We start from the raw sequence: 72089 nt of genomic DNA, 5'->3' as shown, positions 1-72089 counted from the left end.
AGTACTTGTTTCGATATCTAAGGAGGGAGGGCATATGCATATGGCCACAACTCACAGCTGATCTCTTGTTGATGCTGAAGACATACAGGAGGGTGTGCTGTCTTTATAAAAGTCTGGGCATTGGCTGAGTCACTCAGAGGTAAGACAAAATGACAGCTCTGCCCATAATATCGCTCTCTGTAAACATTTCTGGTGCATACAAATGTGGGATGGAATTTATGGCATACATAAAGTGCTCTATGATAGCAATATGACACCTCTTTGGTGCACATCTATTAAATACTGGCCATTAACTTGGATTTGTGAAAGACTGAGGATGGCTCTCCTGTTTGCTCTCGAAGAGGAGAGGGGAGCAAAAACAAAAAATGAAAATATTCTAGAAGATTTTAGACAAGTTAAACAGTACCTTCGAATACACCATAGAGAACATCATTGTGAACAGAAATATACTCTTCATCCAGGAATAAATTAATAAAGTCTGCATTTCTAGTTTGTTAATAATATTGATATTAAACAGCATGTAATCAAGGAGATTTCAAAGTGGAAATCAGAAAAGATGCGATTAAGAGTTAATTGTGTTTTCCGAGAAAAGCCCCCTTGCCAGATTGCATCACCAGTAAGCAGCAGATAAACTTCTCCAAAAATGTTTAAACAGTTTCATATTCTTGCCCCTGCACCAAAAATGAGAAGAAGTGGTGTTAAAGCACTCAGAAGTCTAGTAGTGTTCCTTTTTATGAAATTAAAGGTGATCAGTTTGATAAGAATAACTACTTAGTATGCTAAACAGCATGTCCAATGTTACGGACAGGCCATTGGTCATGTTCTTTAAAACTAATATCCTCTCAACACAGTAGCCAGTGGCAGTGCATTCCCCAGTTCTGCTTGTGACCTGTGATTCTTTAGCAGCTCAGGACCAGGAGGACAGACTGGGTAAAATGTGCTGAATAGCTGATAAAAACTCTCCTTCCTTGGGAGGCAAGTGGGTTTCAACTGCATGTGGGGCACCATTTATTGAAAATTTCAAGACAGCATTCTCACAGCTGTGCACGCTGCTTTGTTATGTTGCTGCTATTGAGGGATTCAGTAGACATATATAGCAGCATAGTATGGTATGGACAGTCTCTTTGCATTACTGCAATTCTCCAGGACTATTTTCACTTCCATATTCTGCACACCAGTAAAATCCCCTCATTGGACTCAGTAAGATGGACCCTTCCCACAGCTGTCAATTTCCCAGTGCAGTGACCGACAGTGTTCAGTGCTACTCGATATTTCTTTTCTGGATAAAGAGCATTTTATGAGGAAATTTTAAAATCCTCAAATACTTTGTTTCGTGTTCCTAAACAGATTTTTGCAGTAAAGATATTGCTCTATATGTTGCATCTAAGGCTCCTAATTTGCAAATTGTGCATCTAAAAGATAAATATATGTACTCATGTGCATACACCTTATACCTGAATCCAGCAATTCATCCCGCATGTCATTTCAGCAAAAGTTTCTTACTACCTCCTTACATTTTAAGAGTATTATTTAAGAGTATTAGGATTGGGCAGCCACGGTGGTGCAGTGGTTAGCATTGTCACCTCACAGCAAGAGGTTCTCCAGTTCGATCCTTGGCTGGGGTACCTTCTGTGTGGAGTCTGCATGTCCTCCCTGTGGTTGTGTGGGTTTCCTCCGGGTGCTCCAGTTTCCTCCCACATCCCAAAGACATGCTGTAGGTGGATTGGACACTCTAAATTGGCGCTAGGTGTGAGTGTGTATGTGTGTGTGCCTTCTGTGGAAGATTGGGCGCTGGGCTGGCAACTCGACACTGTAAAACTCTACTGTCAATCATGAGTGGTTAGGTGATCCGCTAAGGCAACTCCTAACCAGGAAAAGCCAGAAGAAGAAGGATTGCTGTGAGATAAAATTCTCATCTAGAAATAAGGTGAGGCTAGAGTGAAGTGGCATGATTTATGTTAGAGTCAGAGTAATAATATTAGATGTTGTTGTTGTGTCTTTCGGCTTTTCCCGGTTAGGGGTCACCACAGCAGAACTCCGGTTCGCTAATGATTGGCAGTTGATTTTTACGGGTTCGGTGTGTAGCTCGCAAGACATTTCCCTGTGAGCTACATTGCCGAAACCAAATGGCTGCAGCAGCACTTTGCCGTAGTGCAATATGGCTGAAAAGCATATCCGCTGTCAGACATCTGACAACAAAATAAATAGATAATTAAATAAATGCATTCCATGAATGAGAATAAGGAATGCGTTACACATCCAGAACAGCTGTCTCTGCATGAATACAGCCAGACACCTGTCTGTAAGGAGCGCCACCAGGTATAAAATTTCTGTGCATAGATTACGGCTGCATCGGCTATGCTTTTCAGCCATATTGTACTACGGCAGAGTGCTGCTGCAGCCATTTGGTTTTGGCGATGTAGCTCGCAGGGAAATGTCTTGCGAGCTACACGCCGGAACCAATTTTTATGTGCCGAGTTGCCAGCCCTGACGCACAACCTTCAATGAAGGTATGCCCATTCATGCATGTCTCCACGCAGAAAATGCTCTAGCTGAGAATCAAACCAGACTGCGTCTTACTGGGAGGCAACAATGCTACCACAACATCACCACCTCGGTTATTAAATATTATTATTAGATATTAGATTAGACATTAGAGTATTTGTATTGGGAGTGGCTTGTGGAGAAGTGAAAGAGGAGTGAGAGATGGCTAGGCTGAGATACTATATTAGATTAGACATTAGAGTATTTGTATTGGGAGTGGCTTGTGGAGAAGTGAAAGAGGAGTGGGAGATGGATAGGCTGTGATACTTGCAAGCTCAGGTATGGGGAAAAAGAGCGGAGGGAGGATAATGGATAGATTGCTTGCATTAATGAGCAGTGAGAGGAAATTGGGGAAGAAGCTATTGGGGAGTGTTAGGGAAGTTGCATGTGTAAATGATGTGGGTGGGAATTGAGGATAGGATAGCTGAAAAGATAGAGTCCAAGTGAAGAGAGAACCAAACCCCCAGGATGGAGTAGGATTTCCACTCTACAAAGTGTCATTTGTTGACTGCAGTCAGTGAAAGAAAATAATTAAAATGGGATCACACAAACATTTTCTTTATCTATCAGCACACAATGAGTTTGCATTTTACAACATTGCGTGATTACAAAAATGGAGTTTAGTCACAATTCAACTGAAACCTGCATTATAAACACATTTTCCCAAGTATTTTCAGCAGACAGAAAAATGTACAGTACTAGTTAGATTTTGGAGGTAGTTTTCCTTAAATGACAAAATATAAATAAGAAACCTTAGAGAGAGTTAAAATTAAAGTCAAATGTATGACTCATTTTTGCTTCCGTAACAGTTTACAAAGACCCAAGAAAAATGGTCTGAGTACATTGTTTCCTTAAGACTTAAAAATGATTATATGTCTAAATGAAGTTTCATTAGATATAAGAGTAATTGGTTATGGATAACTTCGGCATTTTTTTATCCACCCATTTCAAAGGCATGTTCATTCTCATCGTCCTTTAATCAGGGCGATACGATAATCAGTGGTTTCTCCAATGCTATGTCAAACTGAAGACCTTAAACTAGTTTTATTTTCTGACTTGAGTCATTAGTTTTATTTTTGTAATTCGCTGTCTAGATGCATATGCTTGCTTATTGACAGTTGCTTATTTTAATTTTTTTATTCTATTTTATTACCTTCATGGTATTTTTTCTACCTTTCTTTTTATATTTAAATGTATTTAACATATTTCATGTTTGTTCCTGTGTCATTTTTTTGCATCAGTTTAATTTTGATTATTTTTTTCATATAGTTATGTTTTCACAACTGCAAGTGGTACAAAATGAATAGCAAATGGTATGGCAAACACGCATGTGTGGTCTTTATATTATTTTGTTTTACTGAGATGGTCTTGTGATTAAAAGAAAAATAATTAAATTGAACTCTGGACAAATATACAGACAAATGTGTAGCATAAGATTTCAGGTTAAGCCTTTAGGCCTGTAATCAGTAAAACGTGTTTACCTATGACTTTCTGGAATAATGAATTATTGAAGCTGTGTTTCATCTTTACCTCTTGGAGTCAAGACACATTTTCTGTTCTCTATGCATTGCTTGCTCCTTAAACTGTAACAACTGCACATCTGTAAAGTATCACTAAATTAAATGCAAATGATTTCTTCCTTATATTTCCTAAATATAATCCCAGTATAAATCAAAGGTTTACAGACATGAAGCCTAAAGAAATTAACCTTGGCTGTTAATTAGAGAGGATGTCAAGCAGTGGAAATGAGTTTTCTTGCTGTACTCAGCATTAACATTCTGTTGATAATCAATGGGAAAGTGCATTAAGGACAGCTGAAGTGTATTAATTCATGGTCCTTTCATTTTATAGCAAAGAGACCTGGCAGTGATACATGGGTCTGCAGGGCATAGCTTTTCATTTCTATGGTTTTGTTAACGTTCTGCTTTAATATGAAAATGTAACTCATTTGAGGATCTAAAATTCATATCTTTCTATCTATCTATATATATATATATATATATATATATATATATATATATATATATATATATATATATATATATATATATATACACACACACACACACACACACACACACACACACACACACACACACACATGCACACACACACACACATATATACACATCATGTCAGCAAAGGCACTACACTTTACATGCACACACACACACACACACACACACACACACACACACACACACACACACACACACACACACACACTCACATCAATTCCCTTGTAACCGTGCCCTTGCAGACATGCATACTGACATAAATGCACATACAGACACATAGACAAACATATCACCAGCTACATTTTATTTTCCTGTAGTTACAGTATGCATCAGAAGTACTCATAGGTGAATACCATCAAAATACAGCATTACTTTTTTTTCTAGCAAAACTTGACAGAACCCAGTGTTGTGTGGATGCTGCCATCATTTACAGGTGTGCACATGTGGCTAATAAGCATAAGCAGCTCCCTCAGAATGCTCTATTAACATACATCTCCTATGAATGTGTTCTCAATGATATGGCCACTATCTGGTGAAAATCCTGGACAGACAGCAGCTTCTAAATTAGAAAGACCTATTGTGGTACGGAAAACTTCCATGTTAAGGGCTCCATTTCATGACAAGGCATTCTGCTTACTGCCCTAAGAGTTTCAAAGTATCCAGACCTTCACCTCTTTAGAATATTTCTATTTCCACCTTTTTGTAACAGTAACTTTTTCAATTTTTTTTGTACAGACAGATTCTGAATTTTGAAGGAGAATACAATCTCACTGTTGAAATTATTCACATTTTTTCTCCAACTACTTCAAGTCTTATTATCCTCAGCTTATATCCTTACTACATTCTTACCTGCCTTCAGAAAATAACTATAAAGAGGCCCTTCTCTCTCCAACTCAGTCCTGTCTTCTAAATGATATATGCTTAGGTGAAATATGCTTTATTGTCATTTATTTTCCTGACTAAAATCTGTTTTTTTCTTGCTATCTATAAATAAAATGTTGTAGTGTGGATGCTCCAAGTGTTTGTTTTGTTTTGTTTTTTTTTTTTTTTTTTGATTTTGTGGTGTGATCTTTGATCGTTGTTGCATTTCTGTTCATTTTTGGTTTTCTTGCCTTTTGTATTTTATTTTTTGTTCAATGGATATTTCTTCTGCCACTATTTGAGCTAACAGCAAAACATACTGAAAAGTAAAAAGAGGTATAATTCAATTTTCAAAAAACAATGAATGACATATAATGGTCATATAACGTGAGATGCTTGAAATGTATTTAAATGTCTCCAAGGAGATTTATAAAGAATCCAAGCTAGGCAGTATCTCAATTTTTTTACAATGAATATGCCTTTTCTTCTAAATACTTTAAAGTTCATTGTCTGATTATGCAATGTAAACTTTATTATTTTATATAGCAATCTTAGGGCAAGGTATACATGCAAGTAAATACTTTAAAACATTTAATCCACACAGCCAGAAAAGTTAGTTTAGGTTTTTTGGCTGTGTGGATCAAACATTTTAAAGTATTTTGCAGTGTGATTTGATTGGTGTGTTTGGCTCTAAAGATGTGTGCACTTGTGACTTGTGGTTACTATTTGTATACCTTGCCCCAAGACTGCTTCATAAAATAATAGTTTACATGACAGTTTGGATGTAGTACACCATGTCATTCTTTGTGCAGAATACAAAAATAGCATAAAAAACAGTGGAACATTATCAGTTTTTTAATATATAAAAAACATACTTAGGAGCAAAGTGTAGTTCTTCTGTCAAAAAAGGGGTTTACAGAATCTGCATTTATTAAAAAAATTGAATTAATTTCCAGTCCTGCTTCAGATGTATTTTTTATGCCTTCAAAAGTAGTATGCTGAACCAGTTCCTTTAATAATCTTAAAAGTTCCTGTTTCATGCAGTGAATAAACAAGTAAGTCTCAGACTTCTACCACCTTGTCCAAAACTGAGTAAGTATATAAGTCAAAACTCTTCTAATCTGATCTTAATTTTCTCTCTCTCCTGATTCTTACTAATTCCTGACTGAGAGGCATCTCAAACAAATGTGACTGTTTAGAAAAATGTGATTATTAGAAGTTTCTTCCCTCTATTAACTGCTGGTAATCAGCCTCCTGAGATACACACATCCAAAGTTATTATTCATTTTCTTACATCCTGCAAACGACACATAAACATAGGAAGTTATTTTCTAAAAGTGGATTTGCTTCATTAATTGAATCAGCAGTTGCTCAACTTTCACAAATGCACTGCTGATCTCTAGAACCATGATATATTTGTTAATGGCAGTGAGTTTAAAAAAATGTTTGTTTTTTTCTTGTGAAGCAAGACCCCCTGCTTCACTGATATAAAAGGTCTATATTAGATCACCGAATGCTTAAAAAAGTGAATAGTGATTAATCGACCCTATGTAAGCGAAAGGTTACAATTTTGAACTGTCAGAACAGTGATTTTTTTTTTCCTAGGGAAAAAAAAAAAATCGCTGTTCCAAAAAAAAAAAAAAAAAAAAAAAAGTGTCAAACGAAGTGGCCAAGCAAATTCTTTCCCAGGGAAAGAATTTGCTTAAAAGCAGCTACAATATTTTGCTGTTTCAGGCTTTTGAGTTTGTCCAAGATGCATTCAAAAGAAGGCGTATTTGGTCTTTTAATAGGGAACCGATATAAAGGCTCTCTTGTTACATTCCTGTGTTAGACGTGCATGCTTCTAAGTTTGCAGAAACTTGAACAAATTATATTTACATTAGCAATCTGTATATTTAAGTGCTTGAAAATGGAATACAGTTGTGAATCTTTAGCTGCAAGCAAATATCTGTAAACAACTGACTGTTATCTATTTTATTTATTTATGTATTCATTCACCAAAGTGGAGAATTGATCACCTTTGATCGTTTGCAGGCATAGCCTGGGTTACTTACACAGTATATCATATAGTGGCATAATGTATCAGAGATGTAAAATGTATAACCATATTTACAAGAAGGTTTAGAAAGAAGTAGTATCAGGGGTGTACCATGTATAATGAAGTTGTTATAAATGAGGTAAGTGTGGAGCAGTCAAAAGAGCAGACATAATATGTAAAAGTATGGAGGGAAATTTTTGCAGTGATGAGAGTAAAAAATGAAAAATACTAAGAGCTGCAATAGAAGAGTTAATAACAAGAGAAGTGAATATTAGAAATGTAGTAGGGAATGGATAGAGAAGATGGAGAAGCACTGGGTATGAATTCACATGCTGGAGAAAAAAGATTAAGCAAACAGTATGTTATGAGCTGAATGCAACCATGAAGGACAGGTGACATGGTTTATGTTCTAATATGTTCATTTATGTTTTTTAGCTAGGTATTATTTGAAGTGAGGTCTGAGCTGTCAAGGTAAGTGGTGAATTGGTTGTAAATGCCTTTTTTCAAAGATTTTAGCAAGTGAAGAAGTGTTGAACTGTAACAGGATTTGGAGTCTGAGGAGGATTAGTGATCCTTTGTTACATCTCTGACAAAAGCTGATTTCCAGATAGAGGGTATGGCATTGATGATGAGGCTAAGGATCTAGATATGAGGTGTCTATGAAGATTTTACAGTGGTAGAAAAAACAAGGGCAGAAGCTGTGAGGACAAGAGAGAGAGAGTCTAGAGGGATCACTTCTAGTAACGATGCATTTTTTTGGTGCTTGTGATTTTGGAAAAGGAGAGTGGCAGGCTTTCTAGGGATTTGAGTGAATTTGTGTGGGGAAGAGAATGTAATTTTCTGCTACATTCGAAAATTTGAGAATTCTCTAAGAAAATAAATATTTATTATTATTTTATTTTATTTTATTTATTTTACAGTTGTTGACCGGGCTAATCTAACTGGATACATGTCCATTTTCAGTAGAGGCCCGGGGAGATAAGCTCCAAGATAGAACAATGAAATTAACACGATAACAAATAAGGAAACATTAAGCAAAAAATCATATTTTCAATGCATATTACAGGTTATCACAGTAAATTCAGCAGTGCAGAATACAGGCATAACATAGCATGCTGGTACAGTCAAGATGTTCTCGAGGGAGATAGTATTAAGGTTAATAAGGAAGGGATTACAGTTAATTAGTAGAAAGGGTAAGAACAGCAAAGAGACACATAACTAGTCAGGCTTAGTACAGGGGCATAACCATTGTGTTCTGAGGGACACTTTCAATTTGTTTTTGAAGCATGATAGTGAGGGAAGTGAGGAGAGTTCACGGGGGAGGAGATTCCAGGCTTTTCCTACAATATTAGAAAAGAGGGAGTCACCAGCCTTGTTGTTTGATTTAGTGGTATGTACTTGAAGTCTCTGAGAAGACCTTAAGGATGTCAGGTTTTTATAGGGAGTGATGACTGTGGAAGAATAGGAGTTTTGGAAGGTTTGTAAAGAGTGTTATGGGCTATAGACAGTTGATGGAATTTAATCAGATTTTGTAGTTCAAGAAATCTCAGCTGCTTTAAATTAATGCAATGGTGGGTTCTAAATGGATTGCCTGTAGCAAATCTGGCAATGTTATTGTAGGACATTTCCAATTTGCTAAGATTATTTTTAGATAGATTAGTAAAAATGGGTAAGGCATAAAGACGTGAAGAGATTAGATGAGGGTGTGCTATAGTGGTTTTAGCTGAAGGTAAGAGGAAGGATTTTACCCTATAGAAAGAGCATAGTTTTTTGTTGACAGTTTTTATAGTATTGTTAACATGGATATCAAAGTTCAGATTGTTGTCATTGGTGATACCCAATAGTTTGGTGGTTGGTTCTGGGGATATAATAGTTTTATTGGTAGAGATAACTGAGAAATCAAGAGGAGGGGACTTCTTAGTGGTAGAGAAGAGGAGGAGTTTATCATCATAGATTATCAGTAAGGAATGTGGCCAGTTTAGCTGAGTGGATGTGTTTGTAGGCTTATGTTATGGGTTGTTCTATTATGAAGATTTCCAGTATAAGTTGCAGACAATAAGTAAAGGGAAATATTTATGGAATAATATGTTATTTTTAAACTGCTTTTGTAATAACATAACAAGATTAATGCTGATTATTTGGGATGTATAAAGATAAAGTCAGATTGCAGCACACTATTTGTCCACCCTATAACTTTGAGTTTCAGTCAGTAATGAGGCCTGTAATATTTATAGCATTTCTAGTTCTGTTGATCATCTTTTTATGACAGCAGGCATCCACCTCCATCCCAGCCCTATGTTCTACTAGTGCAGACACTGAGTGGCCTCATCCCCCCTTAACCCCCCCCCCCATTTGTTTTCCTTTCCTGAGCTAGTTCATTTTCAAAGCTAAATGACGTAGGGCAGTGCAGCTATAATCTGAGGGCTTCACATCACTCCACTCAAAACATACCCATGGCTAAAGGTGTGATTAAAAGTTGTAAAGGTCCATGTTGTTGTTGGTTTTAAAATGCAGATTTATTTTACAAGCTGGAGTTAAGTAAAGAGAAAATATATATACCATAATATGTTATTAATAAATTCCTTTGTTCACAACTGCAGCAAGATTTATGTTGTTCATTTGAGACCTGAATATGGAGAACATCTACAGGAAAAGAAAAAACAAAAAAAATCCAATAAGAAAACCCAAATTCAAATAGAAAACTAGGTCCACAGTTCATTCCTGAAGGGAAATTACTAAGCTGAGCATTAATTCCTACGTCACCCAATGGGTTGCTAACTGGCTTACTGATAGAACCCACATTGTAAAAGTAGCCAACTCCAAATCCAGCTCCAGACAAGTGACAAGTGGAGTACCTCAGGGTTCAGTCCTGGGACCGCTCTTGTTTGGCATCTACTTCTCTGAAGTACAGGCCAACACTAAGGGACTCTGGATAACAAAGTTCACAGATGACTGCAAACTGGGAGCCATTACTGAATCCTCAAATGATGTGAATACTCTACAAAAAGAGCCTTATAGAAACAGATGCTTGTTGCCAGAACCATGGGCTCAAGCTCAATGCCAAGAAATGTATAGTTATCCCCTTTGGGAAAAAACATGTATCCGTGAATTACCATATAGGTGGCAGTACACTAAACACCAAAAGTGTGATAAGAGACTTAGGGACACAGGTGGACAGTGGTCTCACCGTCGATAACCACATCGCTACAGCAGTCAGGAAAACCTTCTATGTGGCACACCTCATCGCTAAGGGCTTTACATCCAGAAAAAAGGAGGTCATTGTCCCACTGTACTCATCCCTCATTAGACCCATTATAGAATACAATGCCCCGTTTGGTATGTACCTCTCAAGACATCTGCAACAACTGGAAAGGCCGCAGAAATACCTCACTAAAAGAATCACAGGCCTAAAGCAGATGCCCTATGCTGACCACCTTAAAAAACTCCAGCTATACTCTGTCGCATATCGTCTACTCAGAGGCAATCTTTGCTTAACATACAAGGCCATGTCAAACCCAGAGCTGTTGGACATGCTACACTTAAAGAAATCCCAATCCCTCAGAGCCACACGCTCCAGGGATGTAAACCTTGTCATCACAATAAACAAAACATGCTAGAGGGATAGGTTCCTGACCCAGAGACTCCCCAGACTCTGGAATAGATTGCCCATACATGTCAAGCAGAGTGCCTCTTTGGTCCTCTTCAAAAGGAACCTTGACGATTGGATGGGAGAAAGGAAATTCACCCCGGGGATCACGTTAGTCACCCTGCTAGACAGGGGTCCAGGGAAGTAAATAGTGTGGGAAGAAATAGCCAGTGAATTGTTATGGCTAGGCTTGTATAGGCCCTAGGGCTGATAGCCTAGTACCAACCTATGCACCTAAGTATTGTTATGGCTTAATAACCAAAGCAAAATACATGCAATGTGGCTGTGGGCAGAAAAGTATAAAAAAATTCCAAGATTTATTAGGGAATATATCTTTCTAATATTTACAAAAAAAGAGAATGTAAATTTGTCACATGAAAACAAAGTGGCTAAAATAATGAATAACTGTTTCACTATTGCTGACAAGAAAACTGAATTAAGTCAAAAGCTAAAGGTACATAAACAAAATAGGCTACATTTCATTCACTAGATAACTTTTACAGAACTGGGACAAAGTTAGTATACTCATAATGTTTTTAACAATTCATATGAGGAGTTAAGCTTCTGTAACACTGTTAGATGGTCAATGTATTTGCTATCACAGAAAAGGGATCAAGATGCAAGCTAGACATTATCAACCATTCTGTTTAAATGTTAGAATACTTTTATACAAAATGTCACAGGAGTATATAAAATGAATTCAAACATCAAAATAAAAGCAGATCAGATGTAACCTTTTCACTGGGTAGAGATATCAAAGATCAGAATAACGCTTAAGAAAACTATTTATATGGAATGCTTTAATTTAATGGATACTTTTGAAAGAGTAATGCATAATAGGTTACCAAATGCATATGGCTGACTTGCAGTTAGGCTATGAATAACACAGCAGAAATATATCTGGAAGCAGTGGAGAACAGAAAATGGAATTTCAACACATGAAATAGTGACTGCAACTAGAGTAATAAACAGAGTTTGTACTCTAGTTGGTTCATTCAGTGTCTTATTTGATAATAAATGTTTATGATTCCATTGAAGGGAATTGTAAGATCAGTGCAGGTCGCATGGTTTATGTTCTAACATGTTCATTTATGTTTTTAGCTAGGTATTATTTGAAGTGAGATCTTTGCTGTCAAGGTAAGTGGTGAATTGGTTGTAAATGTCTTTCTTCAAGGATTTTAGAAAGTGAAGAAGTGTTGGACTGTAACAAGATTTAGAGTCTGAGTTTGTGATCCTTTGTTACATCTCTGACAAAAGCTGATTTCCACATAGAGGGCATGGCATTTTATGATGAGGCTAAGGATCTAGATGTGAGGTGTCTATGAAGATTCTACAGTGGTAGAAAAAACAAGGGCAGAGGCGATGAGGACAAGAGAGAGAGAGAGTGAGTCTAGAGGGATCACTTCTGGTAAATACGCATTTTTATGTGCTTGTGATTTTGGAAAAGGACAGTGGGAGGCTTTCTAGGGGATTTGAGTGAATTTGTGTGGGGAAGAGAATGTAATTTTCTGCTACATTGGAAGATTTGAGAATTCTCTAAGAAAATAAATAGATTATCAGTAAGGAATGTGGCCAGTTTAGCTGAGTGGACCTGTTTGTAGGCTTATGTTATGGGTTGTTCCATTATGAAGATTCCCAGTATAAGTTGCAGTCAATAAGTAAAGGGAAACATTTATGGAATAATATGTTATTATTAAACTCATTTTGTTATAACATAACACGATTAATGCTGTTTATTTTGGAATGTATAAAGATAAAGTCAGATTGCAGCACACTATTTGTCCACCCTATAACTTTGAGTTTCAGTCAGTAATGAGGCCTCTAATATTTTTAGGTATTTCTAGTTCTGCTGATCATCTTTTTATGACAGCAGGCATCTGCCTCCATCCCAGCCCTATGTTCTACTAGTGCAGAGACCAAGTGGCCTCATCCCCCCTTAACCCCCCTATTTATTTTCATTTCCTGAGCTAGTTCATTTTCAAAGCTAAATGACCTAGGGCAGTGCAGCTGTAATCTGCAGTGGGTGATTTGACTGAAGGGGTGTGTTTACAGGCCACTCAACACCAAGGACAGGCAACTGTGAGGGCTTCACATCACTCCACTCAGAAACATACCCATGGCTAAAGGTGTGATTAAAATTTGTAAAGGTCCATGTTGTTGTTGGTTATAAAATGCAGATTTATTGTACAAGCTGGAGTTAAGTAAAGTGAAAATATTTATACAATAATATGTTATTAATAAATTCCTTTGTTCACAACTGCAGCAAGATTTATGTTGTTTATTCGAGACCTGAGTATGGGCAACATCTACAGGAAAAGAAAGAACAGAAAATACAATAAGAAAATCCAAGTCCAAATAGAAAACTAGGTCCACAGTTCATTCCTGAAGGGAAATTAAATATTGTTTTGACTTAATAACTGAAGCAAAAATACATGCAAGGTGGCAGTGGGCAGAAAAGTATAAAAAATCCCAATATTTATTAGGGAATATGTCTAATATTTACAAAAAAAAATAGAATATAGTTTTGTCTCAGGAAAACAAAGTGGCTAAAATAATGAATAACTGTTTCACTATTGCTAACAAGAAAGCTGAATGAAGTCAAAAGATAAAGGTACATAAACAAAATAGGCTATATCATTTTGAAAGAGTAATACATAATAGGTTACCAAATGCATATATATAAAAGTCAAAAAAACAGCGAATAGCAACTATTGAAATCAGTCCAAAAAAACTCCGCTATAAAAGGTGGCATGATCCAATGAAAACTTCACAGCACTATTAAAAGCAATTTATTGAATACATAAGAAAACATAAGAGATAACCGGTTAAGCATGTTCATTTAACCTCGTAGACTTCTTCAGAACACAATAAAAAATTCAAACCAAAGTTATATACTCTCCATAACAAATCTAACACATTATACAATTAAATCAATCAATTAAAAATAATTGTAGAATACTAATCATTTAAAGTGCATAGTGCTGTCATTAAAACTGTCACAATTTTAAAATACATATAAAAATGAAACCCTACCTATTGTTGAATAAAATCATGTGTAATAACTGTATGTGAACAAATGAAATTATATAAATAAAATAAATAAAATTATGTGCTTTCTACCACTCTGATGTATTTAAAGCACAGATCAAATGTGCATGTTAAACTTTTAGTTCCAGGATGGGCATGATTTATATACTGTCATTGATTCCCGGGTGTACTGTTGCATTCAAAAAAATTTGCCATTTAATTTCTCTTTCACCTAGTCTTTTTCTATTATCACCACTTCTGGGATTGACAAGTATATGCTCTAAAATGGCAAATTTGAACATATCACAACACGGGCTTTTCACCGTATGTCTATATAAAGCGTTAGTTATATCTTTCTTCCTAGTACAATAGTAATGGTCATATATTCTGCTTCTTAGACACCTGTCGGTTTTACCGACATAAAAACAAGGACATTTTGTACATTTTGCTAAATATATCACATGTTACGTACGACAATTTTAGAGTGACGTCTTCCATAATGGCATAGCATTGGTTGCATTGCCCACATTTATGTGTACGCCCCATTTTTTGTTGTTAAATCTACCATTGTTGTTCATATTCCCTTCAAGTTTACTCTTAAGGTTACATCCAGTTTTGTGTACAAATGTGGGATGTTCTCCTAAAAGGGTATAGACATTCTCATCCGTTTTCATAATATTCCAAATGGATGTAAGTATCTTTTGTATATCCTTAGAATGGTTACCGTATTGTAATATATATTCGCGTGAAAACAAATTTAGATTATTCTTAGTGTTGTTGTTCATTTTTTTCTGGTTTACTTAATCCACTTCATAATAGGGGTTTGTATTTTTTACCCCATTCCCCCTTGACATATTTAATAGTATTGTTAATGAGACCTGTGGGGTATCCTCTTTTACTAAACATACTCCTTATAAACTCCAGTTCATTCAACATGTCATTAAAATCTGACGTCATTCTTGCTGCCCTAATACATTGTCCCTTTATAATACCAACCTTTTGACTATAGGGATGGCAGCTAGAACAATGCAAATGTGCATTACTAAAGGTACTTTTCCTATGTATTCTGGAACAAAACCGATTGTTTACTATGGATATATGTGTATCAAGGTATGATATACCCTTTTGGTCAAAGTTATGTGTAAATTTTAAATATTCAGAAGATGTGTTTAAATGTTTAAAAACATCTCTAATTCATACATGGAACCATTCCATAGAATAAAAATGTCATCCAAAAATCATACATAACAACTCATATATTTGTACCACTTGCTTTTGAATACATTTTCTTCTTCTTCCCAGTTTAGTAACACTAAATTCGCAAAAATGGGTGCACACGCTACACCCATAGCAACACCATTGCTTTGTCTATAATATCACCCTCATAAAAAATGTAATTATGCTTTAAAACAATTTCCATAAACTCTAACAGTAAAAGTGTTCTATCCCATGAATTCAGCATATTTTTGTATACTTTTCTTGAACCTTTTCAACCCGTCCTTTTTTGGTATAAATGAAAAAAGATCAACTACATCAATGGTTACAAATATCACTCCCTCTTTACATTTCTCAGTTGTTAACCGACTCAAAAAATCCCATGAGTCAACAACTATATGGGACACCTTTTTATAAACTGGCTTAAGCCAAATATCTATCACTTTACCAAAATGGAAAGCTTTAGATTTGCTGCCAGAAATAATGGGTGGAAAAGGTGGGTCCTTTAAATTTTTATGTACTTTGGGTATCCCAACAATGGTGGCTAACACCGGGGATTTAACCCTTAAGAAATTGTATAGGTCAAGATCAACCCTGTTGTCCAGAAGAAACTCTTCTAGATATAAATCACTCTTATGATGTCCTATATTTACTTCATTGAGGGAGGAAATTTCATAATTTCCTGAATAAAGTAAAATCGTATGCATTTTGTTTGTATATTCTTGTGTGTCATATATAACTACCCCCCCACCTTTGTCGGGTTTCATAACCCGAATGTGATGATCCTCCTGTATTTGTTTTAAGACAAAATACTCTTTTTTATTCAGATTGTGCCTCGTTTATTTATTATTTCTGCACATATTATGAAATTTATATAATTCTTCTGTCACTACCTTCTCGTAGGTGGCTAGGGTGGTGTTCATGGGGGGAAGAAACGTACTACCCTTTTTGAAAGGTTTATTTATAAATACACTGTCATTGTCTTAAAAATACAGGGCCAAGTTGAGTTTCCGCATAAACAATTTGAATTCCACTATGTAACCAGTTATACCCAATTGAGTGTTGGGGACATATTTCATCCCTCTAGAAAACAACGAAAAATGTTCTTTTTCTAATTTAAAACTGGTATAATTAAATATACTAAAATCGCCTAAACTAAAAAGTATGTCATTGTGTTTGACAATGTTCAACTCATTATCTATCTTCTTCTGTTCTGATTTCCCAAGTTCCCACAATGGAGGGTCTCCCTCCATCCCTTGTGTTCTGGGATCAGTTCTGTCTCCTGTCTGTACCCTGTGTTTTTCTTTCTTCCTAAAAATTTCCCATTACTGTAATTTCTACTATTATTATATCGCTTGTTCTTATATTCGCTGTCCCCTTGTCCATGATAATCTTGTCCATTCCTTGCTGTTTCCATATTGACTTTGTAATTATTCCACCTATAAGCTTGTTGTTTTACATACTGGTCAATATCCCTTTTTAGTTTCTTACATTTTCTTTCAAACTGTTTGTTACAATTACTGTCTACCCATTCAAATTGTTTGTAAAAAAAACTTTCCATTTCTGTAAACAACAAGTCATTATTAATAACATCATTTAAATGTTCAATTTCAGTCATAAGTGTACATATGTTCTTGTCATTACATTTTAAGATAAATTCCACAATGCTAAATCCGAAATTTTCAAATAGCTTGTTACATTCCTGCATGTTGGTGTCGTCCATTTCAACTCCCATGGGCTGTTTAAAAAACCTTAAGCCCATGGGCACAATTTTCAGTTCAAGACACCTTTTCAAATACATATTGTCCATTTGCAAAGTTTTCACCCCCCCTAATTTCTTGCCAAAATCAAAAATTAAATCTTTTAAAGTTTTGTCATTCGCTTTGCCATTAGTTCCCTTGGTATCGGTCTTTCCCTTATACTGACAATTATTAAAGTCATAGTTACAATTAAAAAATGAATCTAAATCCTGCTGTTTATGATTCTCACTCAGTTTATATACATTAATAGCCTGGGGGTTGACAGTACCTGAGGCGATGGTCTGTCCGACAACAGAATAGGTTTTCTTGGGGACCATCCGCTTTGGTTTTGCTCCCGATATATTGAATTCATCCTCTGATCCACAGTCATCCCTCTGTAGGTGTTTAACAGTGGGAATAGACAGTAATTTATTGGTTCCATTGGATCCATAAGAGTGTCCGATAACTTGTGAACCGCCATCTCCCTGGCCGTTGGGGATGGAGTTCAAACATTTACTTCCACTAACTGAACACGATGACGTCATCAATAGCATTCCCTCGTTCCACCCCTCAGGCTGACTGATGAGTTCTATGACCCTGGTAAGCTTGACTTTTATAATAGCCATCTCGGACTACAATTTCTGGATTTCGTCCTTTCTCCCAGGTGAGAAAATGGAAGGAAGTTCATCAAGAGAATCCATTCCACCCAACCACAACAAATATAAAAGTCAAAAAACAGCGAATAGTAGCTATTGAAATCAGTCCAAAAAAACTCCGCTGTAAAAGGTGGCAGGATCCAATGAGAACTTCACAGCACTATTAAAAGCAATTTATTTAAAACATAAGAAAACATAAGAACTTCGGTTAAGCGCTTTCATCTAACTTCGTAGACTTCTTCAGAACGCAATAAAAAATTCAAGCCAAGGTTATATACTCTCCATAACCAATCAAACACATTATACAATTAAATCAGTCAATTAAAAATAATTATAGAATACTAATCATTTAAAGTGCACAGTGCTGTCATTAAAACTGTCACAATTTTAAAATACATATAAAAATTAAACCCTACCTATTGTTGAATAACATCATGTGTAATAACTGTATGTGAACAAATAAAATTATATAAATAAAATAAATAAAATTATGTGCTTTCTACCACTGATGTATTTAAAGCACAGATCAAATGTGCATGTTAAACTTTTAGTTCCAGGATGGGCATGATAGATATACTGTCATTGATTCCCGGGTGCACTGTTGCATTCAAAAAAATTTGCCATTTAATTTCTCTCTCACCTAGTCTTTTTCTATTATCACCACCTCTGGGATTGATGAGTATATGCTCTAAAATGGTAAATTTGAACATATCACAACATGAGCTTTTCACCATATGTCTATATAAATCGTTGGTTATATCTTTCTTCCTAATACAATAGTAATGGTCATATATTCTGTTTCTTAGACACCTGTCGGTTTTACCGACATAAAAACAAGGACATTTTGTATATTGCTTTTAATAGTGATGTGAAGGTCTCATTGGATCCTATCACCTTTTACAGAAGAGTTTTTTTGGACTGTTCCCAAATGCATATGGCAGACTTGCAGTTAGGCTATGAATAACACAGCAGAAATTTATCTGGAATCAGTGGAGAACAGAAAATGGAATTTCAAAACATCAAACAGTGACTGCTATTAGAGTAATAAACTCTCTCTAGCTGTTTCATTCATTGTCTTATTTGATAATAAATGTTTATGATTCCATTGAAGGGACTTGTATAATACAATCAGTGCAAATTATGTGCTCAAAGTATAAAAAGAAACTAAAGAACAGAGAAAGGGTATAGAATAGTACACGTTCATTGGACAAATCAAAAATAATTCATCAGGAAGAAAAGGCATTCTAGGAATTACAGAAATAAAGGAAATTGGTAATAACAATAAAAAATGAATTAGACTGGATGTAATCATATTACATAACCTTAAATATTTGCATCAAAGCAACAAAGACATTTTTTCAGATTCTTTATGCATATAAAGGCATGTAAATGAAAAGTATACAAAACGTTATTATCCATTTATATTAACAGCTACCTCCATTTGTCCTGGGACCATACTATGCTATTGTTTGCTATGTCGACTTGCATAGTTATGTGGTCTAGGGCCTAATAATCTTGCTAAGATTGTCAGTGCCAGTCAGTGCTGAGGTATGTTTCTGGTTACAAAAGTTCTCAGTAGCAGATCAAAAAAGTAGGAGAGCTTACTATATGATGAGTTGGAAGCTGGATTAAACCTTTAGCAAAATGTTATTCTTTTGTCATCAGGAAACCTCCTTAGCCAGACGATGTCACAACGTGACATTTATCAGGAAACCTCCTTAGCCAGATGATGTCACAAAGTGACATTTATCAGGAAACCTCCTTAGCCAGATGATGTCACAACGTGACACTTTCTTTCTAAAACCCTGAGACATTCTATGCCAGTATGCCACAGCCACAAACAGATGCTGAAATAAGTGGATATTGTATGTGGCAGATTATAGCTTATTCAAAACATGCTATGGGATTTAGAATATGTCTGACTGAGGAGACAAAACACATGCCATTGCTTTCATTGAGAGTTTTAAGATAATGGTTTTAAAAATAATTATTCATTTAAGGTGTCAAAGGTAATCTGCTATCGTGGACAATTCTTAGCTGATATCCAAGTTACCAGTGTGAAAGTAAATGATTTTTATTGACAGTTTAGTCAATCAAATGATGACCTTTTTTTTTTTTTTTTTGGAAGCAGTAAGAAACTAAGGATTCTAAAGAAAAATCATAAAAACATAAAGGTTACTAGTAAACTTTACAAAACGAGTGAGTGGAAGCCACAATTGATTTCTAACCCCTGTATGCATATGACAAAGATTTCAGACACTGAACTATGGAACATATATTCTAATCTTAAAAAAATGTATATATATATATATATATATATATATATATATATATATATATATATATATATATATATATATATATATATATATATATATATATATATATATATATATTAATATTGAATTCATTGAAAGTTTTAGTTGGGTTTGCAAACCAACATTATTTTTACATGTTCTATATCTAAATAGATTATTGGCTAATACAAGAAACATCTTCATTAAAAAGAAACAATCATTGCTTGAAATAATCATTTTACTTGTTTTAAACCTGACCTATGTTTATAAATTCACTTTCCACGTAAATGTCTACGGTTGAATGTAGCAAATATACCATTGTTAGCTACTGTTATACTTTTAAAACTTATCCTTTATACTTATCCTATATGATCATTGTTATTTATTCAAACACTTTGACCTCAGCTTTTATTATTTTATAATAGACATGCGTAATAGACGATCTTCATTTGTACTCACAGGTTTCCAAAAATCACTTGATATACCTATGTATTTGAGCACTAGGTATTCAAAATATATTTCTGTTCTAAACGCTCTGAAGAATTACATCTAAGTTATTTTCGTTTCTTCCTACAGCTGCATTAAGTTGTCATGTATTTCCAAATCTGACAGCATGTTGTTACCTCTGTATTTATTTCTTTTTTTTAGGTTCACAGTTACAAAGACATTTTCTAAACATGTAGCTAAATGAGGCGTGCTAGCTATAAAGGTTCTCACTGTGCTGCACTTTACCTGATAATTGCTTATTCTAAAATAAACTTATACCACCAACAAATTGCTCTCATGCTGTATGGAATTCATGTTGTTACTAGCTGTACAGCTGATGCAGTATTCCACTTAAAACTAGTTTTACTCTAGTAATGTTTTAACTTATAAAAGGATTAGCAAACTGCCTATGGAAAATTATATCCTTTAGTGCAATAGAAACATAAAATAACTGCAATAGCTTTTAATCTTCTACATTTCTCTAAACCAAATTGATTGTTTTCTTGATGCCATCCTCTTGGCAATATATAACCAGACTTTATCTTTATGCATAGTTAAATATTTTCTTCATGATGTGATATAACATGCATGGAAAAGAAAATGAGTAGATACAGGACATATCTGCCTCGTAATGTCATGAAGTGGCTTATGTCTATATCGGCAGAAGTGTCAGCTCATGGAAATCACAGTTATTTCTTTAGAAATTAAGCAGTACTGTACAGCCCATTCTAAGTAGTAAGGGACATTAGCTGACTATCTGAAACACCCCATTTATATATATACAAATAAACCTTGATTCACCAGAACAAACAGAACAAGGGTGTGGTAAAAACAAATATATTGTATAGCTTTTGGCTAGTGCTTATGTGAACATTTCAATCATAGTGCCTTAAAATTATAGCTTAATAAAATTCACTACTTAGTTTTTTATTTTTTTGTAATTCTTAATGCCATTTTACACTGTTGCTACCTTAATGGGTCTTTGGCATTTATCCCATGAGCTATCAGTACAGAAGGTTTAACGCTTTTTAAGTTTTACACAGTAAAGATTTTAGTTTGGCTAGAATTTTCTGGCAATTTTTACTGTATTATTGGTCTGTGTGGTGTTTTTACCCTTTTCCTTGGATGTTTTTTGGATATTTTGCAGGCACGCTAATGATTATGGACATCAGCTTTATATTTTCTTTGTTTTTAAAGTATAGCTAAACACTAGTGTAATACTGATGAGGCCAAAAATGGCCAACATATGCACATCTATAGCTAGTAGTGTTTGGCTTTCTTGGCCTGAATGTAGCCATAAAGACTTAAAAATAAAAAAAAGTCAAAGTTCATGGGCATTCAGAAGCCATGTAGCTGATACACTGGTATGTCCTTAAGGAGTCATTGTCATATATTCCATGGGCCTTCACTAGAGATGGTTTAAGGTGTTACACATTGAAGATTGTTGCTTGCAGCTTATATTGAATGGTTTGTTTGAGTGACCTTTTTACCCTTTGGTTTATATGTTATTTGAGACATTTTGCAGGCACCTTAATGTTTATTGACACCAGACTTGATTTTAAGCTTTGTATTTTAAAATCTAGTGAAACCATCCACTTGTGATGTACTAATGAAATCAAACAAAAAAAAAGTTGAAACATACATATCTACAACTTGTATGAGATGACTTTACTGGCACAAATGTATCTGTAAAGGCTTAAAACTATAAAAAGTAAAAAGTCATGGGTATTCATAAGCCATGTAGCTAAAAGGCTGGCATGTTTAACAGATCATTTGCATAAAACTCATTTAATACAGAAGGATTAAGGTACAATACAGTGAAGCCAGCTTTGCATTCTTTCTTGTCAGTGTGTATCTTTCCTGTTGCAGTACAATGCATTCTTCTTCATCAGACACTTGCAAAGAACTCCTTGCTTTATTCAGTTGTGCTTCATACCAAAACATAAACATTGCAGTTGGTGTTCCCCTAACTCTGGTCTTCCATCAATGCTATAAGACCACTTGAAGCTGTCCTCATAATTCCAAGCTGTGGTCTTGTTTTTGCTGTTACTGGCTACCATTAATTTCTTTCAATTTTACATATTTTTTTTATTTCAGTCTATATTTGAAGTTATCTTTATATTTCAGCAGTCAATATCTAATGGATCCTCTTGTGGACTTCATTAACATCAATTTTCACAAGTTACAAAGTAAGATTTTTACCAAGTTAGTTAGCATAATGTCCATGCAGTAAATCATAGCAATGCATTCCTTACTATATATTTCAAACTTCTTTAAAGAAACCTTCCAAAAACAACACAGCCAATCTAATGTACATACTTCAACATACATAATTTCATATGGAAAGTCTAGAAATGTAGTATCCACTTTTAATCTCATTACCTGGATTTGCAAATAACTTAATTTCTGTTACTATTAGCATGCTATGAAAACTGCTTGGTATACTGTGTTACACTGGTGCTAAACAATGTTAAAATTATACAGGTGAGCCTCTGTTATTGTTGCTGATGTCAGACAGCTAAATTTAATAAAATCTTTCTGAAAACATTTTACATTTTTTGCCTTTTGCTTCTTAAAATCCTAAACTCAGGCACCGCAATGTATTAGCATTTTTTTATTTGTGAATGACAACTTAATGATTTAAGGAAAGAGACAGAGAAATAATATGACTCAGTGAGCATCATCATTATTCATAATCATCTTCGACCCCCTTTTCCCTAGTTTTACATAGGGCCGTGATGTCACTTCAACTGTCATCCCCTCTCTTGATTCACCGAACACGTCTACCTAATTTAACAGTCATCTCTTACTGTCACAGCTCTTGTCTCATACAATGAATCTATATATTTACTTGATACTTCTGTTTCCTTTTACTTTCTTCCTGTCCTTTTAAAAATCTTCTTCAAATAACCTTCTTCTTTCCGGCACAAATGATTGAACCACAGTAATATCCTCGCCTTGATCTTCTCTGCATCTAGGGCTACAATGGCTTCTACAGTGATTTCCTTATTTTTTCTCACTTGTCCGACACTGTATATTCATCCCGCTCTCATAGGCACATTGTTTACATTTCCTCTAGCTTCCTCAGTTGCTCTGAATTCACTCCTCAGGTTTCTGTGCTATACAGCAGCACTAGTCACAACATCGCCCTGTGTACCATACTTTTCAGCTTCTCATTATTGTTCTGCTACACATAGTAGCCCTGACACCCTGTGCCACCTAGTTGGTGCACCTCTGGTTTTAAATTTAACTTCCACATTCAGACTACTTTTTCTGAGCAACCATCTCTTCCAGATACATGAAGCTGTTAGCCTGTTACACTATCTTCCTTTAGATCTCAATTTTTAACTACTCATTTTTCCCACTTGTTTACACAACAACTATATTTTTTCCCTACAGCTGACCATTAACTGCCTCAAGCTCCTTTCCTCATACACTTAACCTGTTGGACTCTCTTTAGCTTTCCAGCCTCAGGCTGGCTGGTGGTGTGATAGAAGTTGATAGTGCAGGCTCATGCTGTTGCCAGGGAACATTTCGTAATGCCTGTTATCCTGTAGCAGGCTTAGGAGCTCAGCAATGACTGCTTTTGGAAGTATGTGCATGCTTCTGCACATGCACAACATCTCGATTACGTGTCACACTTCTTATGCAGCACAGAGCTCACCAGGCATGCATACCTGCTTTAATAGACAGCCTAGACTGCCTCCCTCGCCCCAGGATGGCAAGCTGACAGTGGCAGTACATGCTGATTGTCCCCTGTGATGACTCTGTTACTCTTTCTACTAACCTAACAAGGATTGTCTAGGGCAGAGTAAGCATTTTATCCATCTGCACCATGGGACAGCCCATGACAAGTAATTTGTTTGTACCCAGTTTCACTCTATGTTCCTTCAGTTTTGCATTCCTTTGCCCTATTATTTGCTGGCATTTCTATTCAAATATTACTTGTTGTGCTGTATTGAATACATCAGTTGCATTGATCTGTCCCTTGTGATCTTTCTGCTTTTTAACTCCATCACTATATGAACAACAGTGGACTCAGAGCTGAATCCTACTGTTAGACCACTTTCCATGGTTGCCCATCTGTGAGTATGCACACTGTACATACTTTAGCCAATGGGTCACTGGACATAGTCTTCACAAATTCAACCAATGTTTTCAGGACTTTTAGCAATGACAGACTAACACAAATCAACGTTCATGTCTCCATGTTATTTGCTTTCTCTAACTTTAGAGTGCCCAATTTCATTTTGTCTTCACCTCCTATTGTAGTTGATTTTAGTTGCATTGACTTTGGAGCAGAATCTCCTTTGCAAAATATTTTTTCTGCAGGTGTACAGATGAGAGATGAGACCACCCTGGTTCAAGGGTGTTGACAGAATGAGGAACTATGTCTGTACAAACAAATACGGTTGGGCAGTGTTTTTTTAAAAAGTAAAAAAAAAAAAAAAGCAAGCGTGAGAATAAAATAATACGATATCTATAGATGGATTTATTCTGATAGGAGGGAATGATACAAAGACTGACTTATTTCAAAGGAATTAATATCTGTGACCTCAGATATTTCAGATCGTATGCTATATAAAACAAGGTTGAAGGTCTGAGGTGAATAGATCTGAAAAAGTACATTTTGTCTGTTTAGATACTGGAAGAAAAAACAGTAATGATATTCAAGAAAATGTAGTCTGAAACGAGACATTTCTACACACACACACACACACACACACACACACATATATATATATATATATATATATATATATATATATATACATACACATACAATACATATTTTGTTTTACCTGTTTGTTGACCACGGTAAGCCTACTAGCCAAATTAATATTTTTTATGACAGCTTAGGAGTACTGTCTGGTTAATTGACTTAGAGTAACTCAGTAGGCTAAGAAAGGTGAAAGGAGTCAAATTTTTATGACGGACACAGAAAACAGCCCAGTGACAACTTGTACCTTTTGTCCTCTTCCCTAACTGCCGGGTGATGTATAAAACAAGCACACACAAACACGCACACACACACACACACACACACACACACACACACACACACACACGCATGCACACACACACACACACACAAATGCACGCAAACATACACACACACACACACACACACACACACACACACACACACACACACACACACACACACACACACACACACACACACACACACACAACACAGATTGATAGACTGTGATTGCAATTAATTCTGTTATTTCCAGCAATGAATTTGCAACTTGCTAGGCACAGTAGTCAGACACCCTCTGTAAATAGCAAACTATATTTTGATTAACTGAAAGATTATCTCTTAAACCAAAACTCCTAGGAATATGTGCATCTTCATGACCAATATAATCTTGATTAATGTATATTCAAAGCTTGTGTGTTAGCCTATTTATAGAAAATATTCCTAATCATTCTTATGGATTATGTTACTATCAGTCCTTTTATTTTGTACTTTAATTGGAATAGTCATTTCTGTTAATTAAGAGTGACCTGAAAGGACTTCTATATCTAAGCCAAATTTTTTAAATTGACTTGATTATGAAATATCTTATTATTTCAGTGAAGTACCTCAAAGTACAAATCTAAGACTCTTGGCAGTGAAGGGCATTGTAATGTCTTCTTGAATTTCAGTGTAAAACTTTCTGCAGGTTGTAAATGATATAATCAAGCATACGGAGACAAACAAGCTGTCTGACATGCAGATATCAGAAATGTTTACAAGAGATCACCGTTTATTGATAGATACAGCAGCAAAGCATATTAAAAGTGTCTAACTACCCCTGCAGTTTTCAATATTCCCTATACACCTTTTAATGTCTGAAGCTTCTGTTGTACTAATTGTAATCATGATAGTGTATACCAACTCAAAATAAAGACAGCTGGAGAGAATATAACCATAGTCTCTGCAAGATGGTGGCAGGTCATCTTAGTCTGTTCTGTGTTCATATTTCTTGTTAACATTGTCTAGTCACTTTCTAGCTTTTCATCAAAGAGATTTAATTTCATGCATGGACATAGTTTGTTAGGCTGCGCAATAAACAAGCTGAGGATTTTGCCACTCTCTCTCTCTTATTTCATTTAGGAGTTCTCCTGTTGTTCTAGGAACAAAATAAAACCATTCTGCTGAAAATAATTCCCCTTGCCCGTTGCACATAGTACACTGTATTAAAGTAAGAATCCATTCACATGGAAGTGAAAAGTTGGTTATTGCTTCTGAGATCAAGAGTAGATATTTGTGTCACAATATACACAATTTCATGAGCAGAGTATTCTGATGGTGTATGAAGCAAGTTAACCTTTTACCTGAGGGTCCTTGGAAGGGTCCTTGGAAAGATAATATCTGCCTACTACTGAATTGCTATGCTGCAGATATTTCATCCTCATGTGTTTGATTTTGAGATGCTGAAACACCATGTTACACATCTGACTTCATTTAAGAAATTACATTTCAAAGCTAATCAACCATCCCCATCTACTGCTAAATCACAGCACTAACGTTTATACTCAGGTATGAAGTTAACATGGACACAGTTTCCTTTGCTGAGTAGCAGATCACTGGATTTGTGACTCCAATTCCAGATTCTGATATAATCATGTTGAGCTATGCATGTGAGTTTGGTTTTAATTATTCTTCCAAGGATATAAGGACACACACTTCAAATGAGGTAGTAGTATCTCGGGAAGAACATAAAGCATCTAGCTGTTAAGTGAGACCAAACTGGCCTGAAGAGAGGGACTATATAGTAGATATTATTTATCTCTTGCTGCCAGGTTATTCACTAGAAGCATCTTTTCAGGTGATACTTGAGGTGATATCAATAAATAAATAATAATTAATAAATGAATAAATATCATTACTACTATTGAAGAAAATTTGCATAGGGCATTTGGGATCTTTTTCTGCTCTTTTTCATTGGTGCTAGGAATATTTACCATCCACTTGAGCTACCAACTCAAACAGTTGGGACTCATTTTACATCACAGCTGAAGGACAATAGTCAGGAGTGCAACTGTGCCATAATGGTGCACTGCAGTGACATCAGCACAAGGATCTGGAGTGGGAAGAGAAATGACTGCCTTCTGGTGTCCCATTATCAAAGGTGAGTGTGTAACCTATCATACCACTAACACTGTTGTGCGTTATTAATACTACTATCATTTTGCTACTAGCTATTATTCATCCTGTGCATAATGTTTTTGTGCATTATGGGAATATTGTTAGGTGTAGCAGTTAACCTCATAATAAAGGTCATTGGGGTGGGAGGTTGGCATAATGGTTAAGTTGTATACCTTACAGACACTAGGTGCAGGGCTCGATTCTCATATAGAGTAAGTGACTAGGCTTAAAATAGCCCACAAGGGCAATTAGCATAGTACTAATGTATGAACTTATGAACCAGTGTCATGTAAACTGTGCTCTTAGTAAACCCATTTTTCACAAAGCTAATAAAACCAACCTATTTGGAGTCTATAGTGAATTCTGCCATTCAAGAAATATGCTCTGTGATAGACTCTGCATCCATAACTGATGCCTATGTAAGCAGGTTTGGCTTATAAAGTACTTCAAAACATTTATACCTCTGTTGACTTAAGTCATTATCTCCAGTCAAGCGACCTCGTTTTATCAGCCAGATTCAAAGAGGTTTGAAGGGGCTCGGCTTTGTCTTTTATCAGATGTTGATGTTTTGTTGCATCTTCTAACACTTTTGTTTATTAGTCTTTCTGTTAAATTTCCAGTAGTTATAGTGGTGGTGCTGCGGTAGTGTTGTCGCCTCACAGTAAGTCATCCTGTTTGATTCTCAGCTAAAGCGTCTTCTGTGTGGAGACATGTGTAAATGGGCGTACCTTCCTTGAAGGTTGTGCGTCAGGGCCGGCAACTCTGCACGTAAAAATCTACTGCCAATCATTAGCGGACCGGAGTTCCGCTGTGAGGATCCCTAGCTGGGAAAAGCCGAAAGACACAACAACAACAACTGCAAGTTCACAGCTTCTCAATATTTTATTTCAGTATAAGAATTAATGGATTCGATACAGCAACATTTCTGTTTTGTGAAACTAAGCAGAGCAGTATATACATTTGAAATGAATACTGAACTTAAAAGGCATATTGCCACTGGATATATTTGTTAATGTTAATTTTCAATTTTATTTAATTTATTGAATTAATTTATTTGATATTTGTAAAGCAGGTTAGTGAGCTGATCCATCTACATCAAGCAAATCAACCATAAAATGCATAACTAGTACATGTCCTAGAGGAACAGATAATCTTTACACCCCATAGGTAAATGTCTTTGGACAAGACAAATGGCAATACAAACAGAATGCAATATATATATATATATATATATATATATATATATATATATATATATATATATATATATATATATATATATATAAAATACAATGATTTTGACAAAATATATAATATATGCAGAAGCAAGCATTAGGGAAAGAATAAAATGCATCAGGAATATAAAAAAGGGATATAAATCACAAAAAAGTGGGGATGATATACTGCGGAAATAGATGTTTTAAGTTTTACCATATTTTAGTGAATTTGATATTTTGGGAGAATGTCTCTTGGACCATATATGACTTAATGAATGGGATTGATTGGTTTATTGTGCTAGCATTAATTTATTTATTGTTAATGAAAACATTTGCTGATGAGTTCTTTGTATAATCATGTTTTTAAAGATTGTGAATTTACTGGAAGGGATAGCTTGCTTTAGTTTTATTGGGATGTATTGCCATATTTTTGGTGCTTGCACAAAGATGTCATAATCTGTGCAGTGTTGTCTGTAATTTGGTGTTAGAACTAAGTGTACAGTAAATGGAAGTGATCCAACATCAGTGGAGGACTACAAAAGAGGTGTCCTATTCAGCCATGAATGCCATTGTATTCAACATGGCTTCATTCTAATCATTTAAAATAATTTGATTACTTTCAGCAAAAACATTGTCTGAAATACATTAACTTATATGTTGAGAACTGTCTCTTACTTTTTAGGATGTTTTTCTGATTTATTTAAATGCCAGTGCAAGTATTTGTTCATATTCAGCTGGCTTTATTTAAATCAAATGTCTAAACTTACATTATGTGCTCGTGATCAGAGAAGATGAGAGAAGTCTATGTGGAGACTTTAATGTTGGTGGGAAATTGTGACTACTATACCCAGCCTGTAGGCAAGTAAACTGTCAACAATGAGCTTTACTTTGAATATTTGTGTTTGCTTCCTTCTAGAACTATGGTTTTAGGATAAATCTTTGAGGAGTGCAGTCACGTGTTTGCTCACAGCTACAGACTAGTGGAACTGCATTATTTTAAAGTAAGGCAACAGAAAAGGGGGGAGGTGAGTGTACATCTGTAAAATGTACCTCATCATGAGGACCATTCCTCATTTCTTGTTTGAAAGAGTCCATGCGCCCACTGAAAAGGCCCATCATACAGTTGTCATTATGAGGTTTTTAGCTACTGTTTATAATAAAAATAATGAATCCAAGTGCTTCATCAAACGATCGTTTATAACTATAAACTAAATATTTTAATCATACTATGAGTTTCCTACTTGAAGTTTTAGTAAATAATTAGTAATTGTTCAATGTTTTATCCATGTGTTTCATATTTTGGAGATGTTGGGGTGAGAAGAAAACTAAAAAGCACGTCCCACTTTTTTAACATGATCTGGGAAGTAACCAATGGAAATGCATGCTAATACAAAACTTGTAGCCTAACAGCTTTATAATTCTATATTTAAAAGGTGTTCCTATTTTGGGGGCCTTTTCTTTTATCAGTTTTTGGGTCTGTCTTTGATTTTTGCCATAATAAGACTTATTTGGAAGCACAGTATTGCTGGGCACAAACATAAGTCTTCAAGGCATACGTTTCAACTATCCAGAATTTTGCAGAATGCCCAGATTTTTACCTCATATTTTTGATCTGTTCTTTATAATATTTGTGATTTTCTGCTAAATCCCTGAGAACTAAGTCCACAAAATAATGACAGACATTTGAATTTCAGACTTCATCATTATGAAAATACATGGTAACACAAGCATTTTATTCTGGCAACTTTCTAAGTTTATAAGTGAAATATTTACATGTCCCCCTATTTTTGGGCCATGCCCCACAATTATTTTACACTTTGTCCAGATTTCTTATTCTAAGAGTTTGAGAGATATGGCAAAAAAGGCATTATCATTCAAATATAAATTATACATACATCATAGAACATTCAGATCTTCAGATTTTCTGGGGTCCTGAAGCCACTGTCATCATAGTTTTTTTAAGTTGATTCTGACAGGCTTAATAGTGGCTTCTGCCCTATCTCACATATATTTTAAACTGTCTTTGCTGACGGATATGTACAGAGAGACCGAGCTAGGAAAGATGTGCAGCAGGTAAAGGTGATAAAGGATAATGAAAACAAGGAGAGTGTGTTGAGCAGATGGAAAGAGTACTTTGAGGGGTTGATGAATGAAGAGAATGAGAGGGAGAGAAGGTTGGATGATGGGAGATAGTAAATCATGAATTACAATGGATTAGCAAGGAGAAAGTGAGGATAGCTATGAAGAGGATGAAGAATGGAAAGGCTGTTGGTCCAGATGACATACCTGTGGATGCATGGAGGTATTTAGGTGAAATGGCAGTGGAGTTTTTAACCCGATTGTTTAATGAAATCTTGGAAAGTGAGAGGATGCCTGACGAATGGAGAAAAAGTGTTTTAGTACCGATTTTTAAGAATAAGGGTGATGTGCAGAGCTGTAGTAACTACAGAGGGATTAAATTGATCAGTCACAGCATGAAGTTATGGGAAAGAGTAGTGGAAGCTAGGTTAAGAATGGACGTGATGATTAGTGATCAGCAGTATGGTTTCATGCCAGGAAAGAGCACTACAGATACAATGTTTGCTCTGAGAGTGTTGATGGAGAAGTACAGAGAAGGTCAGAAGGAGATGCATTGTGTTTTTGAAGACTTAGAGAAAGCATATGGCAGGGTGCCTAGAGAGGAGTTGTGGTATTGTATGAGGAAGTCAGGAGTGTCAGAGAAGTATGTGAGAGTGGTACAGGATATGTACGAGGGTAGTGTGACAGCAGTGAGGTCTGTGGTGGGAGTGAAGGATGCATTTAAGGTGGAGGTGGGGTTACATCAAGGATCAGCTCTGTGCCCTTTCTTATTTTCAATGGTTGACAGACGAGATCAGACAGGAGTCCCCGTGGACTATGATGTTGCAGATGACATTGTGATCTGTAGTGAGAGTAAAGAACAGCTGGAGGAGACCCTGGAGGGATAGAGATATGCTCTAGAGAGAAGAGGAATGAAGGTCAGCAGGACTAAGACAGAATACATCTGTGTGAATGAGAGGGAGGATAGAGGAATGGTGAGGATGCAAGGAGAAGAGTTGATGAAGGTGGATGAGTTTAAATACTTGGGATCAATAGCTCAGAGTAACAGTGAATGTGGAAGAGAGGTGAAGAAGAGAGTACAGGCAGGATGGAGTGGATGGAGAAGAGTGTCAGGAGTGATTTGTGACAGATGAGTACCAGTAAGAGTGAAAGGGAAGGTCTACAAGAGGGTAGTGAGACCAGCTATGTTATATGGATTGGAGACAGTGGCAATGACAAAAAGGCAGGAGTTTGAGCTGGATGTGGCAGAGTTAAAGATTTTAAGATTTGCACTGGGTGTGATGAGGGTGGACAGGATTAGGAATAAGTATATTAGAGGGTTAGCCCAGGTTGGAAGGTTTGGAGACAAAGCCAGAGAGGCAAGATTACATTGGTTTGGACATGTGCTGAGGAGGGATGCTGAGTATATTGGGAAAAAGATGCTAAGAATGATGCTACCAGGTAACAGGAAAAGAGGAAGGCCTAAGATAAGGTTTATGGATGTGGTGACAGAGGACATGCAGTTGGTTTGTGTGACAGAGCAAGATGCAGAGGACAGGAAGAAATGGAAACAGATAATCCGCTGTGGCAACCCCTAACGGGAACAGCCGAAAGAAGATGATGATGTACAGAAGATCACTGTTGTTTGTATGGTGGTCTAGGTATAGTGTGGTCATTGCTTAATTCATTTTCCTTACAGTTAAACATTAGAGGCATGCTCATATGTTGACCTTTATGTGAGGGTTCAGAGATATGCCAAGAAGGTCACTATTGCTCGTGCATGGGCATTGCACTGTTTAGAAGCAATAAGTTGAAATATATTACTGTGATCACTGTTTTTGTTTACTTTGTTCGTACATACAATAGCAAATAAAGATGACTATATTTTGGGATAGGGTTAAGGAGACATGATATATATATATATATATATATATATATATATATATATATATATATATAAAATACAGATAGATATAGATATATAGCTATACAGATATATAAAACAGCATGTTGAAATATGTTACTGCATTCTGTTTGTAGTTTCAGATTCAATCCAGTTTGACATCACAGTGATATGTAAAATGTTTGTCTTTTGGGGTTGATGTGAATATGTTTGGTGTGTGTGTGTGTGTGTGTGTGTGTGTGTGTGTGTGTGTGTGTATATATATATATATATATATATATATATATATATATATATATATATATATATATATATATATATATATACTTGACAGCAGACTCTTGAAATATATGACTGTCCCTTTAACTTTCATCCTGCTCTAACATCAGAGAGATATACAGAGGATGACTATTCTTTTTTTTTTTTTTTTTGGGGGGGGGCATATAGTATTTACAGATATCATCTGTATATCCTTGCAAGCATTGCTTTTCTTAGCTTTGTGAACCACAGATTTGTCAGACAAAACTTATTTAATTCTTGAAAGAACAAAATAATATTCAATATTTTTTGTTACTTATGTTTTATTTTTTGTATTTATTTATTGTTATTTTTGTTCAGCAATGACTATATCAAAACATTTTGAAAAATCTATTAAACACATTTCATTGCATCTACAACCTCATAGCATTTGGAGACTCAGAGTGGACCTCCAGATTCATGAGTTAATTTGATTATGTTCTACAGTTATTACTGTGTAGTCTTGACCATTTAGAATCTGTTTAAAGAATATAGAAAGAAAAGAGTTGAAGAGTTAGACTAAATGTTTTTCCTTAGACACAATTTTTATACAGGCATTCTTTGGATGGAAATGTTGTTCTAACAAACATATAAAATGCACATCAGAGAATCTAGAACATCATAGCTCACAGCTCTTTGCAGCCCACAGTCTCTGGCTTAATTCAGTTAATTCTTCCACTGTTACTACAGTACAATCTTGCCCAGTTAAAGTGTATGAACAGATTCAGGAAAACCAGTAGCATAGGATAGAATGTAGGAAAAAGGTATTAAAAATAATGTGCATGGTGTGGGGAGTATGGACTGCAGGTAACTAGAGGGATAGCAGTGAATGTACTCATTGACAGCAGTGGGCAGTATCGGTTGCCACTGAGCTCTTCATCTAGTCTGCTATTTCTTCTAAGGCTGGCACTGCCTGCAGTCATTAAGAAAGACTATATATAAATTATCAGGTAGATGGTAAACAAGATCAAAGGACTATGGTTGGAGAGTGAGAGAGAGAGAGAGAGAGAGAGAGAGAGAGAGAGAGAGAGAGAGAATGAAAACAAGTTTTGCTCTCCTGTACCCACTTATCCCAAGATATAGTAGACTGATATCTGCATTCACAGATTAGATTACCATGGGCAAACAATGGTGCAAGGTAAGTGAGAAATAAGCATATAAAACACCTATTCCTGTTACCTTGGCCAGATGCATCTCATAAATAATAATACAGGCCTAGAAGTTTGTACTTTAAAAGGTGTCTGTATTATCAAGAGGCACATAGGGATGGAACAATGCAGTGAAGAAAATAAAGCATTACCACTCTGTATTAATTGGTGTTTCAGATGCAAACTGCAGAATAAAAAGATTAAAATCTGTGCTTTAGCTGATGTTAAGGATAAAGTCCAGTTTATATTGATATTGTATGCCTGAGAATGAAAGGACTCGAACTGCTTTGCCCAGCTACATCTACGTTTTACCTAAGGGACAGCTACTAAGGAAACATCGCCAGTGTACCTCAGCAAATTTAATTGATAACCAGTGACAACACCTAAACAAAAAATGCAGTATGTACGTTATTATAGAAAAATGCAGAAATTAACTTCTAATGCATGGCAGGTTCCATTGAGTTTGTAAGGCGGGTATTGCAGTGCTTGCTGATATTTACAGATCAATCAGGATAGCTCTCTGTAAAATAAAGCTAGATTCATGAGCTGACATGTTCCACACATTTTTGTACAGTACATTAGATAGGCATTATGACTCACAAACCTTTAAATTAATTCCACTGAGATAGTATAAACAGATAATATCCAGATATTTAAAGTATAGGAAACATGACAGGGAAGCACAGAGCTGCAATACTCTGTCAGTTTTGATATCTATGGTATATATGGTCGGGAAAGCAGTATATAAAATAAGTGGTGCCAGCCTTTAATCTATTGATTTAAATATTAATCAAGAAAGCACAGCAATTATAGGAGTAAGTAAGATAGTGCCCTATTTATATTAAAAAGACCTGTTTGTTTGCAGTCAGTCGTGAAAAAATAGATATATTTTTAGGTCATGCCACACAGGATCAAAGGAATGTGGGAGGAGTCAGATTAGCGGGCTGTGAGTTTTAAATGATATAGCTACTTAGTTGCAAACATGAAAGGTCTGTCTCAGAAGTATATTTATGATATGTCCAAGTAGCAGAGCTTATAGAAAAACACTGTGCTTTAATATGTAATTCTTGTTTACACAGATATGTCTTTGTAATAGTCACAAATCCACTGAATTGGCAGTGTTTTATTCATTAAAGGACACTGAATAATTGTTATTGTCTTTTTTTTGCATTTTTTTTTTGCATTTTTTTTGCATTTTGCATTAAGACAAACATATAATACCTCCGTGTTTTATCTTTTTAAAAAATATATATCAGGTCTACATTCTTTAGCAAATCTTTTGTCAGTATTGTTTGGATATTGGAAATTCTTGATTTCTACTGAATTAAGCAGTTCTGATAATACATTGCATACTTATTCCAGTCACAGTGGGAAGTTGCTGAACAAGTTTCTTGGTGCTATACTTAACTGCTATCATTTGTTTCAGAAATTAATTGATGTTGTCTTTTTTTCTTTGTTCTAACAGAATTTTCACAGCCTCAGGTTTTATTGTTTAACAAAATAACCCACTTTAGTACCTCAGCATAAATTCTAGCAACTCCCAACAACATTATTTTCTAAATTTATGAATAGCCTGGAAGCCATGCTGAGAAAATTGATAAAGTGAACTGAAAGTTTGTATACATTTTCATAGATAATATGGATTGATACAGAGTTCCTCTCCATAGTTTCTATGCTATTCATATGTTTGGAATTTTTTCTGTTTTCAGACAATGACTTAGATCATTTAGTTAGTATTTTTGATAATCATTTATTAAGTAATTCAATTTTATCATCTACATGAGGCAGATTATGTATACCATAGTATCAGACAATCTGTTATTTGAGGCCACTTTAGTCAATAAATGAGAATCTTTTAAATGTATTTTTTCATGTTAAAACTTTTAAAGGACATAAAATGACAATTATTGAAAAGGGAATTCTGGCAACATTTCCCACTTAAATGTACTCAAATTATGAAGAGGCAATTATATTAAACATATTAAAGCTTGTAAGGATTCATACTATGTCAAGGATTTACCTGTAAGCTATTAAATATTATGATAAGAGAAACACAATGAGATTTACATACTGTTGTACTACCAAGTTTGTTAAACCACTCTCTCTACAATTCTGAGAATTATTCATTCATCCAGCTACCATCCATCCACTCACCCGCCCATCCATCCACCCATCCATCCATTCATGTATTCAGTTTCTACATGGCTGGGAAATGAGTCCTGGATGGCATGCCAGATGCCAAACCATTGTAAAATGGGCACACACACACACACACACACACACACACACACACACACACACACACACACACACACACACACACACACACACACACACACACACACACACACACACACACACACACACACACACACACACACACACACACACACACACACACACACACACACACACACACACACACACACACACACACACACACACACACACACACACACACACACACACACACACACACACACACACACACACACACACACACACATACACACACACAGACACACACACACACACATACACACACACACACACACACACACACACACACACACACAGACACACACAGACACACACACACACACACACACACACACACACACATACACACACACACACACACACACACACACACACACACACACACACACACACACACACACACACACACAAAGACACAACTGTATGGATACATTGGAATATCAGCTGTTTTTTGGATATATTGGGAACCTGGAACACTAGACACAAACAAAGGCAGACACAAGCATGGCCAAAGTCTCTATCACAGGAGACACCCTGGCATAGAACTGGAATGCAGATTCAAGAACTGTGAGACAGCAGGGCTTGGACACCCCTGTTGAGAGTTATATAGATGGAAATGTATTGTGGTGTGAAATAACACATGCAGGCAAACCTAACAGATGTTATCTTGCTAAACCACTTGTCAATTTTTTGTAGAACTTTATACAAGCCACTGCATAATGAATAGCAAAAAATCTGAATATTTGGAGCTGTCTTCATCAAGCATTTCAGAAAAATGTGGAATTAATGTCTGCCCATTTACTTCATAAAAATATGTCAGCATGAAAAAAAAAACATATGGCCAGATTGCTTAGAAGTAGTGATCTGCAGACTTTCTCACAATAATTATTTATTAAATTCCTTGAATGAGAAAATCCCTTCATCTATGAGCCAGAGCCCTGTTACACTAATAAATGTTATATTTGTGGACAGAAAGCAGGAACCAGTACAGTGCAACAGCCACAGTCTGACAATGTGGTTGTACTATGCCGTGTAAGTCTGTGTGTGTGTGCGTGTGTGTGTGTGTGTGTGTGTGTGTGTGTGTGTGTGTGTGTGTGTGTGTACATACAAATGAGTATGCTAACATATGCATAGCAGTTATGTATGTACATTGATCTAAATATACATGGAGACAGTCAGAATTTCTTCTAATTTCTGATGCAACATGCCTTTTCACAGCTACTTAAAGTATTTGAAACCAATTACAGGTCAGTGGTATCAGTTGTGCTTTTCAGAAGTACACACTGTTCATCTATTAATTTTATGCTGAAACTTGGGTATCAAACCTAGAAAGCTATAAGCTGAAAAGGCTACTTTGGTCATTGCTACTAACTCAATGACATGAAAGTGTTGAGTTTTCTAGGTTTATACTTTGCTGTTCAAGCTTGTTCAGCTATAAATTTAAACTGATTTGATCTGTATGTTGCTTTCAGAATGCTTGATGAACAACAGGAGAGTGTTTTGGCAGAACAGTTTTCTATTATCTCTATTACCTCTGCACATTAATCGTTCTCTCCTGGGCAGATAATGACAATGTGTCTTTTTCCTGTACTCTTGACTGATGATGTCACAATACATCATTCCTCTGGTTTCAGCTGATAATGTCTCAATATATAACCTTTCTTACTTCCAAATCCTCCTGTATCAATCATTTTCCCCCAACATATTGCCTTTCTTTTTTCAAATCCTGCTGCATTAGTCATCTTTTTTTTTTGTGGTGCCCTGTATTTCTTTGTATACTCTATGGACCAATTTTAAAAATCAGGATAAATATTTCTGCTTAGTGCTATATGAAACCATATGCTAACTATGCTTTATATGAATTACATTTAAATAGGTCTGTGCATGATATTCAACAAAACTCTTAGAAGGATTTATAATACATGGATCACATACTGCTTTTTAATCAAAATGTCTTTTTCTAGTCCTTTTCTTGAAATCTATCAGATTGCAGTGCCCAGTGATCTGATTAATCACGTCTCTAGCTCATTTTGCTTCATGTTATCACAATCTATCATTCATTCACCATCAGTGACACTATCATTATTTTTTGTTAAAAAATCAGAATTAATCTTTTCCTCTCAAAATATTGTAGTAACACTATAACTATTTAGTCTGTAATGTTTAGTATAGTAGATACCAGATCACATTTTCCTTGAAAAACAACCAATATCTACTCATTAAGTTCATTTTACTTTTCAGTTGTTCACTTCCTTAACCCAACTCCATAGCTTAGCAATTGTTCCGAAACTGTAAATGATTCAAATGATATGTAGACATATACACTGCAGGGCCATTCTAGTTTCTTTGTACAGAGAAGCAACTAGGTAAGAACTGATTTCTTACCATTGCAATAAAATTAACCAGTGTGCAAATATAACTAATATCACCTACATCTAACTAATATAATCTGCCTTGTATCAGTTATACAGGAAAATGTTTAAAATTCTCTCACTCTTTGGCTGTATGCATACCTCTCAACTGTCCAGATTTTTGCAAAATGTCTAGATTTTTGCCTCATATTTGTGGTCTGCTCCTCTTAAAATTTGTGATTTTTCTGGATTTTTGTGGCAAATCAGTGAGGACTGAATTCAGCATATAATGACAGGCATTTGAACTTCTTCTTCTTCTTTTGGCTGCTCAAGTTAGGAGTAACCACAGCGGATCATCTGTTTCCATGTCTTCCGGTCCTCTGCATCTTGCTCTGTCACACCATCCACCTGCACGTCCTCTCTCACCACATCCATAAACCTTATCTTAGGCCTTCCTCTTTTCCTGTGACCTGGCAGCTTCATCCTTAGCATCTTTTTCCCAATAAACTCTGCATCCCTCCTCAGCACATGTCCAAACCAATGTAATCGTGCCTCTCTGGCTTTGTCTCCAAACCTTCCAACCTGGGCTGACCCTCTAATATACTTATTCCTAATCCTGTCCACCCTCGTCACACCAATGCAAATCTTAACATCTTTAACTCTGCCACATCCAGCTCTGACTCCTGTCTTTTTGTCAGTGCCACTGTCTCCAACCCATATAACATAGCTGGTCTCACTACCCTCTTGTGGACCTTCCCTTTCACTCTTACTGGTACTCGTCTGTCACAAATCAATCCTGACCCTCTTTTCCACCCACTCCATCCTGCCTGTACTCTCTTCTTCACCTCTCCTCCACATTCACCATTACTCTGAACTGTTGATCCCAAGTATTTAAACTCATCCACCTTCGCCAACTCTACTCCCTGCATCCTCACCATTCCTCTATCCTCCCTCTCATTCACTCAGATATATTCTGTCTTAGTCCTGCTGACCTTCATTCCTTTTCTCTCTAGCGCATATCTTCACCTCTTCAGGGTCTCCTCCACCTGTTCCCTACTCTCACTACAGATCACAATATCATCTGCAAACATCATAGACCACATATCTTCCTGAAAATGTATGGAAACACAAGTCCTTTTATTCTAGCAACATTCTTAGTTTATAAGAGTATTATTTAAAATTTGTCCTTATTTTTGGGGCTTTGTCCCCCATTATTTTTGGCATTGTCCAGATTTTTTTGTGTAAAGAGGTTGAGAGCTATGGATGTATCTCATTAAATATATCAAACAATTAGAAAGACTCCAAATGTTTCTAACCAACCAGATCCCATTCGTAAAGTCATTGAGCTACCAATAGAGGCTAGAAGCTCTGCCTATTTATTCAGTTGCTTATATACTTTTGAGTGGAGATCTCTTTCTCTTTTATTGTGTTATTAGAACCCTAATTGTCATGAAATTGCAAGTGCAATATCTCAACCTATTCAAGAACATGGGACTTAAATCCTCATTAAAAGATAAATAAACCATGTTGGAGGGACAGGTTTAAATCCCAACACCTCCCACATAGGTTCATAGGTTCATAGGTAGGTACTAGGCTATCAGCCCAAGGGCCTATGTAAGCCTAGCCAACAAGGTTCCCTGGCTTATGCCACCCAAGAAAGTTATTTTCCCATGCCACTGTCGAGCAGAGACACAGAATTGATCTCCAGGGTGTATTTCCTATTTCCCATCCACTCATCAAGATTTTTCTTGAAGAGTGCTAATGAAGAACTTTGCTTGACATAGATGGGTAGCCTGTTCCAGAGTATGGGAAGTCTCTGGGACAGGAATCTATCCCTCCAGCATGTCCTGTTTATTGTGGTGACAAGGTTTAGGTCCCTAGAGTGTGTAGCTCAGAAGGATTGGGATTTCTTTAGGTGTAGCATGTCCAACAGCTCTGAGTTTGACATAGCTTTATATGTTAGGCAGAGATCATCTCAGAGTAGATGATATGTTACGGAGTAAAGCTGAAATTTTTTGAGGCAGTCAGTGTAGGACATTTGTTTGAGGCCAGTAATCCTCTTTGTGAGGTACGTCTGTGGCCATTCCAGCTGCTGCAGATGTCTTGTGAGGTGCATTCCAAAAGGGGTGTTGTACTCTATAATGAGTCTAATGAGTGTTGAGTAGAGTGGAACAATTACCTCTTTTCTCTTTGATGAGAACCCTTTTATGATGAGATGTGCCCCATAGAAGGACTTCCTGACTACTGTGGCAATGTGACTATCAAAGGAGAGACTACTGTCCACATGGGTCCCAAGGTCTCTTATCACACATTTGGTGTTAAGTAGATTGCTGCCTATGTGGTAGTTCATGGGTACAGAGTTTTTACCAAAGGGGATGACACTGCACTTTTTGGCATTGAGCTTGAGGCCATGGCTCTGACACCAGGCATCTATCTCAGCGAGGCCCTTCTGTAGGGTGTCGACATCATTTGGGGACTTGACTATGGCTCCTAGTTTGCAGTAATCTGTGAACTTCATTAGCCAGAGGCCTTCTGTGTTAGCCTGTACTTCAAAGAAGTAGATACCAAATAAGAGAGGTCCCAGGATGGAACCCTGTGGTACTCCATTTGTCACTGCTTTGAGGTCAGATTTTGAGTCTGCAACTTTTACAGTGTGGGTGCTGTCAATGATCCATTTGGCAACCCATCTTGTGCCATAGGGATTTATACCTAGTTTAGTGAGTTTAGCTATAATTCCAGAGTGGGAGATGGTGTTGAAAGCCTTGGCAACGTCAAGATAGGCTGTATGAACCACCTTACCCTCATCTACGGCTTTGGTGACTACCTCAAAGAAGTCGATAAGGTTCAGGAGACATGATCTGCCTTTCAAAAACCCGAACTGGGTGGGATCCAGAGTTTGGAAGTCACCAATGTCATTGTTTACGAGTTCCATGATGATACATTCCATGGCCTTGCAGACCAGGCTCATCAGGCTAATAGTTCGATAGTTCCTGGGATCAGTGGTGGCTCCCCCTTTGTGGAATTGGATAACTGCTGCTGTGCGCCATTCAGTGGGCTCAAAGCCTGATGCGAGGCTATTATTGAACATGGTGCTTAAGTGGGGAGCCAGTTCATTCTGAAGTTCGTGTAAAACACAGCCTGGGATGTCCGGTCCCATGGATGCTGTGTTTTTGGCTTTAGAGAGTGCAGCTTTTACCTGAGTAGTTGTGATTACAGTATAGATATGGGCCCTTTAGGGGGTGAGGGGGGTAAAGTTAGCACTGAACCTATCTGCCAGGATGTTGGCAATATCAGTTGGTTTTGTAATTTTCGTGCCTTTGTGCTATAATTCAGAATAGATCTGGGTGTTGCCATTGAGATTCTTGACATAGCTATAGAATGCTTTGTGGTTGTGCTTAGAATTAGTGGCGATTTGTAGGGGAAGTTTACTCCATCTCTGGAGTAAACTTCCCCTACATTTTAAGCAGTGTGACTCACTATCTTCCATTAAACATAAACTAGATGACCTGATGTGCATCCACAGATTTCATTTCAGATTGACTGTTATGACCATCATGGAGAATGGAGGTGTGGCTTGAGGAAAGGTGCTGTTAATGCAGGAATGGCCATGGGAAACAGTGGCTTTGGATTATTTATAACTCAGTGAATATATAAATCAGTGTATTACTCTGTCATATTCACTTACCAGGATAGGTCACTGTGATAATTGAGAATTAAAAGCATGTATACAGTTTATGGTTTCAATCAAGTAATTTTGATCTTTCATATAATTCCAAACAACTGAGTACATGTTGCTTGATTTTTGAGATATTTATGGAAATATGAAAGTTATGAGTGTTTACTTAATTATGTATATGAAAACCACTTAGATGATTTCTTTTGACAGCTTTTATATAGTAACAAGGTCTTGAAATGTATTAATTTGTATATTTATTACATTTGGTAACCAGGACAGAGCACTAATCCAAGCAAACCTATTTCAGTCTCACTGCAAGCAAATAAAAATGAAAGTAGTCAGACAGGTTAACAAGCCATATTAAAAATAGAAATAAAATGTTGTGGGACAATAGCAATGAATCAATAACAGTAATAAAATATACAGTGTTGTTGTTGTTGTCTTTCGGCTTTTTCAGGTTAGGGGTCGCCACAGCGGAACTCCGGTCTGCTAATGATTGGCAGTAGATTTTCACGAATGCCGAGGTGCCAGCTTGATGTTCAACCTTCAACGTCTATTTACGCATGTCTTTCGAACGCCCACCCAATCACGGGGAGGGCATGCAGACTCCACACAGAAGGCGCTCCCTGCACTCCAGCCGAGAATCGAGCGGGAGAACCTCTTGCTGTGAGGCAACAACGCTACCGCTGCACCACCGCGGAAGTATAATAATAAAGTATACAGTGTAAAGGGCAATAGAAAGAGATAGATAAGGAGGGAAGAAGTAAAAGAAGAAAATGAAAGAATGAAAGTATAAAGCACAAAATATAAAGTATAACAAAAGTGAGGTAAAGACAAACAGAAATTAACTATTAACATTATATACAATGTGGAAGAGAGGTCACATATTAGAGAAGGGAAATAATGTGAGGAAGGCAAAGGTGCCTGACTGGTGCAGGGGAGAAAGGGGGGACCAGGTGAGGTGTCCAGAGGGAAAGCATTTGCAAACTGATTTGGACCTGAGATGATCTTTAAGCTGAGCACAGAATGACGGTTTGAGGTGTGGTCTTTAAGATTAGTAGGGAAGGATTGCCAGAGCCTGGGCTTTGAATAGAAAAGGGATGATTAGTCCCAAGAAATCTGGTTTTGAGACATTGAACATGTGAACCAGAGGAGTTACTACTTTGTAGATTGTTACTGTGAGGTCTTTTGAATAGTTTGAAGGCAAGGGAAGGGCAGGGGTGTTCTTCTAGGAGCTTAAGTCAGTATCCAAGAAGCGGGAGAGCACGTTGTCAGACAGGTGACCAATTAGCTTTATTGAACATTATACAATGATGCTCATTTCTAAGGAAAAGGGAAATTAAATGTCAGATAGAGTTGCTTGCAGTATGGAAGGTGAAGGAGGTTTTTTTTTGGATGCTGCTGCAACCACTGGAAGTTCATATTTAAGTTTGCTAGTATAATGCTTTTGCCTGTGGCATTCCAGATTGGTCTGGAGAGAAAGGGGAAAATGGTATAGGGCCAAAATAGGAGGTAATGTATTTTTTCCCAATTTGTTTTAAGTAAGCATGAAAGTTCAGTGCATGATCATGCCACATAACAAAGTATTTGAAAGAAAAAACTAGATCAATGGGATTGTTAAAAGGTCATTTGTAAGAAGTGATTGAGAGTTATTCCACCATTTATGGTAGATACTAAACTTCACTGTTTTAGTTTTGGAAGTGTTCGGAATTAGCTTTTTGTTAGTAAGCCACTTCATAAGAGCAAATAAGTCATCATGTAGTCATTGCTGTTTGGCTGAGTAGGACAGGTTTGAGTGAAACAAGGCCATGTCATCAGCATAACGTAAGAGAGAGAGAGGTAAGTGAGGTCAAGTGGTAGTTTATTAATGAAAATGAAAAAAGGAAGGGCAGACTGAATGGATCCCTGAAGGACCACTTTAAGGAGAGAGGTGGAAGCAGACAGGGTGTTTTGAGACTGCACAGAGAAGCACCAATTGATGCCCATTCGATTCTTGGCTGGAGCGCCTTCTGTATGGAGTCTACATGTCCTCACCATGGTCGAGTGATGTTTAAAGATATGCAAGTATGTGTGTGCATGGATGGGTGCATCTTCTTTGAAGGCTGGGCATCAGGCTGGCAACTTGGCACTGTAAAAATTAACTGCCATCATTAGCGGACCAGAGTTCCATTGTGGGGACCCCTAACTGGGAAAAGCCTAAGGACAGACAAGTACCAACTGCTAAGAATTTTTAAACCATGGAGCTGTAGTGATTCCAGTTTCATTTAGGTGATTTAAAAGAGTGTTATGATCAACCAGATTGGAAGCTTTGGTTAGGTCAATAAAGATGGTTCCAGAGAAGAGGCCTTTGTCCACAGTCAGGAGAATGTTCTCAGCAAGTGCCCAAAGTACAGTTGAAGTGCTCCAACCAACCCCAAAGTCATGCTATTTGAGGATACTAGATGATATTGGGAGATGTAATGGATGAATTCACTGTAACGTAATATTTCAAAGGTTTTATATTTTACTGACTATGGGAAGAATGGAGACGGGAAGGAAGTCAGTGACGTAGGATGGGCAGGGAAGGAAGTCAGTGACGTAGGGTGGGCATAGTATTTTTGAGGAGGATTTAATGACAGTTTTCCAAATATCATGCATGATGTTTTGAGTTAGGAAAAGATTATAAATGTGAAGAGGGGCTAGGATTTCGTTACATAAGTAATAAGAACTATGGGAGAAGATTGTCAGGGTAAGCAGGTGAGCCAGTTTTTATTTCCTCAATTTTAGCTTTGATTGTTTTGAAATAGAAAGAGGGAATATTGGTGGGGGAGAGGTTAAAGACATAAGAGGGGTTATTGTTGGAATCAGAAATGGGAAGTGTGCTGAAGTGGAGGCTGAAATCACTGGCTGTGAGGTGAGATGAGGAGGGGGTTTGGATATTAAAAGGATTACTATGGCTTCTCAGGTGACTGACTTCTTTCTAGAATTTTTTATTTGAGCTGATAAGGGATGACTGATGCTTCTTCTTCTGGCTTTTTCCCGGTCAGGGGTCACCACAGTGGATCATCTGTCTGCTCATGATTGGCAGTAGAATTTTACAGTGTTGAGTTGCCAGTCCGGCAGCCAACCTTCCACAGAAGGCACACACATGCACACACTCACACCTAGGGCCAATTTAGAGCATCCAATCCACCTACTGCATGTCTTTGGGATGTGGGAGGAAACTGGAGCACCCAGAGGAAACCCACATGACCACAGGGAGGACATGCAGACTCCACACTGAAGGCACCCCAGTTGGGAATTGAACTGGAGACCCTCTTGCTGTGAGGCAGCAACACTAACCACTGCACCACCGTGGCCACCCTAATGACTATAAAATTAATGTGATGGCTGATGCTTCTTCATAACATTAATTTTATGTCACCTGATTGCCTGGTCATTTAGATTTTTAGGTTAGTATACTGTTGCCTGGTGGTTGACTAAGAATAATTTCCTCAAGGATGCCAGGTGTTATCCCTGAGACTAAGGATCATATAAGTTTCTATGTCATAGCCAATTACTGATGTAAAACCATGAAAATGAATCCACCAAGAGGCATCCATTGGCTGTAACAAATGTAGGGAGACATCACTAGGGTTTAATATACTTAATTTGAAAATTTGAGGCTCATCTGGAAAGTCATTAAAATTTTTAAAATGATATGCCTGCTTTCAAGAATGCCAGGGGATTGGGCTAAGTTTCTAGTCAGTTATAAGACTGAAGTTTTTTGAGCAGGCATTTTTAAATGGCTGCAACAGTGTACTTTTTTGACTCAGTAACCCATCTTCTTGCCTGGTGGTGATATCTGTTGGGGTAAGTTGTTATCTGTTATGCCCCTCTTAATCAGTTGTTTTTGAAATCAGTTGAAACTGTACTTCTAGGTCATATTTTCCACAGCAACACATTGCGCTACTGACACCTGCTCTATTAAACACTAAGATGAGAAAATGGAAGAAGAAAACTAAGAACATGTTTTACATAGCCACAGCCTTAATTGCTTACAGCAAAAAATTCAGTTTTGATTAATGAATTAAAACTATCTGATCCTTATCTGAAAGCAGTTTTGCCCTACCCACAAACATTAAAAAAACTGTAACTGCTACCATTCCAGACCATGCAGTAGGTGTACCACTTTAGTTCACATAGGGTATTACACATATATACTCTCTGGATATAGGTTTACTTCTGAACTATATTTTCCATTGGTAATGCATTTAGGGTACAGCTGCTTATTAACAAGTGTGTGTGTGTGTGTGTGTGTGTGTGTGTGTGTGTGTGTGTGTGTGTGTGTGTGCGTGTGCGTGTGTGTGTGTGTGTGTGTGTGTGTGTGTGTGTGTGTGTGTGTGTGTGTGTGTGTGTGTGTGTGCGCATGTGTGGTATGTGTTTGTAAACAAAATGTGTTTTGAGATGAAGTCATAAATATTAAAATAATAGCGATAATGTTCACGTGTTTGATGAAATCAATTTGTAAACCAATGTCAGAACAATATAACAGTGTAAAGATCACATTCACCAATATGGTTGTGAAATAAATTCAGAAGAGAGAAATTCAGCACCTTACTGAATGACAAGGAGATCCAGAAATAGTGTGTACAGAAAACGCAGTCTGCTTAATGTAAGGAGCATTGGGTGGGATAGACAAATTTATTCCCATAGACATACCACATCCAGGTATAAATCAATTGACTGGATAGACATGCTTATTGATGGCCATTCTGCTGAGAGTTTGGTAATGTCATGGCTAATGAGGTGATAAGAGTACTTCTGGTAATAAGGTTCTATAAAGGAGATGGTCTACTGTTTGGTCCTTCTCTAGGCAAAGCTAACATATTACCGAGTACACAATTTCACTAATGGCTTTATTAGGCAAACATTAGACTACCTTACCCTTTCTAATATGTGTTTGGAATGCAGTCTCTTACCACCTTTGATTGCAAGGGACCTAGCCCCCCATAAGTATGCCTAACTACAGAAAATCTTTAGGAATTGCTCAACACCTGTATTCTTATAGATAATACCTATAACCTTGCAGGTCTTCAAAGGGCTTCCATTGCAAGCTAAAAAAGTATCACCAACAGATGAAATACTGTGCCTCAGAATTTAGTTAGCCGGCTAGTTATTCTTTTTTTTTTACTTTCAAACAGTTCCTACAGAAATAACAGATTCCTTTATTTACCTTCTATGCATGGAAAAAAAACATACTCAAGTCGCTTACTCTATTGATTTAATTATAACCTCCTACATGGGTAGATTCTCACTTTGAGGAAATTCTTGATAATTGCTAAAAAGCAAGGTGCTTTTGCCACTCAAGGATATAGAATTCACAGTTTACAGAAGGTGATCCAGAGCCTTGCACCATGTATTGGGAGGTGATCAAATAGTTGGTGATTGAAGACTGTCAAAATCTTACTGCCATGAAAGTCAGAAATGTAAACCTACTATGCATAACCTTTTAGTGTGTAACAGCGATTTGCAATACTGTTCTCTTTTCTGGGAAAATGAACACACCCATGTTTACACAGGATGCACTGTCACAGTGCAATGACTTCACAATAAGAAACCTTAACTTTTATACTTTAAGGCTATCAAACAATGTAAAAAGATCTTGCCAAAGCATGTGCTTCTTTCTTTTTTCCTCAGGTTTTGAACAAACCAATGTTTATTGGCCTACCTGATCCAAGAAAACAAATGCAGTAATTCTTTTCTTCTGACATTTAATGTATAAGAATAAGTGATACTTTATGAATGTGTTTATTAGCCTTCTCTTCTCCACATGAACCTTTACTTGAAGAGATTACAACTTATAAAGTAATAAGTAATTAGGTTATCAATGCAGGCCATCTCAAAATTAGATGTCCCACTTATTTTCTACGAGGTGGAAGGCAGAATGCGCTCCCGAAAATATGGCAAATATCCTGAACTAATGAAGACTAAGGAAGTGATTGTGGATTTCAGAAGGTCTCAAGAACCACACCAACCTCTAGAGATGAAAGGGATAACAGTGGAAAGTGTCAAAAGTACAAAGTTTGTGGGAGCATGTATCACTGAGGACCCATCTTACACGGTCAAAAAAGCTCAGCAACAATTGCATTTCCTAAGGAAACTGAGGAAGACAAAAGTATCGAAGACCATTCTACAAACTTTTTACAGGGGTACCATCGAAAGCATCCTTACCAATAACATCACTGTCTGATATGGGGGCTGCAACACCTGTGATCACAAGGCTTTTAGGTAAGTTGTAAAGGCAGCAGAGAAAATCATTGGTTCATCTCTTGCACCTCTGGAAGACCTACATGAATCACTCTGCATCAGTACAATCAGGAAGATATCCAATGATCCTTCAGCTCCTGCAAACAGTATGTTTTCCCGCCTCTCCTCGGGTAAAAGATACAGAAGAATGCAGTGTAGGACTACTAGAATTAACAACAGTTTCTTTCCTCTCCATCTGATTACTGAACTCTTGTGAAAAAAAGCCGGGAGACTGTAAATGCATTCTTCACCTCCTACAACATAGTTATGCTATTTAGCTGACTGTACAGATCCTTACATATCCAGGTTTTATTGCATTATAAGTATTAACCTTTTTCATATGCAATAATTAACTGATGGGCATATTTAACGTTGGTTCACACCTTGATTTACTGTAGAACTCTAAAAAGTGCAATATAAGTCACACTGTGCAGTATTCATGTTGACCATTCCTTATGCTGCTTAGTTCTGATCATTATGTTATTATTTTATTCTATTTTTACTTTTATTTATTTATTATTTATTTCCATTGGATGACTGGGGAAGTCCACTGGGCCAAGCAGAGACCATTTTTCAGTGTAGGCCCGGGGAGAAAAACTCCAAAATCAGTTAACAGAATATAGCATAAGTGAAGTATGGAATATATAGCATAAATATGCAATTTAAAACACAAATACAAAATCAGGGAGTATACATTCAAAGAACACAAATGTTAAAATAAAGATACAGTCAAAAGTAATACAGATATAATTAAAAGTGCAAGTCATAAAGTGTTTATATAAGTTTAGTATCTGTTTTAACAATAATGTTAGTGAAAGGAGGTTTGAAAGACTTAACAGTGTAATTTAGGTGGGAGGGGAGCAGGAGCAGTCCCATGTGAGGTAAGATAAGAATGGAGGAGAGTTTTGAAATTAAAGTGGTTGTGAGTACAGCGGATGGGGGGGGGGGGTGCATAGTTTAGCTAAGGAGTGCGATAGAAGAAAATGACCAGGAGGGTAAAAGGTTTTCCATATTTTAAGGAGGTTTTTTTTTTTCAGATCTAAGAGTACAACTGGGGAGGTAAGGGGTTAAGAGAGTTGAAAGAGAGAGGCAGATGGCTGGTTGGAATATGCTTTATAGTTTTATATACTTTTATTTTATGCTATTTTATTATTATTATTATTCTCTGTATGTATGTTTTTGCACTGGGAACAACACATCTCAATTCCGTTCAGCTACACTGTGGTGTAGTTCTGAATGACAATAAAGTCTTCTTTGACTTGACTTGAACTCAGCCAGGTCACTCCATAAAACAGTCACTCCCTGCTTAATAGGATGTTATATTGTGAGTCATCCATGATCAGCAATAACACTTTGCACCAGATAGATGGGGAATATCTGCCTATCACTAAGCAATCATAGGCTCATAGGTATTTACTAAGCTAATGACCACAAGGGCCATTTTAACCATAGCCATGCATTCCATATCTACAAGATTTATGTAAAGATTTAACTTCTCAGATTGTACTCATATGGCAGGTTTTATTCTGAGTCCATGAGTCATTCAAACTTTTCTTCAGACCACCTGGACAAATATTGGCTTCTGACAAAGCTTTCATATCTGGGTCTCACTCAGACTGAAATTAAAAAACAATGCCATCTTCCTCTGTCTATTTTACTGTTATCAAAAGCATGGAAGCCCATGTCCCCTTTCCTTTTTGCTTTATCCTATGATGCTTTGATTTGATGTAGGAAACAAAATCCTATTATCCAAGCAGTGACGGTGGATGTGTGTCCCATCAGTCTGCTACCTATGCAAAATATTTCCTCATATCCTACAGCTTTACACTTACTCATCTGTGATCTTCAGGTGATTTACAGCTATTTCTTACTTTCAACTTGTAAACTGAACAGGAGTGATAAGTGTTTTTTACATCTATTCTCCACTGTAGTGGACAGTAATCTAACTAACTCTGATCTCAGATGGTCTCCAGACTGAATCAAGTACATAAGTATAGTGCACATGTCAATGTAGTATTTAGGAAATGTTCCTGACAAGGTCTAGTACAAAATTCTCTACAATCTAGAAGGGCAGTAGTGGTACTCACTGACCCTGTCATTGCTGAATTGAGGGATAATGTAAGTAAAATCATAATAATGCTCCAACTAGATTGCCTGTAACAGCACATGCTGCTAAAAGGCTAATCGGGAACTGTCTGTACACTAGCCTTGCATCTATGAATTTATTTTGGAAGGGCACTAATGCCATACTGTTTGAAAACAATTTAAAAGTCTTCTGCCATGCATTTAGAAATTAATTATTTCAGTTATATGACAGCTGCACTCCTAATGTAATTTTTATGTTATTGAAAGGAACCGTGGTCCTGCCTGTCTTGCTTCTGAGCAAGCTCTGCAGATGTGCTTGGGTTTTATGGAATCTCTCACTGATCAATGTCCCACTTATCCATTAATAGGAGAGCTGCACCCACCCCCCGCACACACGTGCACTCAAACAAAATTTATTGGTCTGAAGTCATGAGTCCATATCTGGAAGTTGACTGATACCTGCTTCCACTGGAAATCCGATGTTCCCTTAATTTTTGAAGTAACTACACCAGTGGAAGGCATTAGCCTCAAGTATGATGCATTAGCTGACTTAATGTTAAATGAGACTTTAACTGAAGAAATTCTTTTGTTTTTGCCTCAACAGACTCAGCTCTGGTTGCATACCAGTTCTATCATGCAACATGTGCTGGAATAGTTGTCAAAATGGGTGATCTGACCAGGTGGACTTAACCCAAAAGGCAAGTGAGTACATCTTATGATAAATATCTGGGCTTTTTCAATCTGAAGAGTATTAAATTCATGTACTTGGTAAAGCAAGAATCCCTAGCCAAATACTTGCCCAACTTCATAGACTTCTGGCACATAATTATTGCATCCACTGATTCGTTAGGGCTCATGTTTGCATACTTTTAAATATAGAAAAACAAAACATCTACTTAAAGACATATTTTCTGAACAAAACATTCCTGGTGCATATAGTGTTTGTAATAAGTGCAATGAAAACTATGTTGCTAATTTACAAGATTTGGTATTGCCCACACTATACCATATTCTGTGAATAGTTACAGACTGAAACGTATATATATTTTTGGTTTCGCTATCAAAAACAACTATAGAAAAAAAAATTGCTAGAAATATACTCAGCTGTACTTATTATCAAAGAGAAAAAAGAAAACCTTCACTATTCAATCCATCATAGCTGTGATGCTGTACTTCAGAGATTTGAAATGATACTCCAAAACTTAAATACTGCAAAGTGAACTCAAACCAAATTGTCTATTTTTCAATAAAATCAAGAATGAGACTAAACAAAAAAATTACGAATTCTGTCTACATCTTTCTACTCTCTCTCAATCTCTCTCTTTTTACTGCTTCTGTACAGTGAAGAACATTACTTGCTGTTTTCAGTTTTCCCAGCCTTCTAGTGATCAAATAAATATTGAATTTCCTGCTGAAGCTTTCTTTTTTTAACATTTGCTATTTAAGTTTCATCAGGAAATATCCTGACTAGATTGGTGTTTGTGAGACAATAAATGATGGAAAATACTCTGTTGATGTTCCAGCCATATATGCCCTTTCTCGCATCCAGATGTACCAGTTTAATTTCCAGATGTAAATTTTCCAGCTCTCCTCTTAAGCTCCTCTGTTTGAATTTGCTACCTGAGTGCTTCTCATCAACCGTCTTACTGTTACAAAAAATAGCTTGCAGATGTTTACTTTGGTTCATGACCTCAATACCTCTCACTGTAGCAAAGCACAACTTTTTAATGACAAAAATAACGTGGGGAAAATCAGTTACAAAATGGATTTGCTTTATGAGTGGCAGCAGGCAATTACATAAAGCAAAGCAAAAATCATTAAATGACAAATGCTTTTTAGTGCTGCATGTGGAGATAGAAACTAAATATATTTTTTCTCTGTAAAAGCATATGCTTTTACTGTTTTCTGGGCACTATTGCTGGTTTATAACATTTTATTTAATAATTAATGCACCAATTAATGCACTTTTGTTCATATGAAGTATTACAAAATAAAGCCATAAAAATATTTTCATTCTTTGCAAGTGGCAGTTGTACTTCAGGAGACTTTTCTTAAGATTAATGTTTCAGTCATTGTTCATCCACTACATTATCTTATTTCTTTCCCCTATATTAAAGGCATACCATAAGAGAAAAGAAAGGTGGTTATGTTATATCCATTAGCAAATAAGTGTTAAAGGTTCCAGCCTCCAACTACCACCTGACCAGCTTTATGTGTGTGTGCGTGTGTATATATATATATATATATATATATATATATATATATATATAGAGAGAGAGAGAGAGAGAGAGAGAGAGTGAAGATGGAGACAGTGAGAAAAGAGAAGGAATACTAATACTATACCATTTCTTAGCTATGATGGGACTGTTATCTAAAGGCCAGATCACTACAGTTTTGGTACATAACAGTTATGCCAACATATATTTGTTCAGATTCTATCATGTGGTTTGAAAGATCCTGTTGAGAGCTTACTGCACCTTATTCTGCTGGACCTGAAGACTGCTCAAGGTACAGTGCTCCTCCCAGGTATCATTACAAGCTTGGCTAAGAGTAACTTTGATCTTTACAAAATCAGTTGAAATCAAAAAGGGTTTGCGATGGATAGGATAGGTTATGGAATACAAATCCAAACCACTGCCACCCATATGTATGCAGGAGGGTTATTTACCTTAAAAGCTTAAGGTAAATGTGCACTTTTTCCTTGGATTATGTTTGCCACCCATAAGCTGTACAATATGAGGTTTAGAACAGGGATGTAGTCATTGATTTCCCACAATTTTTTCATCTCAGTCTGATTCTAATGCCTTCTACTGGCAGTTCATCAATATTAATTAAGATATAATCACGGTGTTTTTCATGTATGTACAAGGTTTTAAAGCAGGGGCTAGTGATATCTTTACAGTGATGGTATCCCCAATTTGCATTAGGAGGTTACTAGGCTAACATCCCTAGAGCTTTTTGAAGTCTAGCCATGCTTGCCCCAATTTTCCCAGTTATCAATGTCCATGGGCAAGAACCACTTTGGCATATGCCTCTGCCTTAGGGCATCTATAAACTACACCCATCCATAAAGGCCACATATGACAACTTAGGGGTGAATTTGTGATTTCCCATCCATTAGTCCAAACTGCATTTGAATAAACTTAGAAAATAGCTGTGTTTCACATAAATGTTGAGTCTGTTCTAGAGAAGTGATAATGTCTGTGGCACATACATGTCCCTCCAGCATGTGTTGTTTATGTCAAAGATGAGGTTTAGATCTTTAGATCAGGTTACTCTAGTGCTGTTTGTTTTCTGAATGTGTAGCATATCCATCATGGCTGGTTAAGAGAATGTCTTGAAGGTTAGGCCTAGCTCACCCCTCAGTAGTCTGTAGGAGACCAAGTACAGGGGCAGGGATTTCAGATGGTCCACATAGTATTTATTATTGTCACCTTGTATTCTTTTAGTAAGGAATCTCTGTTTCAGCTTCAGCTGTTGAAAATGCCTGGTCAAAGACATGCCAGTAGGTGCATTGTACTCAGGTATTGGTCTAATGAGGGCTGAGTCTAATGAGACTATGGTCTCCTTATATATGGATGCTATGCTCTTACTTATAAGTTGTACCACATAGAAGGATTTTCTCACTACCACAGACACATGCTGATCAAAGATCAGGTTACTGTCAACCTGAGTTCCCAAGTTGCTTACCACTGAATTTATTCTTAGGTGAGTGTTGTCATTGTTGTAATTTGCAGGGGTAGTTGTCCTTCCCAAAGGGTATAATGTTTTGTTTTTTGTTTGCATTGATTAATGCAAGTCCAATCTGCTCTAGGTTTCCATTTTTCAGAAATTCGGTCTGTAAGACCTTTCACTCTGTTGTCTAATTCTGCGTCACTATGTGGGAGTGGTTTAAGCTCTGCATTACGAGGATTCCAGGTGCCACAAATCATGTGCCAGTCTGGACCCACAATCTGTCTAACTACCTTTTCTACTTCTTCCCCATTCAAGTGGTAACTTAGTCTCATACCTTGTAAATCTTGTAAAAACTTTGTGTAATTAACTTTTGGATGAGGGATTCCCTCTGTAGCTTTCCGAATATTTTTCAGTGTCCATGGTCTCTATACTAGAAGAGTTGGGTCCTGCCCTTCCTGTCCTGCCTGAGGATTTGGTACCTTGATCAGTGGACAGATTTCTTCCTCACTCTCTTCTAGTGTATTTTTCCCTATTTGATATAAGTCTGTGTCCCCAAGTGTTTTACGTGTCCGGGACCTAGTTTCAATAGGATCTCTAACAAATGGTTTTAGTACTCTTGTAACTTCAGGATAACGTGGAGGTGGACTAGCTTGTCCTCCTGCTTCATATCCTGAAAAAGGCATTGGAGGGGGTGGAGGGTTTTTTTTTGCTTTGAGTTTTAGACCATGGTTCTGGCACCAGTTACTTGTCTGTATCAGACCCCCCCCATAGGATATCTGCATCTCTGGGGGAGTCAATGACTGCATCCAGCTTGCAGTCATCAGAAAATTTGTTCAGCCAAAGGCTCTCTACATTTGACTTGACTTCAGAGAATTATATTACAAATAAGAGCGATCTGACTACTGATTCCTGTGGGACACCAGTATTAACAAGCGTATTGGTGGAGGTGGATTCCCCCACCCTAACTTCATGTGTCCTAGCTGTAAATTAGGTGACATAGGGATTTATACCTAGATTTATGAGTTTGTTTATAATACCCAAGTGATGTATTCTGTTAAATGCTTTTACCAGGTCAAGGTAGGCAGTATGTACCATTTTATCCTCATCCATGGCTCTAGAGACCTTCTCAAAGAAGTCCACCAGATTTAGTAGGCATCATCTACCCTTACCAAAATCAAACTGGAATGGGTACAGTGTATGAACATTTAATTTGTCTTTATTTATCGGGTTCACAATAATTCTTTCCATGGATTTGCATATAAAAGTAGTCAAACTTATGGGTCTGTAATTGCCTGTTGATAAACTTCACTATTAAAGTAGTCTGTACCTTTTCTCAATGAAGACACTGAGACAGTTCTGCTGTTATGACATTCATTTACTGCAAACGGGGTTTACATCTAGCTTAACAATGAGAGGTATATACATCAAAAACATACTTCAGCTTACAGCATCAGGTCTGGAAGTATAGAATAATCAAAGTCTCTGATACAAAAGAAAAAGTTCCAGTCTTTATAGTGTCTTTTCTGCCTGCATCAGCAGTTTAGAGAATTTGCCAGAATAATAAGTCTTTCCTTTGAAGCTGGTCTGCTGACAGTTTGTTTTCCATATTTTAAACATTCTGTTCCTGAAGAATAACTATTATTGTCCTTGGCCTCTCTTGTGTATCATGTTGATGAGACACAGCTGCATACAAGAGTTCAACTTGACCTTCTTGTAGATAATAACTTTACACAAAGCTGCATAGTTTCTAAGAGATAAAATATTTTACTTCTAATTCTTATTAACAATAAATGCCAAGCTATATAGTTTTGTCAAGTTAGGTAACTGAGATCAAACTGAGTACACTCTACAAATTGAAATGCAGAACATTTATTTTACATTTTCAGAAAAATCCACAGAAATCCATTTTAACCTGTTCTTTACTCTCACACCTGTATCTGTTAATGTTCCGACTTTTTATAAAGGATACCTAATCTCATACCAAAACCTCTGTTACTGATTTCTCTTTTCTAATGAAGTTAACCAAGTTTACATTATGACAGCTGATGGCCAAACAGCCACTCTCATCAAAAACGTATATATCAGTTGACAAACCAATAAAAAAAAAATGCTGTTCATTTGAAAAGCAAGACATCAGCCATAGCATTTGTCAAAAGAACAACTTTAAACACTTTTTAAAGATCTTACTTCACATGCAAAATTGTATTACAGTTGCACAAATAAAGAAAGAAAAATAAAACACTCTGTACTGACAAACTGTAGACAGAAAAAAAACTATTACTGCATCAGTTGCAATTGCTTATGACTAATGACTAAAACTTGAGGATCAGAATGTCCAAAAGTCAATTATCCATGCTTCTTGAAGTAATTTATAACATATATATATATATATATATATATATATATATATATATATATATATATATATATATATATATATATATATATAAACAGTGTAGTCCTAGACACTAGAGAAATGGGTGATGGTAGGTCTGGTTTAATACACTATATACATGAAAGAAATGGATGGGGGTAGGACTGGTGAAATACATGGTGGTTAGACACATTTTTAAACACCAAGAAGTAAAGCAAGCAGTGGTAGATTTGATATACTCCACAATGTTTAGAGACATTTCAAACACAAAGAGAGTCCCCCTTTTCTTTTGAAACATGCAACAGAGTACTCAGGCATTTCTGTTTTATAATGTAATGCAAATTATGAAGAAAGCAGTGAGGACATAAATAGGTTCATAGATAAATAATTTCATATTATGAACAAAGTTATACATTCTAATGAAAGTTATACATTCTGATGAAAGTTATACATTCTAATGAAATATACAATTATTTTTACTTTTAAAACTCCAAAGCATGTTACATCTGATCAGGTTATGTAGAAGGAAAATAGCAAAAATGTATGTTCAACAAAAAAATATAATACGTAATGGAGTTCCACAAGGATCTTAATCAGGCATGTTGTTATAATCATTAAAGAAGTCAAACATCAATAAATACTTTTCATATATTATCTTTCATTCATTCATTCATTCATTCATTCATTCATTCATTCATTCATTCATCCATTCATTCTTTCATTCTCAAGTACACCTTTATCTCATTCAGGGTTGCAGGGATGCTGAGGCTGTCTTGGAGGGCACAAAGTAGAACTATGAATGAAGGATAACAGATCAGCAAAAATCATCAAAAAAATATCATTCATTCAGACATGCACTCATAGTTTTGGGCAAGTTGTAAAATTTCAGGTTCAACTAAAGTACAAAAATGATTCATACAGTAATGTTTAAGAAATAAAGAAATCTCTTATTGATACCATGTTGTAAACTTTCCGTTCTCTTTCACTTTATAAAAGACATTCATTGATCAATATTGCACTATCTTTCTCTGTCTCTCTCTCTCACTGTATCCATAACCTTTTGATTTTCCAAGACAAATTATAGCGTCATGGAAGTGTGAGACTAAATTAAGCATAAGACTGCTTATAAGTTATGTATAATGCTTGCAGCTGGGAGTGAGTGAGTATGGTTTGTGATGTGAAATACCTGAGACTAGGAGTGTGTTGGTTTGTTTTGTTTTCATTTATATAAATGTAATTGCCTGCGTAGTAATTGATGGTTTAATGAAGATGTTTCTTCTTTTTAAAAAAAGCAGGAATTGAATAATTTATGTAATATTGCTTAGGTTATATGATATATAGCAATATATGTGAATTATATTGTTTGTTGGGTCTATATTAAAAGACTGAAGAGGTGTTTCAGTAAACACCTCTTGGTTGACACGTAATGAGCGACTGCACTAAAGCGCGAATGCTCCCTGGGAAAAAAAAATGCTTGGCCATCCCTGTGTGTTTGCCCCTTTCCACATTGTAGTGTGATCTCGGAGTTGGTATATTTAGTTAGGGGATGTGTGGAGAGCACAGCCCTCCACGTTGTTATGTTTTAAATATGTGTGTGCGTGTGTGTGTGTGTGTGTGTGTGTGTGTGTGTGTGTGTGTGTGTGTGTGTGTGTGTGTGTGTGTCTGTGTGTGTGTTTGTGTTAGCGTTTTCTTTCCCAGGGAAAGAAACTACTGTTTTGAGCATTTGCACTTTAGTGCATTCGCTCATTGCATGTCGACCAAGAGGTGTTCGCTGAAACACCTCTTCAGTCTTTTGATATAGACCTTGCTTGTTATGTTAATATAGTTTGGTTACTTTTATATGAATGTAAATTTGCGTATGTCACAAGTGATAATTCAATAATGGTGTTTCAAAAAAAAGACTGCTGTTTCTTGGAGAATTCCCTTTTCTTTGAGGTATAGATATCCTTGATTTGATATAAAGTTTAGAGAGTGGGATGAGTTTATTCTACATTTGTGGGTGCATGTGGCTTGTCCTTTGTTACAGTAAGTTTAAAGCAGAACTGTTTTGTTTGATAATTTCTCTTCTCCTGTATTTGCTTAAACACATTGCCATAATTCGTAAAGTAGATGGAACTACAATATGAACTTGAGTACCATAAGTCTCATTATCTTACTGACACCAGCCTATTAAGATGCAAGCAAAATTGAGAGAACACAATATAACAGAACTTTTGTAGTGGGTCTGCTCATCTTGCACCCTTAAACAAGGGGTCTTGCATCTGGACCTTCCAAGCTCTATATCTACTGAATTAACCTGAAACGATTACTGTGTTACCAGCAGGAAGGTCTCTGACTGAAAATTAAAGTAAGTAATGAAGTTAGGAGGTTTCACACACATAAACCACACAATAACACAATGAACAAAACTCTCAGATGCACACACAGATGCATACATGCACATAGACACACAGACAAACACACACATGTACACACACATACACATGCACACATTCACAGAAAGACATGCACACAAACAATGCATGCAGAGATACAGACGTACGGACTTACACAGAGACTCACAGCAAATCAGAGAAAGCAAAAAAGAACTTATGCATGCATAAAAATGTAGGTATGGTGTAATTACATATATAAATGCATATATGTATGTGTGTGTGTTATGTGTGTGTGTGTGTTTATGTGTGTGTGTGTGTGTGTGTGTGTGTGTGTGTATATATATATATATATATATATATATATATATATATATATACACACACACACATTATGTAAGTATATAATAAAACAAAGTATACCTGTATTGTATAGAAAATTCCGCCTTATTAAAGGATTTGACTTGCAACAAAAATTTAATTGAGTGGTTAGTCAGACTATTGATTATTTCAATTAACATTGGGCAAATTTCATTACCCCTAAAAAGCTATAAGTAAACCCTTTAGGAACTCATAAACTCAAAATGCATTGTGAACTATTAACTGAAACCTAACTCAGCAAAATTATCTTCCAAGAGATACTATGGTTGCATCATCAGAACACATCCTGCTTGCACATGCTATGAATCATTCATTTGGGATAAATTTATTGGATTTATGATGATATGGGTAAGTGGCCACATAGCCAGCTAGAGTTTTTTTAAGAATATGTCCTTTGAATATCAAACTGAGTTATACAAGATGCTTGTGCTACAGATGTGTTAGAACTGCATGTCATTTGTATATCAAACTGATTTTTACAGATGCTTGTGATAAAAATGTATTTGTGAGCTTTGCTTCTGCTAATTTTGTTAAAATGCAGAAACAGTCCACCCTGAAGGAATGAAAAGAAAGGTACATGTATTATTGTAACTGAATTAAATGTACCAACTAACTTACTTTAAAAAAATAATGAAAAATGTAAAAGAGATGCTAAACCATTAAAACATTACCCCACAGTGTGGAATAGGAATGGAGATGCTAGGTCTGGAAAAAATCCTTTGTTTATTAGCCCAGTAAAAATAGGGGATGGCCAACATACTGCCATAATCATTTAGATGTGTATTGTAGCCATCTATGCTAAATTCCTGTCTCAGCTTCAAAGGGGAATACTATGAGAACTTAGAGTTAGGTGACCAGATGAGGTAATTCTTGCAGCCCTTTTGGAAATTATATTTTAAATATTACAAAGATAAATCTCAGAGTATTGAGTATTCTGTTTGGAAGCCTAACTAGAAAGACTGCTCATGTATTTTATCTTGCCTTGCCTAAGTAAGTTATTAGGGAACAGGAAAAACAGTCAATTTTCTTAGATTCAGTTAGGAATATAGTGAAGCTTAGTTTAGAAGATGTTTTTCTTTATTTGTATGAGTCTGTCCATCAGTGTTAATTTCAATATTTTCTGTGATTTGAGCTCTGTTGTATACAGTAAATATATATTCAACATTTTCATCTTCTTTTATTATTCATTATTAAATAAATTTAAAACTTTTATTGTGGCTGGTCCTTCTAGAATGTATCTAACCTTTGATAGTACTTATATTTGTTTGGTGACACTGTGTGAGCCATTCCTGAAGGCATAGTTGTCTTGGTCAACTACTATCATTTGTATTAATATTAACTTCACTAAGTATAATTGGTGACCATTTTAAGAGCCTTGTAGTAACTGACTGGTGGCCTTATAGTCTGGAGAAAGTTGGTAATGTGGGTATTCTGTGCCAGCTTTTTGTAGATGTGTGGGTGTGTATGTGAAAATTAAATCTTAAAGAGTGTATGTGTCAGCTACTTGGGGCAGGGACATGAAGCACTGGGTTCACAGAGAGGAAGCTGGAAAACTTGGCGTGGGCACTCGGCTGAGGACCTAACCCTACCTCACATATTGTTGACATTGGAGGCCACCACATATTGGTAGCAGTGGTGGGCATCACAGTGTTATTTATGAATAGATTGTAATTAATCATGACCCAAAAAGGCTGACATATGGACAGCAAAATCAGTATAAATATACTTTAGTTAATGCAAATAAGAAAAGAGAGAGATAGAAGGAAAAGTAAAGGAGAGGAAAATGAAAGAATGGAACCAAAAATATCTGAAAGAAGAAGAGTGTAACAATGTGCTGTTTTATGTTTCAGTGACTAATCAGATTACAGGATTCATGTCTTGTCCTCATTTTTTCAAACTCCCTAGTGATTTACTCGTAAGCTAAAGGAAAGTTACATTTATAGCTATGCCGAAGCCTGTGAGAAAAAGTATCCAGGCTACAGACTATTTACTGAAAACAAAATATGTTGTTTCCTCCCAACTCACCCTTTCATACTGCCCCACCCACAAAAACTCAAATAGCTTCCAGTGCAGCATGGAGTAGGCCTATTACAAGGCTCTATCATCTTCAAACTTCTCCAGCAAAAGTAATTCTCACCAATTGCTGATAAACTTTGTACTAAACATGCACACACTGCAGATGCAGATGATTCTCCACTCCATTTTGCAGAAACCAGGCTACATTGCACAAACTGCACTTTCTCCAGCCTTGCTTCTAAACCAGGGAAACCCCCCACTGACCTAAAGGAACTGTAGTCCCCTTTCTACATATTCAAAGCTGAACTTAAAAAATCCATCACAACAAATCAGTCTGGAACTGACGCACACACAAGACCTCATCATATTCAGATGTCTCAACCTTTCTCCTTAGTCTATCTTAATTACTAACACCTGTTATCTTCACCTTCCTCACCCTCACCATTTCCACCATGATGTAAATCTGAAATATTGTCATGTAAACCATAAAATGTACATTTCTCTCATAATTGTTACTACATTTATTAATTGCTACTGGACGCTTTTTGTTATATTTTGTTTCCTTATGCTTTTTTTTTTTTTTTTTGATATGTGCAACTTATTGCCTCTCTGTTCCACTTTTTTGTACTTTTGGAATTATTTCACCTAGACAGTATCTTTGAATTGTCAATTGTGAGCAGTGTTTTATCCAGTTAACACACACACACACACACACACACACACACGCACACACGCACACACACACACACACACACACACACACACCCACACACACACACACACACACACACACACACACACACACACACATTCTGTGAAGAATAACGTGCAAGTGATCACAATAGACATAGGTGAAAATATTAAGTTAGCACTGAAAAAAACGAAGTATTATAAAAGATTATATCATCTATAGATTTTTGACATTTTTGTCAGCAAAGGGTAACTGAGGATAAAGAAACTTCCTTTTCATTGTTAATTAACCAAACATTTGAAGAATTAGAATGTTTATTTCATGAATAGTTATGATAACCCATTCCCTCCAATGGAGCTGTGGAGGATTTTAATACACCTTCCAATGGTTGGAGCTTAAGCTTTTTGAGATAACCAAGTCATCCTCACATTTCAAAGAAATAAAGAAGAGTAAATGGCAAACTCTTTAGCTTAAAATATGTTTATAGTGGTCTATAGGTTCAAGATCTTAAACTTAACTTTTATATGTCACAGTAAACACAGTAACTATTAAGTCTGCTAACAATATCTCACCAGTCACTCAGGTTACACACAGACATCCAGCAGCGTTTTGTTCATCCAGTCATGTCCTTTGATATAGGGCTAAGTACCTGCATTTATGGTACTTGGATGTAGAGATATTTAGAAAAACATGACATTTATGACAATATAAATATTACATGAACAACAATCAATATTTGTTTATTTACACTAGACAGAGGTCACATATTAATGCAGTTGCATTTGTCATCCTGTAAACTTTAACATGAAATATTTTAATACTTTGTACATAGCATTATTTTGAAATTATTACTGCAAACATGAACAAGCATTATTTGATGCTCAGAGGTATCAGGACGATACAACTACAAAAACATCTGGAAGCATCACTCAGCTGTATAAGAAAGAAATTATTCAGATCATTAACTATAAAAAATGTTAAATGAAACTAGTGTATGGCTCTAACATAAATAAAAATTAAGATGAAATGTGTCATAAAATGAATTAACCGGGAAGCAAGAATGAAACACTGGAATTTATTTATTTTTTTTCACAAATGAGGTACAGGTAGCCTGATATGTTTTTGTAAGTAGATCAGTTTTGAAGCTAGTTATAGCATGAATAATTTGAGATTCAAGTATATGGCAGTGCTTAGTATGATGGCAGAAATATAGTTCTAGATAAATGAGAAATAATGAATTGCTTCAACTGAAACTGTAAACAATATACACATGCCACAGATTGTGTTTTTTGATGAGAATGCCTATTTCTTGTAAGGCTTGGTTCTGTGCATCCTATCAAAATGAAAAAGTAAAGCAGAAAAACAACTGAATTTAAAGAGCCATTTGGCTTGTTCACTGAGAAAGATTAAAAGGATCAAGAAGTAGGTGTTTCTCCCTTACTTCTGAGGGGCAGATGGTCATATAACAACATTTTCTAATTCACAATCCATAATATGAACTATTACTATTTCCTCCTGACTTTTTCAGAAATCATTCACTGCTATAAAACAACTGTAAACAAAACCTGCTAGTTTATAAACCCATTTCAGTATAAGCAACAAGACACTCAGCCCTTACAGAAAGCAAAGTGGCTACTAATAACACAAAACGCAACATCTCTATGGTCCCCTTTGTCATTTAAATTAATATGGCTGGCATACTGTATGCTAAAGGAAAATCTACTTGACATTCCCTCGTCAGTCTCCTAACTCCAGAATATATAATTAACCCTACTGCAATGCTACTTCTTTAGCCAGTTTCCAGGATCTGCAATTTAACAGAACATTCAGTTTTTAAATCTCATATGTTTTCTTATTTAAGGTGTTTAATTATTTTTAAATATGTTGACAATTGCTAAAACCTGGCCTAACTATATGCACTTGCATTAATTCTGTCCACTAACATTCTAGCCTCTGACTAATCCCATATATTCTTGTACTACACTTTTAAGGCTCTATACCTCTCTCACCTGCCAGTAGTCATGGAGTTTCTTGCTTTTTTGTATGCCTCTATAATTAAAACATCCACCAGTATGACAATATGGTCAGTGATATTTATTTGATATAATAATTAGAATAACAGGTTTTGCATTGATGTGTATTTTCTGAAGGATATACAATTTGAAAATCAAATGTCTGTCTTTATTTAGTCACATCAGTCCTCAATGATTTGCCACAAAAATCCCAACTTTCATGAGGACCCAACAAAAATATGAGGCAAAAATCTGGAAATTCTGTAAAAATCTGGACAGTTGAGAAGTATGTACCTCTGATTTCTCATTATGAGAAAATAAAATGTCTAAAGTGGCATATTTAACTTGATTTATTCAAAAATACAGTTGCCCTGAGAAGACAGATCAATGACTGTTTAACTGTCAAATAACAGTAGGACTTGGCCACTTTCATTCACAAAGTAGCCCAGTACTCTCAGCTTTAGTAAAATTGTTGGTTTTAAATACCACAGGTGTTTGATTGCAATGACTGGAATTAATAAGATAATACATTAATAACAGACAAAGTGATATATTTCAGTTTATTTAGTCATATGTTGTGAAATCCATTGCAACTGCCCCACAAAGAGTTGTTCACACCAGATGAAACCAGTTTGTTGACAGTGTATACCCAGTGGCGGCTGGTGACTTCAAATCAAAGGGGGGCTGCAGGAGACAGCTGAATGGGTGGGGTCAATGGGAATGGGTGTGACCAACTAGAAAGGGGAGGGGGCTATGCTCAAAACCACAAAAACTTTAATTAAATATGCTGCCCTGGGTGCCAAACCATTATTATGGGAGTCCAATCAAGACAAAATGAAGTGTAGAAGAAAAAAAATTATTTCAGTCCATTGGCTGCATGACAGCTTACAAAAAGGATGTGAGGCATGAAAAAATAAATTACTTTTTAAATACATTACTGGAATGCCAGTCAAAATCAAGTATAAGAAAAACAAGCAGCACTTAAACCACTTCTACTTGCACTCCAGTTCTAATTTGTATTTAGCTTTATTAAAGTACCAAGTAACATGCTAAAGTAGCAATCTCTGTGATACCCTCACTTGTAAAAATGTTTCTTATCCAAAAAAGACCTGCTGCCTGACAACTATCTACTTGTTTCATGGGGGAAAACATGATCAAAGTAAAAAATGAAAAGCAAACAAGAAACAAGCTCAACATATATTGCGTAAAGGATTACTGCACAGGATATGGACCACGCATGATAGATTGGCATTCTGTTTAGTTTGCAGGTAAAGCCTGTAATGAGCTTAACAATCTAATCCTGGCCTTTATTGCAAATATTGTCATATGCATTTCAATACCCAAGGCTTATACATTATCTAGTTATGCAAGTATTTTCTGCATGGTAACAACAGAAAGGCTTTCAATGTTGGCAATACTGCTTATTAAATCGTATTTGTATCTTACAATATCAGACAAGCTTACCTGATGGTCATTAAAGCAATGCTACTTAAACACAGAGCAAAAGGCACTTTCTGAATAATAAGCATATATCAACAGTATAAAAATGACAGAAACCAGAACATTCTGCAAAATCAATGACAGATGAAAAGCCACTGTAGTACTTGTGTTTACCTTGGATGGGGGGGAATAGTCTGCACATTTACACTGCATAACTGCTCCTTGCCTTGCTTAGACACATCCAGAGTCACTACATGGGGGAGTGGGGTGCAACAAATTTGTCACAATTTGAAATGTCTCTGGCTGACTGTGATGGCCCTGACACATTTGTCATACCTCTCAACCTCAGAGCAAGAAATCTGGACAAAGCCATACATAGAAGTGGGACAAAGGCCCACAAATAAGGACAATTTTTAAATATTGCTCTTATAAACTTAGAAAGATAATAGAATAGTAGGTCTTGCATTAGTATAAATTTTCTGAAAGGTACAAAATCTGAAACTCAAATATCTTTCATTATTTTCTAACTTCAGTCTTTAATGATTTGCCACTAATTTGCCAAAAAAAAAACACAATTTTATGAAAAATGGACCAAAAATGTGATGCAAAAATATAAAATAGCCAAACAATACAGCTGGGAACCTGTCAAAGAAGGGACAGTTTTAATATTAGTACTGCTAACTTGAGCAGCTGACAAGATAAAAGAATCTACATGCATTTCTGAAATAAAAGTAATCTATAACTGATTATAGTAATTTATTAATTGTAAACCCTCCATGTTTTCTTTCAAAATTGCCATTTTGCAGAGGGATTATTAGGGGAAGAGCAACATTTTGAGCCAAAATCGGAAACAGTTGAGATGTTTGGATATGCCTAATTCTATAAAGCAATTTTATTTGCACGTACCTCTCAACCTGTTAATGCAGGAAATCTGGACAAGGCCAAATATATTGGGGGAACATATAAACACTACTAAAAATTGCTCTTGTATAAACTTAAGACAGTTGATTGAATAACAGGTTTTGCTTTAGCATGCATTTTTCTGAAGGTTATGATGTAAAACTCAATGTCTGTCATTTAATGACTTCATTCCTAAATGATTTGCCAGAAAACCACACATTTTATGAGGAACAAACCAAAAATAAGAAGCAAATATCTATTCATTCTGCAAAAATATGGACAGCTGAGAGGTATAGTTCAACTAGGCCTGTCTGAGTTTGCTGCTCTTGCCCTCTCAAAATCATGGTCTATTGGAGCCTCCCCCCTGCAACCATTCCAGTGTCCCATTTCTTTGTTATTTTGCCCCATTTACCATAAACACTGTAATGTGCATACTGCTTTACTTCTGCGATGATTTGCATTTCATTTGAAAGTTTTATTTTGCATTTTTACAGGACAAACCCCAATATAGATCTGCTAAACAAAGCAATGCAGTTACACAATGAAAACAGACTTAGCATTAAAACTTCTCTGCCCTTGAAACTCACATGCATTGAAACAGCATTGAAACCCACATTCAAAGAAAATACATTTTGCCAGTGGCAGATAAAGATTAACTTTGGGCTGTTTTCAAATCATAGGCCCCTTTTGGGCTGTTTTCAAATCATAGGCCCATTGAACACGAAACATACACATGCTCTTTGATACACCTTCCCAATTGTATTAAATTGTATTCCTTGTACAATACAGTACAGTTGTTAGAGGGCATTTTAAATTTATTGTTTTGAACATTAGTAAACAATAAAACAAAATGAATGCACCAATGACAAAACTACCCAATTCAGAACATTTCCATCATAAAAGTCTACTCAACCTTCTATAATCCACCAGTATCAGTAAATATGCACAATCTCTGAAGTGTAAAAGTCATCTAAATAATTCCACATTAAAGAAATCTGTAACAATGAAGAGGTTGCTGCTAGCAAACAACTTTATATGTCATTGTTTATTCATCTACAAATAAAGTGCCTGTTGCCCTTGAGGAATAAATTGCCTATGTTGCATGCATTAAAAAAAATGATAAGCTAGTAATATCGCAATAGGGACTGTATGGCAAACTGATAAAAGGTTCATAGTTACTACTCTAGGTATCTTTGCCAAAAAGGACTGCAGCATCCACCCACTTTACAACACAGTACAGTATCAGTAATGCATCTATCTACTGTGGGAGAACCCACAACATTCTGCATCAAATGCAAGTACACTACCTGTTGTGCTATTAACAATGTAAGCAGACTCAGAATAAGCAGCACTAAAGTTTTGTTCCCCTGCAGCTCTCAGCTCCTTGTAAAATCTACTCGACACACAGCTGTGCAGGCCAAAAACAGTTTCCACAACTTATCATTTAAATGTCAAATATCTCAATAGGTTCATAGCTAAGTACTAAGCTAGCTGACCTTGTTGGCCATTTTAAGCCTAATCAATGTCCCTTTCCAAGGTGAGAATTAAACCATGCACCTTCTGATGTGACTGAAGTAAACACATTAACCATTATACCAACCCTAAATAGTGTAAAATCTCTGTCAACGCAACACACAGAAGAGGGCTTTGTGATACAGCAATATGCAAAAACATATGGAAATACAGCAAGTGTTCTAACAACCATACTTGTCCACCTAAACTTAGGTGCACAAACAGCAGAACTCAAGTAATAACAGTGTTACCTATAGTTTGATACGTATGCATCATTCTTAGTGTTTTTTTCTTTTTCTGACACATTTTTCTGCTGGCCTCCCATTGTTAATATGGAATTCTTTGGCCATGCATTGATTTACAGGCATAGCAGCATGTTTGGTTTTGGATTATCAGCTATGCTCTAGGACGTGTCGGGAAGCTATCATATCGTGTACAGGGGAATTCTCCCTGACCTTAAAGAAACTTGCTTTTGGGACTCCATTGGATGTACGATTAGTTATCTTTTCAACAGTGTTTGCATATTTAAAAAATAAGTTGTACTTTTCAAGCTTGCACTTATTTTTTTGTTAACTTCGGTTTATTGGTGACCATTTGGGACAATGGTGAGCAGCATTACGTTTCTTTGGGCCTATTGAACCAGCGAGTAGCTCCTGGTGAAGACGTTTTTTGCTTGGACAGAAAAACTACTGAAAATAATGGTCGCTACATTCTTTATTCCTTCTACCATTGTGAACACGAGGTTGGTGCTTATTTTTGGTTCTGGGAAGGTAGTTTACATCAAACCTTTCGGGGACATTTATTTGAACAGAGCGAGCGTGCTTATATGGATAATTCTTTGCAACTCTATCAGCATTTGTTACTGCCATTTTATCTTCAGTGATTGGGAGTTACCGCTGGAACTTTTTTGGTGACTTTGGACTAAGGTTTTACCTAAATTGAACTGTTTATGGATGTTATTTTTATTTTTTTGACAGTTGGTATCACAATCTTTTTGAATGTATACAGCATTTTCGGTTTTGTATCACGGTTCACATTTTATGTATGAGTTGTGATTTTGGCTTTTTGCCTTTATAGTTCATTGTACATCTAGAACAGCAATAGGCCATTCATATGTGACAGGCCTTGATTTATACCTGTTGGCCATTTTCAACTTACACATTTAGTGTTGTATTACAATTTTTTTCATTATTGGACTGGTTTGTATACAATATCACTAGTTTTGTGATCAAGTCATTAGCCGAGGTTTAACAGTATGGTTTAACTTGTATAGGTTCATTGCAGTTTATATTATATACCACTTTTCAGTGGCTTTTGGGTTGGTGACATTGGGGTGTATACTATTAATGTGATCGCTTCACTTTAGGCACATTTGCTCAATACGCCCTTATGAGGATAATCAGGCTTATTGGGTCATTCGTTTTAGCCTAATTGTTTGGTGGGACTTGCCATATTTGTGTATATGATTCGTATAAAATTTCTGCTTGGTTTCCTTACCAATTTTTCTGTGGGGATTGCCATCGGCCTATTGTGGGTCTGTATACGTATAGATTGGTTACATACATTCTTCTGGACATTCAAAGCATAGGTGTCTATCTTTTGGGCCTATACACTGTTATATCTAGTATATGGGCTCTATAGGTTGCTGATTATTCTCATTTAGACATATATATTTATAACTTTAGGTGTCTATTTTTTGGACTTACCTATTGTGGATCTGTATACAAACAGATTGGATACACACATTCGTTTAGGCATCTATGTCATTGGAGTCTATCCTTTTGGTTTACACACTGTTATATTTAGTATATGGGCTCCACAGGTTGCTGTCCATTTATATTTAGACATTTATAACCAGGGGAGTTACATTTATATATATGGCTTTTTATATGTTGATGGGGTTTTTCACTTTTTGAGTTTTCCTGACTATAGGATATGCTCTACCTTTGATACATGGACATTGTATAGTATCTGTGTTATGTTTTCTTTTTTGAAAACTATGTTTTAGGTATTTAGGCCGATTTCATTTTTTACAACATTCATCTCTGCACTGTGTTTCCTCTATTTCTCAATTTATATATAACTATTACATGTGTTTACTTGGACCTATTGCAAAATATCCTGCCTGACTTCTGGGATCTCTCTGGATTATTTTTGGTCTACATATTCACATATTTTTCAAACCCTGGTTATTTTTCTCAGGTTTGTGGCTGTTGTAGCTTGTTCTGTGGTACTTATTTTTATATTAACAGCATGGACCTAGACAATATTTTAACAGGATTGTGTGCGGATAGGGAAGACATTGGAGTATTTGGTATCCAGTCTTTGCCAGGCAACAACCTAAATGGGTCTGGACAACAATCAGTTATAGATTGTGAATTGGATTTCAATTCCCTTACCAAGGGATTTAAAAATCTCAGATCCAATATTTGGCACCTGCGATTATTTTGCGCCTATCTTAACAAAAATATTGCCCCTAGGGGCCTCAGAATTTGGTTACAACCATTGGTTGGCAGACCAGAGGACAGATTGCATCAGGAGTGGCATGAAGCTTTACAACAGGGGTCCATGTTATTTGTTAATATACTGGCCAAGTATTATGAGAGAATGGTGGATATTAACCTACAGGAGGTTAAAACCATGTGTACAGAATGTAAGAGATATGAGTCTGATCCCACATTTCAGGATTCTATTAGGAGACTTTCATAGGAACTCACAAGCTATGAGAAAACAACCAAGGACAAGAAAATTAAAAAGTTTAAAAGGGACTATATGGATTATCAAAGGGGACGTCCTTTTGATTCCAATAAGACAGTTAGATTTACGGGTGTTAATTCAGGATCCACTTCTATCTCCACTACCAAAAAAAGACAGAGGTCTGTTTTGAGAAATAGGGAGAAACACAGTGCCAGCACATCAGGGGAGGATTCCTCATGTACCGATTATGATAGCTCGGGTAACAGGGATTCACCACACAGGAAAAAAACTAATAGAAATATCCCTTTAGATGTGGCCCCAGGCATTGGGGTGGATGCAAACATAAACGTGGTCAATGTGCCAAACTCCTTGGAAGGAGTGATTCAGAATTTTTTCACATAGCCAATGATAATGATGAGGTTTTTCAGAATGTTTTGAATTTGTCTGATTTAACTCTGACTTCACAACAACAACATCTTTTAAATAATGGATTAAGTTTTGTACCGGGTTTTTTTTGTAATGAGTATCATATTGTCACTGATGTCATGAATTTCTGTTGCAATTTGAATCTGAAACTGTTTTTTGCGGATAGGGAGTCTCAAAGGTCCAATGACTTCAGGTTCTACAAATCGGATTTTCAGCCTCCGATGAATAGACACATTTCTATTTTGATGCAATCTGTACTTAGGGATTTACACTTTGAACACAGGGAGTATGATATATCAAGGCATAATCTAACACCACAGGATATTTCAGCTTTGCAGGAACTACGTGACTATCACAATATTGCTATCTTACCTGCTGATAAGGGTGGGGCGGTGGTGGCTATGAACATGAGTGCATATTTGAGTGAGGGCAATTCACAACTGTCTGATAATAGATGTTATATGAACATGGCCATTGATCCCACTAAGAATTTCAAGCAAGAAATTGATTCGTTCCTGAATCTGGCCCTTGAGGAAGATATCATAAGCAAGAATTGTGTATCGCAACATACTGTCAAAGATCCTCAGAAACAAATCCTCTACTTGCTCCCAAAGATACATAAATCTATTACAAATCCTCCAGG

This window comes from Protopterus annectens, chromosome 5.part1 (assembly GCF_019279795.1).
Source record: "Protopterus annectens isolate FY-2018-M chromosome 5.part1, PAN1.0, whole genome shotgun sequence".
In the NCBI taxonomy this organism is placed as follows: domain Eukaryota; kingdom Metazoa; phylum Chordata; order Ceratodontiformes; family Protopteridae; genus Protopterus; species Protopterus annectens.
This window is presented reverse-complemented; position numbering follows the sequence as displayed.